The sequence below is a fragment of the Magallana gigas genome, chromosome 1 (assembly GCF_963853765.1).
Source record: "Magallana gigas chromosome 1, xbMagGiga1.1, whole genome shotgun sequence".
Lineage (NCBI taxonomy): Eukaryota > Metazoa > Mollusca > Bivalvia > Ostreida > Ostreidae > Magallana > Magallana gigas.
In genome coordinates this window covers 60,885,352-60,946,959 of record NC_088853.1, presented here as the reverse complement: position 1 = coordinate 60,946,959, position 61,608 = coordinate 60,885,352, and the positions used below count along the sequence as shown (strand labels likewise).

Sequence of the window (61,608 nt, the reverse complement as noted above, 5' to 3'; positions counted from 1 at the left end):
TTCTAAAGGGAAATAAGACAAACGAATACATTTCGTCGAATTTATCGATTATTGATTATTTTAAAGTACTATTTCTTTTTAGCGGTGTTGATTAAGTGATTGGGTCCAAACACTTTTTCACTTTCGGTTTGTCCGCGTGACTGCATAGGAGAGTTGATTAAAAATCAACTCCCAAAAATGTATATGTTTCATTCATTTTTTTTTACTGGACTACATCCAGGAAGTGCTGAAACCCTGGTGACGTTGGAGAGTTGTGCAGCACCTGGGGAAACTGCTGTTACCAAGCCAGCACCAGACTTCAGGAGATGATGTGATCCAGACCATAGTGACCAATGCACATTGTGTAATATTTTCAAGTAATTTATATCTCTTGTTTAATATCATGTTTCATAGTTGAAAACCTAAGCTTTAAAACAGAAGATAATAAAGAAATAATAAAATTAAAAAAGAGTAAACATCACTTTTAATACATGAGAAATGGGAGAGAGAATTCAATAAAAACACAAAAAAGTTAAATAAACAATTGAAAGTTAAGGGTTACTTAAGCATTGAATCCTTATTTTTTGAAAGATATAGTCTCATAACTGCAACGGTGTGTGCATACAAATTGAATAACGCGCGTTAGCGCGTTATGAAAATTTGTTTGCACACACCGTTGCAGTTATGAGACTATATCTTTCAAAAAATAAGGATTTAATGCTTATATTTACATTTTTTTTACCGAATTATACCTCAAAATTACTGTATTATCCTATGGGTAAGGTCAAATTAATGGAAGAGCCACAGTAACAGCCACAAGCGTGATCTTTGATTTTCGCTTGTGACGTTGCATTTAGCAGCGTTAAACGTTTGTGACGTCACAATTAAAACTCGTGATTTAACCTATTAGTACCCTGTCTGTGTTATGGTGCTATATCTGCGGTAGCTTTACATGCAAAATATATGTGAAATGTAAATATATTGGAATAAATTGTTGATCTGTCTGTTTCCCTATAAACTCTTAGACTTCTCGCGGAATAAAGTGAAAATTTGGGTCGTTTTTTTTTTTTTAAATATTTTATAAGTATTTTATACCAACCGAATGTATTTGTTTTGCAAAGTTTAATTCTTTCAGTTGATGAACACCAAAGGCAAGTGTGGTTGAATAAGTTTTTTCCAGTTGTTACGATCGAGGCCAAGCAAGTGTTTAGGAAAAATTGATAAGTAAAATGAGCAGTGGTTTGTGGATTAACCTGTTTTATACTTAAAATTTAGAGGAAATTAGTTACAGCAATACAAAGAAATGATATGTTTTGCAAAATCATACTTAAAAGCTGTTTCAACTTGAAAAACACAAATGATAAAGTGACCTTTTACACTAAAAGCATCTGTCAAAACTCAGGTAAGAAATGTATTCAATGGGTTTTTCCCCATGGTTTTCATGAACTGCAATGGGAGGAGTTATTGGCATTTTTACTAAAATGTGTGATACAGTAATTTTTAAATGTACTAAAAAACAAATAGTATAGTGAAGTTCTACAATATGGATATTATTTTTACATTTCTAGAATTTCTTTTTATTTATGCGACGCAAACCTTCATGATTCAAATATTAGTTCAGTTGCTTTAATTGAGGAAATACACATTTGTTATATTGAAAATTCCCTTGTTGTGGTTTTAGTCCAATTATGACTTTCTAGTTTGAAAATGTGTACTTTACAAATTGTTCTTTTTTTAAACAAAAGTATATTCTTAGATAACTGAGTTTATATCATACAACAAACTGTGCAAATTACACCCTTTTAAATAACTATTGTATAACAACACTGATAAAGAAAGCTAACTTGAAATTCACAGCTAGTTCATGAACTATTACTGAAGCACAAGTTTATTTTAAACAAAACGATGATCACTATAGCACTAAAAAGAACAATTAAGCACTGGTAAAACAAACTTAAATATCCATGTTTAATAAAAGTAGCACTTGCTTCTCTTATTGATTATTCATTGAAAAAAAAGGTTTGGTCAGACGGGCACACTAACCTCTAACGGAATGGACATTGCTAATGTCCGTTACAGATAATTCTTTAAAACTAAATTTAATGCGGCGCACCCCTTTGCCAAAGGGGATGTGTACATAATCCACACCCCAGTCACCCCAATCGTAAAAAAATGCAGTCGCATTCCTTCCCACATGAGCCAAAATCTTCCTTAGGCAAAAAGAAATATGTGTGTCTTCATGAAATTTTAAAATAGGGTAGGTAGGTCGATTGTTTTTTGTTTTTTTTAATTTTTTTTTAAATTCATATATGAATATGGAGAGAGAGAGAGAGAAAAAAAAGAGAGAGAGTATCTGGCTACAAGTTTTTTTTAATAATAGAGTATTCTGACAACAACAGAACTCAACAAATTGAATAAACATGAGTTTAATATTTTAGCAATGATACGGTAATTGTTAAATTTAATAAACAGTTGTTATTTTCATAGAATAGTTGTCCTTATTTAAATGAGAACTTCAATAAAATTCATGAACAATGATTAGTTTTTCTTTCCATAGGGGCGCTGGATAAATGGCACCCTTCCTTTTCCTTCACATGTTTTGCATAGCGGTAATACAATTTTGTACTTTTTAATTCTGCATTTGTATCGGCTTCTGGTTCAGCACAAACAAAGCAGATATCTACGTGGCCTAAGCCGCTTCCATAATAGGCTAATTCAACATGTGAGCCACAGTTAATAATAAGTCTGCACATAACTTTTTTAGACATTGCGTTGGTGGGTGGCAATTAAGGACTTCCACATGTGTATTCATATTCACTGATTGAAATAGTGAAAGACATTATTTGCCTCTCTGTGAGTTTGTGATGACTGTACACTACACGTGGCTTTCTACACTCAACACATTCAACTATAGCTCTTGCATTTTGTGTAATGCAAAGGTGTGCATCCGGAGTTGGTACTTCAAATTCCTCTTCTTCAAAAATATCATTCGCATGATTTGACTGGGTCACATTCACAGTAGCTCTAAGGTTCAGTTTCTTTTCTTTGATCGGTTTTGCTTTTAAAGAAGGTCTGTCTGATTCATTTGTTTCTGTTCCTTTGACTTCATTGTAGGATTTGTAATGATCTTTAGTCTCATTTAGAACAGGATCAGGTAACCACTGCATTTGCTCATCTCTCAAGCGTGGAGGAATATAACAGTTCTCATATCTGCATTTTCTGATTTGAAACGTGTATTGTCTACTTCTACAATGAGTTTCAATCCACTTCTAATAACTCTCAACTTTACTTGTGAGCACTTTTTGTAAGTTTTTGGGAAAAGTTCTCTAAGATGGCGCTTCAAAAATATCAATTTCTTGTTCACTAACTCTAATGGGGGGTTATGAATACATCTTAGTCACAACTGACCACTTTACGAAGTACGCAGTTGCCATACCAACCTGGAACATGACGGCCAAAACAACAGCTCAATCATTTTACAACAATTTGTCATCCCATATGGAATACCTTAAAAGATCCATTCCGACCAGGTTGCAAATTTTAAAAGCAGTTTGATAAAAGAACTCTGTTTACTATTGAATATTCAGAAAACTCGCACAACACCCTATCATCCCATGGGGAATGGAATCTGTGAGCGATTCAACCGAACATTGATTAATATGCTTGGAACTCTTCAGCCAAATCAGAAGCAGGATTGGAAAACATACATTGGTCCCATTGTGCATGCCTACAATAACACTAAACATGATACTACTGGATTTTCCCCATACCAACTTATCTTCGGAAGGGAGCCCAGATTACCCATATATCTAGTGTTTGAAACCAAGCAACCAGTGATGAATAAGTAACCATTACACAAGTAAATTGAAGAATTGAAGCAGAAACTTAAGAATTCTTTTGAACTTGCACAGAAAAATACTGGTAAATCCCAAGATGCTCAGAAGAGGAATTATGATCTTAAAGTTAGGAGCACTTTTATTCAACCAGAGAATAAAGTCTTAGTGAAAATTGTGGCACATGATGGTAGACACAAGGTTGCGGACAAATGGGAGCAAGATGTTTACGATGTGATCTCAAGACCTAATCCAGATATAACTGTGTTTGTAGTTAGAAATGAGGACAATACAGGTCGAACAAGAACTTTACACAGAAATCTACTCATGCCATATAAAACCAGTAACCAAAATGAGTCACCTCTACCACCAAAGCATAAACCAAGGAAACGCATGATTTTCATTGAGGCTGAGGATGAAAGAAGAGTGAAACCAGTTCCTGTACAAAGAAGGACAACTCTTGATGAGAGTTTATCAACGAAGGAGTCTGAAGACCACATCGATGATGTCGTTGAAGATTCAGACGATGAAGTCATTACTTATACAAACGTGAGACCAGCTGGCAGTGTTAGTAGATCAACTCACAATACAGAAGAAGAAAAACGAAATGTACAGGTACAAGATTCCAAAAACTCCAAATGAAAAGGATATCTTGGAACCTGAAAACAGTGATTCGTCGACAGTGAGTGAACCCAACAAATGTGTGATTGACAATTCCACGTCAAATGATACAACGACGGAAAATGAACATCAAAGTGTAGATACAAGTGGTGACAGTAATGACGCACAGGACACACCTCGGCAGCAACCAAGAAGATCAACAAGAGAGAGAAGACAGCCGGAATGGATAAGATCTGGTGACTATGTTTGTAAAACTATGAACGTTGATTGGATGTCACGAGCTGATTACCTGAAGTCATTGATTAACAAAGACAATTTCATGGATGATCCAGCTGTTAAAAAGACATTTCTGGAATTGGTTACATGGAAACCTGATTAAAAAACACTGTATGGACATTGAGTGATATGATATGTATGATATCTACATGATATATGTGATAATTGAACAGTATTGATTTATTTGATATATGTGCTTGGTGAAATCATTTCTTCTTGTGTACATTGATATATATTCTATGAACGAGTGTAATATTTGATGAATGTGTATATATTTTTGCTACGTACTTATTAGAAATTTTTATTATTATGATTTTTTCACCTGAATGTAAAAGAATGTAATAGGGGGCATATTTTCATATATATTTATTTGTCAAATACCTAGAACGTAATTACTTCCATTTCAATTTTTACTGTTTTCCTGAAAGAGTTATCTCTCTTTGATTATTGAGTACCTGTGGATCGAAATTTAAAAATATAAGGAGTTTTCTGATCACGTGATTTAAATAATAGTATTACGTATTTACCCAGAAATTACACCTGGTAAAACCAGTTTATTGTATTTTGCGCCATTTTTGGTATAGTGTTCACCGCAGCGAGTGTCCATTTTGTTGCTTACATGTACATCTTTCAATGAAATTTATTCTGATCACCGGCTGTGGGTTTTCATTTCAGAAATGGGTATTTATGTTTCTAGGATCATTTTTACATTATTTAATTAAGATTAAAGTTTTAAGATATGTAAAATTATAATAAGTGTTATTTAGATTTGTTTGGTTTAAAACTCCAATTCATTTATTACCTAATTATATATGCATATATTGTAAATCGATTATAGAATTAATATACGGATGATTGCCAATTATTTAGTATTGCTTATATTTGTTTTTAGGACCTGTTTTTCTTCTTGAATAAATCAACGAACCCAGCAGTGCACTTCTTTTGTTTATACATGTACAAGTGACCCTGTTTCATTATAACGAGTGAATTGAAGGAATGTGTGCTGTAGCGGACCTGAGGAAATTCTAGTTACAGAGTTCCGAAGACACACATCCCCTGGCTACAATGAATTGTATAAAAACACTGTCCCGTACTATCTAGATTCTAAACTGTCAAAGACTCTCGTTCGCGGTATCATCTGATTTGTGACCTGTTTAAAGCTGAACACCGCTCATAAATAGGCACTGTCCGCCATATTTCTCTTTAATCACTGCTGTCCCTACAACCCTTATATAAGGGACAGACCTCTAAACAGTTCAAAGTACTTCGCTGTAGAGGTCTCACCTGTGTGGACGTACATTTTGCCTCGCCGTGTTACCCGGTCGCGATGAAATTATCAAATTTTACGCACTTTTTCAAGCCAGGAGAATACGAACATCAAATAAATTGGTCAATGCATTATTTACGAACAGAAAAAGAACATAAGATAAGAAAACAAATGCATAAAATCTAAAGACCACGAAAGGAATACTACATGTCGGCCACGAGGTTCAGGTGTGCAATCGGGTGTAACGAAATCGAAGGGTTTATATACCAGGTATCTGTGTGACGGTGCCTATTTACGAGCGGTGTTCAGCTTTAACTGACGTCCACATGTTCTGAACGGACCGACTAATGTATGCACGAGTTAACCAAACTTTTCTTTGTTGCAATGAGCTAGCCACGTAAATGTTTCAACCAACAATTGAATACAACATAGAGACAATGCAGGACAATAAGCAGAAATCAAAGTACTGAAAAGCGCTTACCTTGAGTGTAAAAGAAATTCATGCTAAATGTACACTTGTGATTTGCAATTTTGATGCTGATAGCAATAACATTGAAAAGAAATGGATGGACTCCAACATTTTATTTGTTTATAAAAGGCATCTGCATGTGAAAGTTTGAAGGATTCGAAACCCAGATAGCATGACTGAGTTGGGCCAACTTAAGCCCAACAATGTTGTTTACGTTGGGCCAATGTTGGCAAACTTTGTTGGCCCAATGTTATATTGCTCATCGGCTCTACGTCGGGCCAACGTGTAGGGCTTACGTTGGTCCAACGCATTGATTTAAACTATGGCCCACCATGTTGGTCCAACAATGGCCCAATTGTAATAAGATTGGTCCAACATATGAAACCTCAATGGTCCGCAATAGCAAACAATGTTTGACCTACGTTGGTCTAACACAAAGGTGTGTGTTGGGCCACTGTAATATTTTGATAAACTTAACTGACCCATTATGGTGAGCCTACGTTGATCCTGTGGCCTTATGTGACCTTTTATAACCTGGCCATAAATACGATGCAACTCTGGTTAAAAACAATTCACCATTTAAAATATATTTATCAATGTTATTATAACCATAACAACAATCAAATTAACTTGGTATGAGACACTAAATAATGCATATTTAAAGCTATACACGCTATAATTTGCGTCAATTTGAATAAAGAGGAAAATGTATGTGTTTGATTACTAATAAAAGTTACCTTTATTCTGTTAATTATAATGCTCAATTCGATCACGTAACAAATATATCAAATATTAAACAATAAAAAATATTTATTTTCCTGCCAGGAAAGTAATGCCTCCTCGTGAATATCAATCTATCTCGTGATATCGACAGCTAAATTTAGCCTATCATACCAAAACTGGTGAAGGGTCAACATCTTCATAATTGTTATAGTTTCACAAAGGAAAGGATATTTTCAGTAAAGCATAAATTTGTCCGATATACGAGTACAAACAAAAGAAAAAAATACAAGCCTGTGAGTAGATATGAATACTTCCTTTAAAAAAATGACGTAGTCCTGTGTTTTTCCCATATGTGCTATTTATAGATCCTATAAGTGTTAATGCAGAAGTAAGGGTATCGTGAATGGCAAGCGTATTTTACTCATTAAACATGTATGTATTTCAAATTAACAACTGTTAAGCATATTAAAAATCAAGTTGGATAATTAATTAGGCAAACAATAACGACCACCTAGTTCTCCGCGGACATGCGCAATGAGGTCGGTTTGCTCTTCCTTCATCAATATTCATGAAAAGGTATATTTTCCTGGCAGGAAAATAAACAATTAAAAATCGATATCTTTGTAACGAGATGAAATTCACCCTTGTAATATACAGATTAAGGATAACTTTTATAAATAGACAAACACATGCGTTTTCACTGTCATTCAAAATTGACGCAAATTATAGCGTGTATAGCTTTAAGTGGAAAATTCGATTTTTAATCCATTTTGTTCAATTGTATGATTTTCAAAAACAAAATGTAAACTGAACCCTTATATATCTGACAAAAATTAAACAAATTTCAATTAGACAAATATGATCAAATTATTTACTATTATTGAATTTTTCAAAGTTGCCATGACATTAAAAAGTTCATGTAATGAAGAATTTAATCTTGAGTGGAATCCTCTGGCTCACTCCCCTCCTGTTCCCGATCGGTTTCATTTTATGCTGCTGATAGCCTCTTTTTCTCTGCCCTCCTCTTTTCCCCTCCCTCCCGATCACGGGCAAATCTGAACCAGTTTTTGGCAATAGCATATATTTCTGCATCGGTAGCATTGGGGCATAGACGATTTTTCCTCACTATTTCTAAAAAAAGAGGAATAATAAAAATATATATTTTCTCCAAGCTTTATTTATCAAGTCTATCTCTCTTTTTTCTCCTCTCTCAATTTACATACCTTTCAATACTTCCTGTAATTGCAAAGAAGAGGAAGCAATTTTACCCCTTTTCCAACCCAGCTGATTTTGGTCGCTAGTGGATTTTTTATCATGTGTAAAAAGAGTCTCCTTACTGTTGCCTTTGTAATCACAGGATGAAGCTCTCCCATTCAGTGAACTGAATGGTCTGGAAAGGTGACTGATTGGAATAGCTACAGTGTTTTGACAATTTTAAAAAAAAATAGCGTATGTTTAGAAATGAATACATTAGCCAAATGAGAGAGAGATCTCGTCACCCGAGACGTTAACAAAAATAGCGTGTTTAGAAATAAATATTATGGCTAAACAAGGGTTGAAATATTATAATATATAATTTTATATCCTTTTCAAATTAAAAAAAATGCCGAGTTAAGTTACGCGGACATTTTGATTCAGTAATTAATCTACAGCTAAACTTTAAACCAATTAAAAATGAAAAAAGAAAACATTTCAGATCATGTTTTTAAATATATATGGATGTGCTGTAGTAAATTCATAAATCAAAATATTATGGACTACGATTCATCTCTCTTGACAGAAACACAGGATCCCATGGCCTTAGAAATTGCAGCATTCAGAGACGATTCTCCGCCCATGAGCAAGGAAGACTTCGGGATTATTACTACCACTCAAGAAGGAATCCTGAATACCCTGCAAATCATGAGCAATGAAATTGCTAACCATACAGAAAAAAAGAAAATTAAAGACCTGCAACCTCCGCAAACTGACAAAGATAAAGAGGAATATAAAAAGAAAAAAGAAACTACTGCCAAGGACGAAGAAAAAAAACCAAAATATGTCTGCTATACCTGCAGAGAACCGGGACACTGTTCTCCTAACTGCCCTCAAAAAGCCCCAAAACAGGAAAACAAAAAACCGGCCATCAAAAGTAATGAATGCTTCAATTGCGGGGAAGAAGGACACTGGGCCAATAAGTGTCCCAACAAACTAAAAAGAGGTTATTGCTACACATGTCACGAAGAAGGACATTTTACCAAAGACTGTCCTCATTACGACTCTGGCTCGGAAGAAAAACAAAAAGCCCAAAGAATAAAAAATAGTGCCTGCTACTGAGATACTGGCCATTGGACTAAAGACTGCCCAAAATTGGGAGAACTGATCCAATATTCAGATATAAAAGAGGATGAACCTCCAAAAAAGGTAATGAAAATCACTAAGGAAAGAAAAAGAGGGGCAAGGAAACCGAAAAAAGAAGATTGGGATAAAGAATTAAAAAAACAGCAGAAAATACCGGGCAGAATGAAAAGAATTAATAACGAAAACGTCTTTGTTGAGGAACCTGATCTGGATTAAAAACCCCAGGACTCATTGAAAAAAAAGAAACTATTTTCACTGTAAATACGTTCGGACTTTAACTAGTTTTTCATTCATTAATTTCTTATATTTGTTCGTTGCATTTTTGTTTATTCAATAAAATTGTAAAAAATGTCCTTTGCCGTTTTTTCACTTTTCGTTCATCATGCAGGGCTTGATCCTAATGTCCTCAATATTGACCTCTTATGTCTAGCCGACTATGACGTCATAATGCTTGGCTAGTCTTTTTGACCTCAATATTGACCTCTGACCCCCCTATGTAGCCGCCTGTCAAGTGCACTCAGTTGAGCCCCCTATCTAGGGGCCTCATACTACTGTTACTTTGTTTTCTTCAATGATTAGATCCAATGCAAGCAAGTTACCATCTGTGTCCTTTTTTTCTCTTAGGATTTGAATTCAAAATTGTTGTTAAAAAGTATGCAGACACCTCTTGAATTTGACAAATATGAATTAAAAACGCATTTGTATCCCCACTGGGATTCAATGAATGGTTCGTTTTCATGTATAAAATGAGTGTCCTGAAAACAAATAATAGAGTATTGTTTTTGTTTATAAGAATTTAAAACATCTTGACGTTTATTAAAAGTTGCTAGTCCCTGGCAGTTCACCGTTGCTATTGTAATATTACCCGACTGTGGTATCCTAGGAAAATTGTGAGAAACAGAAATTAAATAAAAATGCAGTATTAAAATTAAGCAAGTAACCACTTACCAGACTATCATTTGACAAATACATAAACACACATTCACACACCATACACACAATCATCGTTTTTTAAGTATGACGATCCCGATCTCGTTAGGCAATACACATTCACAGTTCAGTTCATTTCGATCCCGATCGAATTTCCGCACCCCGCCGCAATTCCAACCTCTAGTGTTTTTAAAGCGCTAAGCATAGCTGCAGCGCTTTTTTGTCGCTAGATTTCTAAACCTACTTCCACTTTCGTTTTCGCGTTTCCTATATACCGCCACCTACTGGCGGATGCTGGAGAAGTTGTATCATGGAGAAGTCGTACTCTGTATAAATCATAACTATGCAGTAAGGGGAACTTTATTATCTTCAAGTTATCCTGCATGCAGATGCATTTGTTCCTACAGTATTAAATTAACAATAAGTTTCATTTAAATGTCATTATTATAATTATATCGGATACGGGTGCTCCACAAGCCATGTCATAATGATTTATTTCGAGAAAAAATGGATGTTATATGCATTAAATTGTGTTTTATGTGTTTAGTATTAATTGGAATAATTGTACAATATCAAGGTTTTGAGTGTTTTTAAATGAAATGTGTTACAGTTATGAACACCATGTTTTATATAAAAATGTAGAATTTATATATATAAAATTTTTCAATTAACATCGGGCCCTTTCCACGATAATTTGTGCTGCTTTTTATAAACATTATTTTAGGCTTTGTTTCCAGTATGCAATATTTCAGAAATATTTTTCTTTCAATTTGCATTGATATGTAATTTTATAATTATCCAAAACCAATGATTTGATTATTATTTATGAAAAAAATAAAACTGTCGAGTTACTTGAAATACTACAGTAAATATATGTAATAATCTTTATAAAATGATACCAGCTTACCTCGTTTAATTTGCAAATATGATTTTATTAATGATTTAATTGATGTGCAGTATGGACAAATTACGCATTAATAAAAACACTTAGTAACAGTAAAAATGTGTAAGATTCAACATTGCTATGAATTAAATATAACTTTTAGATATTTAAATGAATTCGCTTATTATGTGATACCCATTATATTGGTATATATGAAATAAAACTTCTTGCCAATTTAATATTGCTTGATAACGTCGAAAATATACTAAAAGTTTTCTGAGTTCAATTTTTCTAAAAGAACCCGTACCCTATTACATGGCTACGGGTTTTCTTTAATACGACCTCTGTTACGCTGGTGAAAACAGTTCCTCCATCCAATGGCAACTTCTCGGGCCTTTCCGGCAGACCTTGTATGTATTGCAGGTGTCACTACAGTATTAAAGTTTACTATATATCCCTACCATAAATGCGCATCTTTAGATACAAGTTAAAATTTCAACACAAACTTCTGCGAAAATCTTTTTGATATTTTTTAAAACAACACTTCTTCTCCAATTAAGTATAAAAAACACAAGCAAGGCACGAGAGTTTTTTTTACGTCGAAGTTACACATGTGCTTGAAAAGCACACGACCACAAGCCAAGAACTTATCACCCCTGATCCCATAAAAAACAACACACATCACAAAAAATGACCTAGCTCGCATTGTTACAAAACGTGAATAGTCAGACATCTTACACTTTATTTTTTTTCACCAATAAAAAGGTAGCCCCTGTTGCAGGCGGAAACGGCCCAAATTCGAAGGAGAATTCGGGAATGGTTTTGCCTCAGCTAGGTTTAGACGTGAACCTAGTACTGTGAAATACTGTTGTGACATCTGCATAGGCGTCCATGACAACATCCTTTTGATAAAACTTGTTAAAAACACGATACTTTTTACGTCTGATGAGATGTGAGCTAGACTTCATCAAATTCAATGATATACCCTAAAATATACCTCAGAAGAGACCGTCTAGTTGATGCTTAAATGAAAAGAAGCGACTCCATTTTGATATTCTAACATCAGGTAATGTGAATACATTAGGGGTCTTTGCATGGTGTATTGTAAAAAAAAGGCTGGAAATATTGTTCAAATACCAAATCTTATATTTTGAAGAATAAGTAGCATTCCCTGCAAGGCAGATCTGTCTTTATTTTCTTCACAAGAATCTGTCTTTATTTTCTTCACAAGAAGCACGCACTCTGCAGCTCTGCTAAACAGTTGCGAAATTTGTTTAAAACTAACAAGCAATATCATTATAACATTACTACAAATGATATCGACTTCCAGAAATTGCTAAAATTTTAAAATCAAGCATTTTTTCAACATGGCTTAAGGCAGATTGTTATACTGTAAATTGTAAATTTTGACTTTACAGTCAAATGGATAACCATTTATGCTTACATTTATTGCGAAATGCTTTTATTATGATTTTTTAAAAAGTCTGTCATCAGTATTTTGTTTTCATGTAACACGACAACATGCATTAATCATTAAAAAGAATTATGCATTCTATAACTGAGACACATCCAAATTCTACATCATTTCTGAATTCTGAGTAAGTGCATTTTTCTCAATAACGAGCAATATGATTCTTTACATGTATTTTCATATCAATCGATATATTTTTAACACTTTCTTCCCGACTTAGCGCTTTTCAGTACTTTCAGTACTTTGATTTCAGCTTCTTGTCAATCGAATCAAGTATGTCGAATTTATGTCGCACACCTTATTTATCTAACGCGAAGATCTTGCCGTTATAATACCAGGAACTTTGTATCCGTTCGTCCTTGTTCAGTTGTCGAAGGAGTTCTGCGTTCTGATGGGTAATGTGGTCGTACATTTTAAAGCGGCTTTTCACACCATCTTTTGATCTGTGTTTGATTATTTTAATTTTCGAATCACTGTTCCTCAGTTTGGCAATTAAGGGGCGAATCCTTCCCTGTTCCCCTGGGATACGGTGTATTTCAAGGATATCGCTGGGTTCTACGGTTTCGCCTGTCGTTTGTTTCATGATGGCTATCAAGTCGGAGCGCAAGTCTTCCTGCGCCTTTTCCTTCCAATCTAAACTTGATGTTGTTTTTCTGAGAGTACTGCATATTTTGGTTTGCCTGAGTGTATGCTGTCACAGTTAGTGATTTATACTCCTGTAGGTTGGCTTTTAGATATCGTAATTCTGCTAGCTGCTCGTGAAATTTATCCTTCAGGTCATTCATATCCATATTCATCCTGTCGGCTATTTCTTTCGTGCGCGACTCGAATATTTTGGATTTTTCATCTATCTCTTTGATAAACTCGTCCTTCACCTGTGTAGTAACGGTAGTTGAGAGTTCTTTTGTCAGTGTATCCTTCACCTCTGTGATCACCTCTGTTATGATTTCTTTCTTGAGCTCCCCCTTTATTTCCGAGACAATGTCCGTAACAATATTTTTAATGTCGTCTTTTTTCATCATTGTTGCTCGGATTTCCAACAGACTTTCTTGAATAGATTTAAGTTCATCGAAGACATCAGTATTAATGGGTTCAGTATCGGAGCTACTGGTTCTTTGTACTTTGGGCGGCCTTTTGTCCGAAATATGGGCGCTTTTGATAGACGACAGCACCGATTGTAAATTTAATTGCACTAGTCGTTTGTCTGAAGCCTTTTCACTCTTTTTTTCTAACTTTTTTTCTGGTTTATCTGATTTTTCTGACTTGTTCTTTCCTTTTTATATTTACGGACATTTATTGCAAATAAAAAAAAGAATGACTAAGAAAGTTCGATGAGTAGGTACGGTTTTGCGGTTAAGCTTCGTCACAGTCACAAAGAATTTTACAACTCTCCAGTAGGATTCACAGACTGCAAATCACACACCATGTATAAAATACAAATCACTACCTTTTCTACTGTTGTAGAAATATTTAGAAGCTTTAGTAACGTTTTTAAGTGACGAAAAAGGCAATTTTTGCGGAGCGCTAAAAAGACGTTAGGCTATTACCATCACGTGACCGAAATCGCGAACTATTGAACTAAACGAAATAAAAAAAATAAAATATTAGACAATAAAATATACCGCTATAGATTTAGACTAATTAATTAATTATTAAAATTTTTACTGTAATTCACTATTCGATATTTCAATGAATAGCCAAGATATTAAATATCCTTGAAACCCAATACCCTACAGATAACTACTATTTTTTGTTGTTTTTTTTTACCTGAGGGTACATGGTATTTTTTTAATAAAAAAAGTTATATTCATTACCTCTTGTAAATATGAGAGAGAGAGAGACTTTTAATGTAATTCACTATTCGAATGCATTGATCAAAATCTGATATATCCTCAGTGTAATAACCTACAGATAGCTGCTCATTTGTTGGATTTTTTTTTTACCTGAGAGTATGAGAGTACTTAAATTGTTTAACTAAAAAAAGTTCTTTTGTCCATTATCTCTTGTAAATATGAGAGAGAGAGAGAGAGAGAGAGAGAGAGAGAGAGAGAGAGAGAGAGAGAGTTATCCCTCTTGCATTGTAAAGTAAGCGGTTAGCTTGCACACAAAACGTACACACATTAAAAAAAAATAGATCAACATACCTCACATTGTTTTCGTGTACTTTCTCATGGTTTGTCATACCATCGTACGAATCGAATATCAAATGGCAAAATCCACACTGAAACATTCTGTTCAAAGCTTATCAGATGTTGATTTTTAAAAAAATCGTCCCAAAATGCCATGCAGACACGAAGTAAATTAAATTCATACTACAAGGAATGAAAATAAACTTGAACTTATTGCAGAAAATCTAATTCTTTCATTGGTTATTTACCTTTGGCGACTGAAAAACATTTCAAATTGTTCATATTGATTGGATTTTAAATTAAGTGGGCGTATTCAATTATTCATTCCATTCAAAAATATCGATTTTCCCCTTGACTCTGTCATTGTTTTTAAATTTTAAGCTAATTATCAAAAATGTGTCTTTGCAAAATCGTTTATATATTGACCATGCCTTTATATCTTGAGTTTTTTAATATAATGATCTGTTTTCTTTTTAATTCTACTCAATAGACTGTCCTTTACGTCGTTCATTGTTTGACCAACAGGAGATAAATACCGATACTAAATGGTCTTAAATGTTTCCTCTTTGATTACTTGGACCAGTTTCTTTAGACAAACTTGTATACCAATTTTGATTTTTCTCAACCATCGTTTCATTTTTCAGCTGATCAAATTGCCTCAGGCATCTTTTTTGTTTTTGCTTGAAACTGTCATACAGTTTTTGAGACGTTAAGAAATATAAACATTTTTTTTTAAATTTCTAAAATTATAATATAGTTACCCCCCAAAAAAAAGAAAGAATGAAATCAGCAAAAAAAAAAAATGCAGATATTTCTTTCGTCTCATCATATAGGAAAACAGTGGGGAAAAAAACACCAAGCAAGTTTAAAAGTTTTGTTATCGGGTTTAATCAGATGATTAAGATTACAAGGCAATCAGCTCGTCCCTGAGGTAGGGGTCCTTCCTCGGAGAGATCACTGGCATGGACAGAGTCCGGCGACAGGAGCGGGGGATACCGGTTCCTTTTTTATGGCGTGGTGGAGTTCCTGTGCCGCGGCCAGGGTGCAACGGCAGGAATGGGGAGTCACCGGCTCCTTCTTAATGGCGGTCAGTGTGGCCGCTTCCACTTCCTGCGTAGCGGCCAGGGTCCGGCGGTATGAATGGTCTAGATCTGCCTTTGCAACTTCACGTGGCGCAGCCGTAATGGTGTCCCGCCTCCCCCTCCGCAAAATGTAGTTGCGGTATCTCCTGAGGAGATACCGCAGCAAAATGCCCAGGCCGATCAAGCTGGCCATGATTATGGCCGTAATGGCAATACTAAAGGCTTCGTTCACTAAAAAATTGTAAAAAATACATTACTTCACGCTGATAAGAATGTAAATCATTTTAAGTCATATCAATGACCACCATTAAAAATTACATTAAAAAATATTAGTTCATTTCGATGAAAATGTATAATTATTCATGTCTTATTTTTAAATTTTCATCAAACGTCATACTTCATAAAATAAAAATGATTTTAACTTGTAAAAGGTTTTTAGCAATAAAATTACTTACTTGTCTAATTTCCATGCACAGCTCATGCAAAAAAAAAAAAAAACCAACAACAACAACAAACAAACAAACACACAAAAAACAACTACAACATGCATGCAGTCATATTTTTTAAAATAATTTTTTATATGCGTGTCATTTCAAACATCATTACTTCATCGGTATCATCATTTTTACAATCACTGACGTGCTGAGTTACATGTATGTGTTTTCGCCTACGATTAAAATTTATTTTAATGATATATATAATAAAATATGCCAATATTAAAAGAGGTACACAAAATAAAATGTAAAGCAGTTGGTCGTGATTCGTACCGAGGGACTCAGTGTTTTTCGTTCCGATGGTGATGATGCGAGTTTGTATGTCAGCAGTCGTCAAGTCCGTCAAATTGTAATTTGAGCAATATGTTTTCATGCACAATAATCTCTCTTACCATAAAGTGTTGTATGTAAAATTTTCACTTCCAGCTTTTGCACGGATGTGTTAATTTGGATTTTTTTTTAGATTGTATTGAATAGGGTTTTGTCATGTCTTTTCTACTTTTAAAAACTTGTGAGAAATCAAGTGATATTTTATATACACTATCAATATGACTGAAAAGCTAATACCGGTAATAATCGATTTCTTTATGTAAAGCTCATTTCCATTTGTTAACTCTTAGACGTAATATAAGTTTTTAACATTGAATAATTGTAGAACTAATGTATTTGTAGCAGATGCTATGTTTTTTTCTTTTTAAGCAAGTTGATACATGCATATGCTGTTTCTTTTTAGACTAAGTGAAAAAAAATCTTTATTTGATTTTAAGACTCTGATAAGAAACCCAAGTTTTTTTTATTTTTAAAAACAATAAATACCCCTGCAACGTAAGCTAGTCAAGAAAGAATTTCTCATGAAATGTAGTCATAACCATGTATTTTTTTTGTTTACATTTAGTTGTTGTTTTGAGTATTGTAGCAGATTTCATTATTGCAATGTTCTGATTGAGATAGGGAATATAGTAGAAATGGACTGTCTCTTATAGCACCATTGATTATTGACTTAGCATGCATAACTTCCTACTGTGTCCATTCGCCACTGATTGGATTATTACACAATATGCATGCTGTTTATAAGTCAATTTTTATTAATGGCTTATATGAAAATGATAAAATATTTCATAACTTACAGTTTATACTGTATTTCTTGCATTTTATGAATAAAACAATGTTCATATCTCTGCTTGATTTCCACTAATTTAACTGAATATGGTTGACAAAGTGGCAGTTGAAATTAATGCCAAATTGAATATCCTATATGTAATATCTTTTTATAGGATGAAATGATATTAAAGCTGAACATCACTCGTAATGGGGATTGTCCCCCAAGTATATATCTTTCTTTTCTGATATCTATACAACATGTTACATTTTAAAATAGTTCGATGTTTCACCCGTGTGGACGTGTACATCCTGCTGCATCGCTATGTTAGTATCAAATTTTACATATTTTTCAAAGCTAGAAGAATGCTTACCTCAAATGACCAGGTGAATGCATTATTTACAAACTTAATATACACATAAAACAACAAATAATTGCCCAAAACCTATTACCAAGAAAGGAATACAACACTTTGGGCACAACTTTTAGGTGATACAAAATTGAAGGCTTTGTATACATGTGTGATAGTGTCCATTTACGTGCAGTGTCGAGATTTTGGTGCTAAAACTATTTTTTTTCATATTCAAACGTTCATGCATCATATCTGCAATGCCCTTAAACTAAAGAAGGCAATATTCTTTATCTTTGTACTTCGCCCATTCCATTGTTGACAATCAAATGCGAGTCGACTCTCAGGCCCTTCAGGCCTTTGATTTTTCTTTATTGTGTACATATTCTCAAGTTTCCAATATCCTTGCGGCAAACAAAGAGTTCAAGTATATCGATTCCAAACTAACACCATCGCGTGAACATGGTGCTATTATTAGATCTTGGAAAATGGCGAAGATGTCGAAAAAAGCCCATATTAAAACAAGAAGTAATCAGGCCTCTATTTATTCATTAATCACCAATTAACTCAGTTTGAAAATGTCTAAAGAATGAGCTAAGTCCTTTAATCGATAACCATGTGTGCCCCTTTGCTGAGATCGATATCAAAGTTAACTGTGCTCACTGCGGGTGCAAGTGGTTTTCTGAAGTTTGAGCGGATAAACGACATTTTATATCTACTAAATACAGTAAAGATGTTTAATAATTGGAAAAAGAATTTTGCTTTGAAATAAACATGCATAGCGGGAAGCATGGTGGCACTTTGTGATGCATGGTGGGGGGATTTTCAATGCATGGCGGTACCGTCATGCAAAAATGGCCTGGGGAAAACACAGGTGAAAGGGACTTGTATGTATTGCAACTATTAGAATCAACGTTATTTCTTATTCCCTAACGATACAATGGGTAATCTGAGGTTATTCACACATGTGTTTTCAGCTGTACTGTCTCTTTAAATATAGCATAGGAAGGACAGTTAAAACTTTCTAAATACTCTAATTTTTCGCAGTTGATTTAAATTAACCCTCCTATGCAATTACTCTGGCAAACCGGAAGTAAAACAGTGTTTGGACCTAAGCACAAATCTTCACCGCTGACAGGACTTGGTTCTCGAAAATAAACGATAAATTATATGTAATGTATTCTGAAGCATTGTTCTTTAAGAAAACCTATTTATAGATACCTTGAAAATAGTAAGATTTTAAATGATATAAACAACTTAAAGTTTTTTTGGAGTCATATATATTACTATGCCAGACATTTACCAGATGCTTGTCTGTCTTTTAAAATCCCCAACAAGCAGAGAGTCTCTCTATTGCTTGTCGTAGATTAACGGAGACAGCCGAGCCTCTGGTTAAACGAGACAAGGGTTCAATTTTACTTGGATCAATACTATTTGTCAGAAATTTTTCGATTACTGATACGTAGTTTGATGGAAAAAATGTTATCTTTAAATATTGCACAACATGATTTATATGGGGTTTTCTCAATTTTCTTGTCGGAAAAGTCCAAGAATTTATGTTATAAAAATGTGTAATTCAAATACTTATAAAAACTGTGTCATGCAAAATAACGTCGTTGATTTTAATGATTCCATAGTATACATCTACATGTTTAAACAATTTATAAAATGCCAGTTTATTTAGGGAAGTATTTACTTCGTTTTAATTTCAATAACACAAATGAACACTTAAAACCAATTGTGGGTTGCTATCTGGAGTTGTATGAAAAGTCCTAAGGTGTAAAATTAGGGTTATTCAGGTTACTGGAAACACGCATTTTGTTTTGAGCGAATAAGGTATTTTATCGTTTATTGTATTTTTTTGACAAACTGATTAAGGAACTTCATGTCAATAATTTACCTCCTTAAATGTCCCTCTGACAGTAACTCTCGACCCTTCTTGCAATTCCAGAGCATCTCCAACAGAAATAGCTTCAGGAGAAAGGAACAGTCTGATCTCGTCCTCCCATTTCTTTATGAGGACATCTTTGTCAGTGTTTGGGAGCTGTTTGAGCTGTGAGAAAAAGAAGTATTTAAATTTATGGTAAAATCTGTGACTAGCATTTTTTTTAAAGGAATTGCACCAAAGTTACAAACCACTTAGTTCACTATACAACATCTCTTTTTTATAAAATTCAAATGATTTTGCTGTTTTATAATTACAAAAAAGTCATAGTTCATTATTTCAATCTTTCAATCAATCAAAATTACAGAATTACATTTTGTGAACATATGCATATTTTGTATGGGGGTTAGGCCAGCCTTAAAAAGTGCCTGTTTGGAATTGCGACCTTGGGGTATCTAGACCCAGAAAGGAGGAAGATAAATATTTTTTTATTTTTCAAATCTGAGGTATATTATAAAGTAATTATAAATTGATGGAAAAATAAAAATCTCTATAATTTTTTTTATACTTTCTTTCTAATAAAATTTTATCAGTGGGAGGTATCTCAATGAAGCGACAGGCAATTCAAAACAAACAAGAATTCTATTTTGGCCTTATCTATGGTAAAATGTTAAATACGAAAATTACTATGACAATCCTCTGTCCGTGCAAAATTCGTGTCTGGTCTACATCTTTCTTATGGAGAAACATTGGAAGCTCTTGCCTTGCATATAGATTGCTTACAACCTAAGAATGTGGCATCACCTTGACCTAAAGTCATTCGGGCAAGGTCAAGGTCACTGGCAGAAAAAGTGGACAATTTGTATTTGGTCCATATCTTACTTATAGAGAAACATTGGAAATTCTTGCTTCACACAAAGATTGCTTATGACCTGAGGATGTTGCCCATGGGCCTTTTGTTCAAGCCCTGATATGCTTTGTACAAATCTTTTTGATTTAATTGTAAATATGATTGTTTATAATTGTTAAAAGTTACTACTTAATTTGTAGTTGATGGTACTTTCAATGGTTCCTCTTCTCATTGTGAAGTTGAACTGTGTTGCATAGAACGAGTCTGCAGCAGTCTTAAGCACTTCACCCGGAAGCTTAGAGAACTTGTTCTCAGTGGATATTATCATCTTACTACCGTTTTTGAGGTTGAGGAGCGTTGTTAGAAAACGGGAGAATCCCTGTCCAGTCCTGAACAGGAACTCTTCTCCTTCCCTTCCTCCAGCACGACAAAAAAGACGTAGGCGGATTTCTGAAATTAGAGAATTGAAAACGTTTTTGGTAAATTGGACATGTTAGGGTAAAAAATGTAAATTTTCAAACAAATTTTTCAGCAACTATTTATTGCAGATTCTTGAAAATTTCACATACTATTTGTTTAGGCATGACATATTACAGGATATATTTTTGTACCAATTAGATTCCAACCTCTTGTTAAATGTTGACTAATTATAACCCCGCAAACGAAGTTTATAGGGGTATATTGGTTTCACCCTGTCCGTCTGTCTTTAGATGGAACTTTGTCAAATGTCATATGCAAAATAATCTTTAAATAGGCAGTGGTTTTGGGGCTATTTTAAAACTTTTTCATGTAAAACAAAAGTTTTTATCACCATAAGGAAATAAATAATATCATTTAAAGTGCATAATTTCGTATCTGGTCCATATCTTACTTAAAGAGAAACATTGGAAATTCTTACTTCACAAATAATTGCTTATGACCTGAGGATGTTGCCCATGGGCCTTTTCTTTAAGCTCTTGATTTGTACAAATCTTTTTGATTTAATTGTAAATGTGATTGTTAAACGTTACCACTAAATTTGTTATTAATGGTACTTACAATGGTTCCTTTTCTCATCGTGAAGTTAAACTTTGTCGCAAAAAAGAGTCCGCAGCAGTGTTAAAGACTTCGTCTGGAACCTTACTGAACTTGTTCTCGGTAGATTTGACCATCTTTTTCCCATATTTAGGTATTGGAGCGTAGGTAGGAACCGTGAGAATACCTGTCCAGTCCTAGAAAGGAAGTTCTTCTCCTCCCCTTCCTCCAGCACGACAAAAAAGTCGTAAGTAGATTTGGTAAGATAGACATGATAGGGTAAAACATGTTAATTTTCAAACAAATTGTTTAGCAACTATTTATTGCAGATGTATGAAATTTTAACATACTATTTCTTTAGGCATGACATATCGTATGATATATTTTTGTACCAACTGGATTCCAACTTCTTGTTATATGTTGACTTATTATACCCCCGCAAACGAAGTTTAGGGGGTATATTGGTTTCACCCTGTCCGTATGTCTGTCTTTACGTGTTACTTTGTCCCCCCTAAAAAAAGTTTTACTTCTGCATGGAACAGTCTGAAAATTTGTACATATGATAATCTCCTTCTTCCGAGTGATAAAAAGAATAGTTGATGGGGTTTTTTTTTCAGTACACTTTTCTTGAACCAAGCAAAACCCAATACATAATCATATTCATTTTGGTAGATGTTTGCTAATTACCGAAATACCGTATCTCGTAAAATCCCATTAATAAGACGCGGGGCTTATGCACATTTGTCTAAATCACACGTGGAAAAAAGAATAACAAAATGCGTTTTGAGAATAAAATGAAAACTGATCTTTTGTGTACATGAATTATATCTTCTAAGGTAAAGGGTCTTTTCAACTACACTACCTGATTCATGCTTGTAAGTTCCGTAACTTGCAACTTTAGGTTCTAGAAAATGAAATACAATTTACAATAATAATTTGATACACTTTATTAATTTTGTTAAAAAGAAACAAAACCTGACGTTCCTCGATCATTCACTCCAACGTAGTCAGTTGGTAATACTGGTCAGAGTGTGATAGGAGTTGAGGGGCACAGTCATTCACATCCGAGGTGGTCAAACACATCTGTCACTGCTTTTACGGTTCTCCGTGAAAAAAGTAGATATTTCGAATATATTTGTTTAATAATTATGTTTGCGAACTATTAAACATAAGTATTTAAAACAAAATGTACCTAGATATTCTATTAGGATCTGCAAAATCAAAAACTGAGTTCCATGAAAAAAAGGGCAGGACTGTTGTCTTTAACGCCGTTCTTGAAATGGCAAGTGCAAATTCGGTCAAATGCGGCATTTACATGCCTGTCTTTTAGCCTAGAATGCATGTATGATCGATAAAAAAGTATAGAAAACAAGTAATCATGTACATGTGTACAAATATCATGGGCATACATTTACCCCAAACCCCGTCGTATATTCCCCTTGGAATGCAAGTAAATGGATTTTACCTACAGAGTTTTTCTAATCTTCTCGCCAACGTAGGATCTGCTGAAAACCTGGACATTTTTTTTACGTTTGCTTTAACCCTTGGTGGTTACAATTAAACACGAAACATATAGTCGCGTGTCATAACAGATATTCAGAAAGCTCAAAGGAAAGAGTTGTATACAAACGATGTTTCTCAAAAAAAATTTGATCACTAGACTCGACATTGTTTACACTTTTCATTTTTCCTGAAGTTACAAAGTGCAGCAAGTTTTTATCTCATCCCTTAGTCTTTGAAGTATCTTGTACTTGCTTCCTTTGATTTTCTGGAAATAGTTTCTCTCCTTCTTTGTTGGTGTCCTTTTTCTTGTTTATCTTCCTTCAGTATCTGGTAAGACCACATCCCTTTTCTCTGGAACTAAAAGACATCTTGACAAAGTCCAGTATCTGTAGGGATAATTCTTTTACTGTACTGCCACTAATATTGTTTATCGGTAGGATGCCAAATAAGATGACAGTTAACCAATTTAATCTAATTGGTAAAAGACTGCAATACAAAATGAAAAAAAAAATCAAAAGTAAACCAAATGCTCCTTAATATAGCAAGAGTGTTTTGGTATGTGCACAGATAGTTACACTGTTATTTCCCCAGGTAACAACCGAAAACAACATACACAGGAAAAACCGGGACCTTTTGGTTGAAACTGAAAGTTATCTTTCAATTACTTATAAGAAACTTATAAGACATTAAGTCATATTATATGTCTTACTTATTAAGACCCTATCCTTCTTTGTTTGCATCAGTTAATTCAAACAAATCGTAAAAAATGTTTTGAAGTCTTGCATTAAAAAAGTACCATTTTTTTTTTCAGGAGCATCAACACATATCAGATATCTCTAAGGGACCAGGCCAGAAAGAAAGAAAGTGGAAAAGATAAAGATCACGCGAAGAGGATTTAATTAATTGCAACCTACGTGATAAATATAACACATTAATATTTTAAAGCTAACATTGTTGATCTGTATGCCATATAAGGGATAATCTACTTAGTATACTATCTAGAATAGCAGAAAAGCAAATTATAGCTTCCCTAAAATTACATATTTAGATTTGAAATCACTGAAAAACCCCATCACTGACAAGTTCATCCTCATTTTAGAAACAAGTTACATGTAGTACCATATGAACATAATTTTTAACTTGTAATAGTTGGTACATTTATATAATATTTTATGTAGCTCATATTACTGTAAGCATATTATATGGCGTTTATTATATTTGGCAGAAATTAGTTTTTAAACAAGTTGGTGTATATTTCAATTACCGTATTACGGAATGTGATTATTTTTATACATTCATGCATGGCATTTAACGATGTATTTGATTTAGTGGAAGCCAAAAGCACTAAATACAATACACAGCTAAATGAAGTACATTTATATTATTACAGAATATTATTGAATGCGCCTCTTTACTCGATGTTTTAATTTTTTTTGACAGAGAGCTGCAAGACTTCAGCAGATTTTGAGATCCATGAAAGAAGAAGCACCAGAAGGTGTAACTAAGGAAAAGCTTGTCAAAGTGATGGCACCCGAGTATTTGTCGTCCGAGGAGTCAGACTTTGATGATAATGGGGACTTTCGACATTTTATTGTCCGGCGCCTGGCGTGGCAGAAAGAAACTTTCAAGACTCTCAAAGACAAACTTGAGACAAAACACAAGTAAAACCTGAGCCCTCAGCACAGGAGGCAGTTGAGGAGTCATAATGTCCTGGACATTCTATCAAAACGGACAGCACCAGATGACTGCCCAAAGTTCATTCGTAGGGAGGAAGAAGATAGTGAATAGAAAGTGAAAAGATGTAGAAAAGTGTAAGTTATAAATGTTTTCATGAGTGTTAATTTTTATTTGTAAAGCCATTTTTTATAAGTTGTTTTTAAAGACGGACTGATCTTAATTTTAAAAATTTTAAAGTAAAAAATTGTTTAAAGTAGGTATATTCTTATAATATCTTTTCAGTATTTTGTTAAGGAATTTGTGCAAAATGAGTTTTAAATGTTCATAGTCTTTAAACACAACTTAGAAAGATGGCCCTCGTTCTAGATGATCTATATTTATTATCACTCACTGCTTACTGCTTTTGTTTTTATATTTCCTTTTAAGGTTTAATAGTAGCTATGAATGCATAGACTTGATAAACCTGTTTATAATTCATAAGATACCTTACCCTCTCTCAGTCCATTTTGTTCATTTAATAAATTTATGAAAAGTACTTTACTTAAATATAATTTTTTAAGCCTATTAACTTTTACCTTGAACAGTGACTTTTTGAAATAAAATCTGATTTGATTGTAAAGAGGAAATATTTTACACAACTTCAACTAGTTTAAAGGTTTATTTATGTAATATCATTGGATAGTTCATGTTCTAAAATAGAGAATATGCATTTGATATACATTTTGCCATAACATATATTGAATGTGTATGTTGTGTAAAAAGTTTTGTGAATAAGATTTAAGGGCACACCAATATAATTTCTTCTTTGTCAGACCTGCACGCTCAGTATACAAATAATATTAATATCAATTTACTGCATCCAGGAAATCCTGCACTGTTTTCTGTTCTATTTCCGCTATATTTTTCGCATTTGAACTTATTTTATTTGATTGATTAGAATTAAAATAGAAGAAATATAAGCTTCCGCTCTAACGTATGTATGTTCTAGCTAAAAAGTTTGTCTACCAAATATTTTAATTTTATTATTGTAATAGGGTGCATTTTATAATAATTACATTCATTTTACACACAGGAGAATAATACCATCAAATTAATCGGTCAATTTATTGTTTACAAATAGAATATGCACATTAATAAGAAATAAATGCATTAAATCCAAAGACCACGAAAAGAATACCACTCGTCGGCCACGAGTTTCAGGTGTGCAACCGGGTGTTCCGAAATCGAAGGGTTTATATACAAGGTACTTGACATTGTGTGCCGGTGCCTATTTATGAGCGGCATTCAGTTTTAAAGTAAATCTGTGTGAAAAAATGTCACACTGACTTTGCAATATATTTTCTTTTTGACTTTGCAAATATCCATACTAGATAGAACTATCGGACGATATCATAGCATCATACTCTATCATTTCATTGGAAACATTAATCCATTATTCTTTGAAGAATTAGGAATGTATTAATTTACTTAATTCCCGTATAAAATCGTAATTACGTTGATTTAATTCTCACGTATGCCGTTAAAATCCCCTTTACTTATTATATTTCATTCACTTTTGAACATGATAATTCAACATTTATGAAGAATAAATCAGCAAAAAAAAACCAGCCTAAAAAAATGACGCAAATAAAAAGTACACATTTCACCCATGTTCGCATATATTGTTACACGCGAAAATAACTAAATATTGGATATGTGTGAATATCAGACTGTTTAAGAGTCTTAAACCCAACTCAATTACAAAATCAAATATATTTAAAACAATGTTGCATCAAATGATTTCAGTTGGTTATATTAAGAATTTTGTAAAATAACAAAGGTTAAGGCTGTTCTATTGTTATTTTAAAATCTGAGTTCAAACCTAGGAAAATAGTCAGTGTGCATTAAAACTTAAGAATAACAAGCTGGTACATATCATTACATGATTTAAAGTTATAAGGTCTGTTTCAAAGACACTTTCTTAAAAGGTGTCATAACCGCAAGTGGTATCTCCTTCATATATATAGTCGGGCTGATTGGTGCAAAATTGCTCACTAAATGAAGAAAGCACCAACTTTTGCATAGTTGTATATTTCAGTGTACTAAGCATAATAAACAATGGACCAACTCTCAAAAATCAATGTGGCCGCCATTTTCAGGATGGCCGCCATATAGTTTATCGTTTTATAACTTTATTCAAAAGAATAACTTTTTTTATCCTATGAGTTCAAATTTTACACAATTGATAGGTTGTGGATGCTTTAATAGACGTTCTAACATTCAAAATAAAAAGAATATTTATATGGCCGCCATATTTAAAATGACTGCCAAGTAGATTATCTGTTACATTTCCGGGTTTTATTAATTTTGATTAAATTAGGACCCTTAATTAATAGTTAAATTTGATCTTTCAATATGATTATCAGGTTTTGAAGGCAGTTTTACCAACCAATCAGGAAAACGCACGTGTGCCACTAGTTAATATCAAAGTGGATTAGATGAGCAAATATTTATGCACAGAACGGGTCACCGAAGCATAAGTTGAGTCCGTAAATACAGAGAGAGTCCAAAGAGCAACTGAAGGATGTAAGCAACATTTTATATCCTCCATCGAAAAAAAAAATGAAAACTGAAACCGATAACAATTTATTTAACCTTGCAACAGTTACTCCTTCATGCGTCAGTGTGCCCATTCCTTCTCTCAGCAAAGAAAATGTTTCTGTTCCTTCATCAAGTTCATGCAACACATCTTACTCAAATTGCAACTTTACTGTTAATTTTACCTTGTAGAGCCCTCAACTCTTGCATCCCTGATGGCAAATGAGTTCATTAACTCCAAAAGATGTGTTATTTGTTTTTGTATGTGTTCTAGTTGTACATGAATCTTCTTTCAAAACAAAATAAAGGTTTGTTCTTTTTCTGTGTGTTTTTATTTTCATGATATGCAGTAATCCCATATAGGATAACTGCAATGTGTAAAGGTTTTACTGATTTATTAACAAGTGCCTTTAACATAGGGGCAATGGAAGCATCATAGTTCAATATGTTTACCGTAAATGTGGAAATTTTTACGTCGATTAATGTTTGCGAATCTGAGTCAAAAAGCTATAGATTAAATTTTACGTTTTAAATTTTTGCGAATTTTCATCGGCGCTAAAAATAAAAAGCACTCAAATATTAATTTTCACACATATTTACATGCACACTATTAACTAACCTTCGGATATCGTATATTTCTGCCGCCTCTATAAATACTACAATTATAAAATCAATTTGATCTCTAGGCATGATTGATGGTCGGTTTTTTTATTTTAACCAACAAGCACGGTCCTAACGAATGTGGCGATAATACTTTTGTGAATATATTGACGTCCATTTTGAAATGGTAGCAATTTCTGAAACCAAGTCCTGAACTTTATTGTCTAGGCTTTCTCCTAACATTAGCGGCCGACCCCGTTTTTTCCTCGGGAGCTCTTCGATCTCCAGATTTAACTTTCTTTTACGAGCAGAAACGTGTGTTTTTCTTAGATAGATTCTTTTAAGTTAAATTCTCCAAAATGCTTAAGGTTTTCAGAGTGCCGTTTTCGTTTGCACATTCCGCCACTTTCGCTCGCATTTCTTCTCTAAGGACGGTGTAATTTCCTCGTTTTTTCTTGGGGGTTTCACTGTTTTTGTACACATCGTTAACGAGTTTCCGAGCAGTGGAGTTGCCATTCTCTATGGTTAAAAGTACTGGTCTGTCTTTTAAAAAAAAAATTTAAGACAGACATGCTGCCAGTTAATCGAAGATACTAATGGTGAGTGAAGCCCTTCTCCACACGCGGGTTGTAGGGTGTAATAACCGGGTTATGTAAACAGGCGTTTTTTAAATGACTACTACTTACGGACATCTGTTCATATAGTAAGGAGTAGAGACCAGCCTTCGGCAAAATTTTTACTTATATTTTTTTTTTATTGTTGATTATTGTTTCGGAAAAAAAAAATTGCGAATGCAGTGCACGCGCAAATTTGGTAAAATTTTATCTACGGTAAAAATTTCCAGATTTATGGTATAAACAAAATTTTTCACTTAAAAGTTATATATATATATATGATGGAAAGTTAACTGAAAAACATTTAATTATTGCACATTTAATTTATCCTGGAATCAAGCCCATTAGTGTCCCATGTAAGGTCTACCAGGGGGGTTAGGTTACATGTATAAATCCCTCACTAGAGATAAAACACATTCTGGCATTATTTCTCTGTGTCCATACAGAGCTTTCTACTTCATCACGATTATAATGTTCAGCTTTTTTCGCTTGATATCTGGGATAGTTCCAAGCATATCTACGAGACATCACAGTCCAAAACTATTTGTACTTTGTTTTCCTAATAGCAGAATTCCTTGTATGTGGTAGTCACCATTACCGAGCCACTTCACGCATGGATAGCAGAATGACTATCTACATTCCTTGTCATTGATCTCTGGCATTGCATCATCGCCTCCATGTCAAGGATCACCACCTGCTGCTTGCTGCTCGATGATGTCAAGATTGTGGAAGCACTTACTTTCTGACTAACTCTTATCTCTAAATCTGTATTGTCTTCTACCCAGTTGTTAAAAACAACACGCAAGTCAAAATCCCATTAACTGTGTGAAAATAGAGCTCGGATGGAATAAGGTTCGACTTCTGTAATGTTTAAACAAACTTGCCTTCTAGGTTGTGACATTGACATGGTAAAGCAAAGAAAAAAGAAGAGTGTTCCATTCACTGATGATTTCATGTAGAATGGCAAGACTGATTCCAAGACAGACTGGGTCTGGACGAATTACAGACGTTTAGACCCAAGCTAATTAGATGTTTAGGCCTCAAGATGTACAAAATATAAAACATGTATAAATACACGGTGCTTTAAATTAGGTTCTATTTAAAATATGTTCAGAATCAGAAAATAATTTGACAAAAGAATAATTAACATATTATTATAGACATTTCAATAATTTGCAGATTGTATTTATTCATAATAGAAAACAAATAATTGAGGAAAAGTGTATGTTAGTCAAACATCTTAAATGGGTGCTTTAACATCTTTGGGTCTAAAAATCCTATCAATTAAAGGCCTAAACATCTTGGTGCTTAATCCTCCTGCTACCGTCTGGACACCCACTTCCCATTGAACAGGAATTGCCCAAATATCTCAAAAACGGTTGAGATCCCCACCCCTAAACCAAATATATTCGTTCCTTGTGTCAAGGAGCATCAAATAGTATATAGGTCATGGGCCCCAAGGGTGGTCATGACACCCCCCTCCCCTCCCCCCTTTGGACAGGAAGTGCCCAAATATCTTGAAAACAGTTGAGATCCCCGCCCATAAATCATATACTTGTTCCTTGGGTCATGCCGGTTCACCTGATGTACAGTATCAAATCAAATCATATCAATCAATCAAAATTAAAAACAAAAATGAGTCTCCTTGCAGCATTGAAAAGTAAGAGTTTTTGGGCTTACATAAACAGAAATATTATATTAATATTCAATAGAATTGGTAATTTTTTGTATTTATTTTCTAAGAATTTGTTAAATCTTATTGTTATAGGCTCTATTAAGTCATTTCAAGAAGAATATGTTATTGATGGTACATATAATTTAGCACGTGTAATTCATTTGATGGATATAATGACATTATCTAATAAATTTTTACATTGGATGTTTGAATATTGCTTTTACTAGACTATATGATCAGACAATTGAATCACAAGTGTTTAGTTAACCCCAACATACAACCATAAAGATGATATATTTAGAGGACTTTTTATCCTCTGGGATAGAATATCCTAACATGGTCATTCATAGGAGTTTAAATCCTATAAAAGCCTTTTATAGGATTAATTATCCTATCAACACCGATGATGGGAGAAAAAAATCCAACGGGAGTTTATATCCCACAAAGATTTTGTTCTCACATGGGATTTTTGTGGGGTTTGAGATGGGATGAAAAATCCCACCAAAATCCCATGGGAATTTGATATTTGAGAGACAATTATAAGAAAACTAGAGCAATGTGTACATTTATGCTGACATGATGGGATCAAAGTAAAATGTCCCACCAAGATATATAAACAAAAGTAGGCTATGTCCAACGGAAAGGGTAGCTAAAAGCCCGGACTTTGTCATGTCCGGACTTAAATGTCGCTCTGTTAATAGTGAGCACTGTTATGTACATTCTTTAAAGGGGAGGGGGGGGGGGGGGGGGTGACAGGAAAAAAATTTTACATAGGGTTATATAGAGAAACATCTTTTAAAATGAAACCATTTACCTACAGAAAAAAAATGTAATTTTAGTGAAAGGAACATATGATAATGTAGATTTAAATTCGTCCAAATAAAATTGTTGAGGACTAAGGTGTGGCCACATTGGGAATTCAGCTCAAGATTGTCACAAACGCTGAAAAAAGGGTGTGACCACATTTTGGAGCCAATTGTACAATGGAAAACATTTTTATTATTCACAAAAACAAATATTAAATTCATTGTTTTATTTATATGCAAACTTTTTGGCATACTGCTTTTTCTTAAGAATCATTTGGACTTTGGCCTTTGGACTATTCTTATGTTTCACAAGTGGTTCAGAGTTTGATGTAGGTTTACATCCCATATATAAACATTTGTTTAGGATCTTTTTGAGAATTGCCAGCAATACGCAACGTGTGATATGACTATAAAATCATCCTGTTAGAAAAGGGACCTGATTATAGACATAAATATATCAAAGGGGGAAAGTGGATTCCTGTTTATACAGGATGGATCTACATGTATTATACTAATTTTTCCAGATAGTTTGTATAATGACTCGATTCAGCTGATTTTTTTCATACATATTGTTCCTCAGGTAAGCAATTAGGCCCCTAGGCCTCCAGTTACACTTTTTTCACGCGAAATTCTCTTATCTTGCAATAACACACTGACTACCCAAATTACTTTGAAATCGACAGCGCATGCCGGACAATGCAGGATTAATCAAGCTTCACAGCACGTGGCCTGGGTACTATACCTATGCACTTAATGTGTTGGGGTTTTTCTTTGCGTTTAAGGGTGTAGTCTGGATGTTTTATTTATTTGTGTTACTATCCTTATGGTAGGTTTAGTATGCATGCTATGTAAAATGTGCCATGCTACAATCACGGTTGTCTGTACTTAATGGAATACTCAAGTTCACGTTCAACTTGTTGAATAATCATTTTATTGAATCGATGCCGGGGGAGGGAGTGTAGCTATACATAGAAAGATATATCTCCGCAGGAGATTAATTGATGCTTTTTTCATGTATCTTGTGGGGTGTATAGATTGTTCAGTTTTCGAATAGACTGTTATCTATGATACAATGAAATATTTACCGTCCACAATTTGGGTTGCATATATATAAATATACAAATAATATGTTTTTAAACGTAAAATCGGTTGTTTGAATGATTTAGTTTTAAGTTGTACTTGATATGTAATATTCAGAAGTACGTGTTTATATGTACATGTATGCCATTGAACATTCTGAAATGTTTGGAGATACATTATGATGTTTGATATATGGATTCTAATTATATCCCGTTCCAACCATCCATCGTACCATCGCCTTCTTCACAATGTTCGTAATGCTTGTTACCTTCACCCCTTTTAAAGCTGACATGAATTCATAAAAGCATTTGCTCGCCATATTAGTTTCGATAGCTCCTCTACTGTCACTGGGGTATATAAACCGGTTGGGAAAGTTACGGTCGGTTGCTTTCTGATCGAGGCATTCAGGTTGTACGGACTTCTAAATGCATGATTTACACAATGTGCCTGTAGTAAAATGTAATAAATAATAAAAGAAACAACAGTCAATAAAATACAAAATATATTTATTCTTTGACAGAATTTTCAAGGTATCCGTAATATTTTGCACAGATAGTGCTGCCTTACTTCGCATGCACATCGAACACGTGTGTCGTTCATACAGAATGCATAACGTCTGCATCATTTTTAAAACCCCGGCGGCAGTACATCCAACACAGTAGCTAATTGATAGTCAATCCAAGAACGTAACAACGTTACATCGTTTCCATCCGTTCCTACAAAAACGCTCAGTTTCTTAAATCCATGCGATCATTGACATTGCTCGATCTGCCACAGTGTGCAGTTTGCGCATGTGCGATGTTATAATATACACAGGAAAACGGTCTACATTTATCGAGGATTTTTTAAGTACCTGTGGCTGGATTTCAGTCTGCCTTGTTTCGTCATTCATTGGATATGCCTTGCCAGTGAAGTGGTTGTCATATTATGTTTGTTCCCAAAGTGTTTCTACACGTCTTTTCGTCCAAGGTAACTGGTTCGGGTGAATGAAATACCTGAATGAAGTGAAGCATGAATAGTGCTCTCGGCCTTATATAGGGCGTGTGTGGCGATGAGCAGAACAATAGAAATCGACAACTAATATGGCGGTAGTCGGAGAAAAAAGTGAAATGACGCGTATATAAGAATTCATTTCAGCTTTAATTTTATGCTTATGGTTATATTCATTTCAAAACAGTTTTATTATTTTTCGCACACTTAATTAGGTGACGCGAGAGCCTTTCTTTCCGAATAACATGAGTTTTATGGTATGGACAAATTACTATATCAAAATTTGATGTCTAATAAATACAAACAGCGGTGATTTTATCCTAGACTTCTAATTACGACTCTGATGCTTATTGGAAGAATTTTTGGAAAAGTTTACTACTACTTCTACTAATTACTTATATATTTTTACCAATAAAAATATAGTTAATGAAAACTTTCTTATTCATTCACATCAACTTTAAGTCAATGACCATGTAAGGACAGAATACCATGTCGAGAACCTTAAGCTCATAAACCTCTATACATCAAATACCCTAATTAGCCCTTTTTTATCAGATAGTCAATGCCCGGTCAGATGTTCTCAATCGCAGTGCAGATAAGGCTACACATATGCACATCGCTCTGATATGCTAATGAAGGGATAATGAGATATGACGTCATAATAGATGCCCCGAATCTGTATTTCCATGTATGGAAAATACACCGAAAACAGTAGTGTTGGCAAAATATACGGTTGATTTAATAATTCATGGCAAAAGCTATAACAACGAATTACACATATGTGTATATATAAGTTTACAACAACGAGAATATACGAAGAATTTCTATATTACATCTGTCGCATGGGTGTGAATCTGCGTCCCAAAAGCGCTCGTTAGACGATGTAAACACGTGTAGCTGGTGTTCCCGATGGTAACGATCTTTTGATGATTTATCAGGTATGAAGAATAGATATACAGTGTACTTGTAATAGACCAGATAACTAAGTAACTGTTTTTCTGTGTTTTTATACAGTGGATGAATTTCTGATCAACTTATTATGTTGTTTCGTTCAAAACATGAGAAGAGACTGCATTGCATGCATTGTTTACATTTATACTGTACAATGTACATGTAGAAGTTTATTGTCGGTCTGTTAAATTGTTACTCATTTTCTTCAGAAAGTTCAGTCGACACGATCGAATCAGTTCATAGCATTTGTACAGACAATACTATAGCTTTACACTACACTCAGTCTGACTATACATGTAGTTGTTTGTATGTAAACAAAGTGCATGAGACTGTGAAAACAGCTGATCTGGTTTCCTGAAAATCAGTACAGTACAGGCTAAAGGATTATATACAGCTGATTTGATTTTCTGAAAATTAGTTGACCCGTTCATAAACAGCTGATCAATAACATGTTTCTTCTGTGTTGAAAATTCTTCTATGACAGTTTATTTAATTTTTTTTACACATTACCTGGTATATTCATCCAACTGATATAAAATGTTCAAGCACATTACTAGCTTTTTATATCACTCAGAACATAACACTGTCTGAATTCTTATAATATACAAATATAATTGAATTGCATGTGACATCACTTCATCAGATTTCTCTAAATGAGGAATCTATATATCGACATGGTATGTTTGTTTAGAATGTGCATGTGAAACTTTTAAATAATAGTTAAAGTGTTTGTCATTTTACCCATTCATGCAAATTAGACCTTTAACAGAATGCTCAAATTGCTGTTGACATGTAGTCCTATGTACCGGTATGTGTGTATATATGTGTTTTATTTTAAAATGAATAAATATAAAACTTATGTTATTTTTAATACTTCATCATTAAAAATTGCTCATCAACATTGAACATATCAACATTACATGGTATGATTTCACTGTAACTGCACTAGCTTGATAGAAATCTTGTATACCTAAAGAGAGAGAGAGAGAGAAGTGCACTGTCAAGGTTTTGTCGAGTAAAATAAAGGGGCCACAGTAATTTTACACATAACAGGGGTGAAGGTGTCGATCATCAAAAAACTGTTTTAAAGCTGTGTTTGAACATGTGCAAAACCTGAATGCAAATCTTAACAGAATGAAATGTTTATCAAGATAAATAAATTCCAATGTTTGTCAAATTGTAGAAAATAATTCTTCCATTTTAATCTCTCAGTCATTTTGATTACATATGTTAAACTCACTGAAAAACCATTTTCATTTCAGCTGGTACCTGCTATGTTTTGGGATTTGCATAAATGCTGTTCTTATTGGTGACAAGTTACACACACTCTTATCCTGGGAATATAAAATATGAAAATGATGTGAAAACCTGGACTTAAAGAACAGAAAGACTGTGCTTTTGGAGAAAGAAGAGGATTCAAACTAAGAAGTCATACAATATAAACACATTGACATCATATCATACATCAAAGAAATTGAAATTGTTGAGTGTGCATGCATATATGGGTATATCAATTTTAAAATAATGTTGTCACTGAACATATTATCATTATTTTTCTTTCAGAAAGTAATTTATCTTCTTAGCATGTCTGAATAAAACAAATAAGCCAAGTATAATTGTTTTTATATTCATAATTTTTTAAGAAATGGGGGAGAGGAGACATTTACCTAAGTCAGCTATATTAAATTGCTATAATTATGCTGTTTGCATGCATTAAAGATGCAAAGGGGTGGGGGAGAGAGTCTTCATCCCCTCGCATAAGATTAAGTTCAGAATTTTTTGTCCCCCGCCGCAACGCGGAGCGGGGACATAGAAATGCCGGGCATCCGTCCGTCCGTGGGTCCGTGCGTCCGTCCGTCACACTTTTTTGTAAGCGCTCTCATGCCTACAAATTTTCGGATTTTCATTAAATTTATACCAAATGTTTATACCACTATTACCTTGGTCAAGTTCGAAAATCAGAATTGGTCGATACTTTTTGTTGGAGTTATGGGGCTTTGAGTGCAATAATGACTCCATTTTATCCAAAAATTGACCTTGTAAGCGCTCTCATGCCTACACATTTTGACAGATTTTCATTAAATTTATACCAAATGTTTATACCACTATTACCTTGGTCAAGTTTGAAAATCAGCATTGGTCGATACTTTTTGTTGGCGTTATGGGACTTTGACCACAATCATGACTCCATTTTACCCAAAAATTGACCTTGTGAGCGCTCTCATGCCTACAAATTTTGACGGATTTTCATCAAATTTATACCAAATGTTTATACCACTATTACCTTAGTCAATTTTAAAAATCAGCGTTAGTCGATACTTTTTGTTGGCGTTATGGGACTTTGACCACAATAATGACTCCGTTTTATCCAAAAATTGACCTTGGAAGCTCTCATGCCTACAAATTTTGACAGATTTTCATTAAATTTATACCAAATGTTTATATTACTAATACTTTGGTCAAGTTCGAAAATCAGCATTGGTCGATACTTTTTGTTGGAGTTATGGGACTTTGACCACAATCATGACTCCGTTTTTTTCCAAAAATTGACCTTGTAAGCGCGCTCATGCCTACAAATTTTGACGGATTTTCATTAAATTTATACCAAATGTTTATACCACTAATACCTTGGTCAAATTCCTAAATCAGCCTTGGTCGATAGACTAGATACTAGTGGACCCTGGAATTTTATTCTTGTTGAATTTTATATATTCATGTGAACCAAAAATGGCTTTTGATTGCCTACTTGCAGGATTTACACTCTCTTTTGTTCTCGGTAATGAAAGATATATGCAACTGGAATGGAATAAATTTTGTGACTGAATAAATAAATATGCACCTCCCCCCCCCCCCCCAAAAAAAAAAAGAAAAAAGAAAATGAGTATAAGCTTAAAATCATTCTTCATGTGTATATAGCCCCTCTACCCTCGATAACTCTAATTTAATTCACACTTCACATGGTAATATGGCTTGGTCTCAAATAAATTCCTTGAACCACCCCTCTCCCTGGAAAATGTTTCAAGACAACAGTGTTGTATATAAACATTGAATCATAAGGCACAGGCATGCACATGACATGAAATATTCTTATAATCAAAACATACCCCTGACCATATTGTACAGTGAGCATGGTGAGGTTGGGGTTATTTTTTATATTATGAGATAAATCATGTTATATGTCTGTCTTATTATAGAGGGGCTTCTCCCAACCCAGCCTACCCCTCGGATAATTTTGCACAATTAGGTCTCATATATTTTTCTTCCTTCCCTCAAAAATCAAGAAACTACTAACTCTGCGCATGCATTAACCTAAAATATGATGCACAACTGTTTTTGTTTACGTCTATAATTACAACAGAGGAAATGCGGGTGATTCATAGTAACCATACTGTCCCTTTTTTTAAAGATAAAACAGAAAAACTATGTTTAAATAATCATTTGCATAATGTACTGATGAAATCTATCTCAAAATAAATTCGGATTAAACGATACAATGACACCGCGCCTATTTCAGAAGAGTTAACGCTTTTAGAGTTATCTCCCCTTTTGGGATCATTTGTGCGTTTGAAATGTGTATTGATTTGAGAGACCTGACTGACTGTCAAATTAAATGCAAAAAGACAAGGGCAAGGCGGCTATAGATATTATTGAACTTGGTATGATTTTCTTCCTTTTTTCATGTACTTAATGAAAACTGATGCTCATTTGTTGAGAAATATACTTTTAATTTGTAATTTTAATCGAAATGTACAAGAACGCGCTATTTTTGCAACAAGTAGCCAGTTTTCCTAGGAATTTGCATATTAAACGAATTTTACAACTGAATGAGCATTGATTTCTATGATGTATATATAATTTTAAATACGTAGGCGTAATATGTTTTACGGTGTAACCGTTTGGAGGGCGAAGCCAATATCAATGGGGCTAGATCAGTAGATCGTCTCTGGCATGTCATTTCATAAATTGTTATGTTTGAACTCTAATCTTATTGTTTGTAAAATTTGTTCAAGCCCGGCCCTGATATGCTATAGAGTATAGTCTGCCCCAGGTTACTGTTTCCATCACATTTTGACAATGTTATAGAAACGTACACAGCTAAAAGAAATCATTTGCAATACAAATCTCCATAGATTTGTATTTAACAGCCGCTTTTTCAGCCAAACAAGTCAGAGAGAGAGAGAGAGAGAGAGAGAGAGAGAGGGGGGGGGGATTCAAATACAAAAACCTGTAAACAAATTTTCATTCTGGTATGAAAATAAATATTGTTTGAACCCTGAAATATTTCATCTTCATAAGCCAAGGGTTTTTGATCTGCGCCGCATCTGGAGATCACAAACCCTTGGCTAGCAAAGGTAGGGATATTTATGAATAACTAATCATGAAGCAAAAATCTTGGGACAGTTAAAAAATATTTTGATTCCATCAATATACATGTGTATTATTTTGATGTCTTATTGTCTAGTCTGAAGTAATTTATATATATATTGGATAATACCTGGCTGCAGCTACATGTAGTATCTACATCGCAGATCTCTGGATAATATTTCTCAGCATGAAGTTTTTTAACTTTTTACTCCCTTATTTTAAATGTATACACATGTACATGTATAAAACATGAATTAAAGAGCAATGACGTATATTTTTTTAAAATAAGAAAATCGTATTGCTACAAATAATCTTCCTATTTGCTTTTATTTTTATGGCAGATTGGGGGTAATTTGAACATTTATTGTATTTTTTAATCGTATACGAATTGGTTTACACATTTTATTTTATTTTTTTTTTGGGGGGGGGTGGTGAATTAGATTGGGGAAATATTTTACAATGTGTCTGTCAAAGATTAGGATGTCTATAAAATTAAGTTTGGATTATGTTTTATTTATATTGAATTAGTTATTGGTCGTTACTTAATTTTTTTTGGATATTGATAATTAATTTGAATTCTGGGTACTAAATGACCTGGGTATGAGTATGTTAGGCTACGATTTGAGATGAAACCTAAAAAACGAAATTTCAAATTGAAAGTTGGAGAAAAATCGTCTTTGGTGTCTTCAAAAAGTAATCAGAGAGCAAATTTAATTCAAATACATGATGTTATTTTAATAACAATGAAATTAAAACTGCTTCACTGTTGAAACACGTTTTTTGTCCAATCAGATGTCCTGAAATTCATTTGATCGGATCTAATGCAACTGTTGAAAGTTGTAGGAAACGAAAATCTGTTTTCTTAACAAGAACACACTAGGTAAGTTTGAATGTATTTATCACTCATTAAACGAAGCTGATAAATTTTCACCAAACGTGAAGTTAGTACGAGATTCAAATTCAACATGGATGCCGGTGATGTCACGGCGCGTGAAGTTATTCTTTTTCCCTCCATCTTGGAAAAGTTTATCAACTTCATAGGTATAGAGTGTAATTTCTATTTTTAGACATATATACACGTGTTGTCTATAGGGAGAACTTCGCTCTCACGGGCCCTTCGGGCCCTTGAGAGGGCTTCGCCCTCTATTATTTACTCCAAACTTTGTTTGTCTTGCCCTTGTCTTTTTTGTCTCAAATTAGCATTGACGTTTCTTGTCCAAAAGATGCCCACGTGACACTGAAAAGTCACGTGACAGTCAAATTAAGACATGGTCAAGTTAAAGTGACCCATATCTTTGCAAAATCAGTCAAAAAATAGTTTTAAAAAATATATCATGCAGAAAAAATAAAACTTAAACAAACGACATCCTTTTCCTGCTGTTTGAAAGCAAATTGTTGCCTTAACTGTCCTGCGATTGTCTCACCCCTCACACTCTGGGAAGAATCTCCATAACAACTCTATGGGAGGGAGGACACTAATCTAGATCCCTCAGTTTTTTTTTCATGTCAAGAACTTAGTTGGGTTGTACATCTTCACACATCAATACTCTCATTTGACCTTTCTTATCAGATTAACAATTCTCAGTCATGTCTTTTTATTTTATAATAAATTGATTAATGTTTTTTCGTTAAATATTTAACTAACTTAGTCAATCCTAGCAACTTAGGAAAGCATGACTGAATCAACATATGCTACTTCATCGTTAATGTAGAAACTTAGAATATCGAAACTTTAATCCCTTTGTCGCTGCTTTTTCGCTGTGTGATGATGATATAACAAGAATATGATCATGCCAAATATTAAACTTTTAATTAAAATTAACAAAATTGTAAAATTCAATAATAGACATGTAAGGTAATGAAAAGATGCATTCCACTGGCACACTATCACATACTTATGTCACCTCTGACAAGAATCCCTAATTGTTTGTTCCATAAAAAGATGTTTGTTTTCTGACTCTTTGTGGATATCTTCTTTTTTCAGTGAACTTTTTTGTTTTAACATTATTTTAAGTCATCTGATTTTGACTTATATACATAATGAACTTTTTTGATAAAACCATAATTGTTGTTACAAAAATTCTAATGTATTTGTACATTTGAAACAAAAGGTTGTGTATTGCAGCAAGCATTTTTCTAATCAGTTCTAGCTGATTTTCAATGTATGTGTAAATACCAAGAATGCCTACAAAGAAAAATCAAAACGGTATAAAACTGACATCAATCAGAGTTACAAATTTTTAGCAGATGCTTCATCATTTAAAATCGATTCCTCGTCCAGTGCGTGTACTGATGAATTATTTAATCGCAGAAGTCTTGCTCTATTTAATCTCTTTCTTATAATGCAAGCTATTGAAGCACGAAAGCATCCAAGGGATATTGTTGACAAGCAAGTAGATATAACTGAAAGCAAGAGAAAATATACTAGGTATCTACTGCAGTTAACTCAAATTGTTCATAATATTATGGAAAAGGTACATTGAACTGTCTCCTTTTTTATAGCAAAATAAATATAATATTACTAATGCAAGAATAAAAGTGGAAATTTAAAGCAGAATGATATTGCGGACAAGCATAGATAAATCACTGAAAGTAAATTTATAATGCATTGTAGTATATCATCATAGAAAAGAAATGTCTCAAAATTAAAATAAGAAACTTCTTTGTTACCAAATATTGTTAAATTCATTTTTTTACACAGTGCAGTGATAAATAGTTGTGGATGTGCTTAGAATAAATTATAACTGATAATCTCTTTTTTCTAATTGGTATTGATTATGATCTTTTGGATACAACAGATTATGATGTCTTTTTTTTTTTTAACCAAGAAATATTTATCATAATTAATACAAATAAAAAAGTAGTCGTGAAAACTGCACAGACAGCTGAAAAAAAATTAAAGAACATCCTTATATACGGTTATTCATCAGTGTGTGGTCTTAAATAACCTTCCGAATCAAAAGAATCAAGCGAGAGACAAGTAGTTGATCCAGTATATATTGGACTTCTTAAAGACTGGCTTTGTTTTATTTTTATATGAAATAATCTTAAAATAGTTATTGTTGTTATTGTAATAAGTGACAAACAGAAAGATGAAACAAATAAATATTTACTTATTGAAATGGTGATAGTTGTGTCCATAGTCTTTAGTGTGTCCGCAGTCGTTGGTGGCTGAACAAATTTGAAAAATCAATTAAAAATCCTTATAATTAAAGATTATAATCAACGCACTTTTTAAACATATTTGGTAGTCATAGGTGGTTGATTATTGCTCTAAAAAAGAAGAATTATAATTAAAGATTATAATCAACGCACTTTTTAAACATATTTGGTAGTCATAGGTGGTTGATTATTGCTCTAAAAAAGAATATAAGAACTCGTACTGCATGCAATAACATAAATATAAAGATTACAGTTGTGTCCATAGTCCTAGGTTTGTCCGCAGTCCTAGGTGTGCCCGCAGTCCTAGGTGTACCCGCAGTCCTACGTGTGCCCGCAGTCCTAGGTGTACCCACAGTTCTAGGTGTGCCCGCAGTCTCAGGTATACCCACAGTCCTGAGTGTACCCGCAGTCTTAAGTGTGCGCGCAGTCCTAGGTGTACCCGCAATCCTAGGTGTGCCCGCAGTCCTATGTGTGCCCGCAGTGTCAGGTGTACCCACAGTCCTAGGTGTACCCGCAGTCCTAGGTGTACCCGCAGTGTCAGGTGTACCCACAGTCCTAAGTGTGCCCGCAGTCCTAGATCTACCCGCAGTCCTAGGTGTGTCCGCAGTCCTAGGTGTTCTCGCAGTGTCAGGTGTACCCGCAGTCCTAGGTGTGCCCGCAGTCCTAGGTGTACCCGCAGTGTCAGGTGTACCCACAGTCTTAGGTGTGTCCGCAGTCCTAGGTGTACCCGCAGTCCTAGGTGTGTCCGCAGTCCTAGGTGTACCCGCAGTCCTAGGTGTGCCCGCAGTCCTAGGTGTTCCCGCAGTGTCAGGTGTACCCACAGTCTTAGGTGTGTCCGCAGTCCTAGGTGTGCCCGCAGTCCTAGGTGTACCCGCAGTGTCAGGTGTACCCACAATCTTATGTGTGTCCGCAGTCCTAGGTGTGTCCGCAGTCCTAGGTGTACCCGCAGTTTCAGGTGTACCCGCAGTGTCAGGTATACCCACAGTTTTAGGTGTGCCCGCAGTCTTTAGTGTGCCTGCAGTCCTAGGTGTACCCGCAGTCCTAGGTGTACCCGCAGTCCTAGGTGTGCCCACAGTCCTATGTGTACCCGCAATGTCAGGTGTACCCACAGTCCTAGGTGTGCCCGCAGTCCTAGGTGTACCCGCAGTCCTACGTGTGCCCGCAGTCCTAGGTGTACCCACAGTTCTAGGTGTGCCCGCAGTCTCAGGTATACCCACAGTCCTGAGTGTACCCGCAGTCTTAAGTGTGCGCGCAGTCCTAGGTGTACCCGCAATCCTAGGTGTGCCCGCAGTCCTAGGTGTGCCCGCAGTGTCAGGTGTACCCACAGTCCTAGGTGTACCCGCAGTCCTAGGTGTACCCGCAGTGTCAGGTGTACCCACAGTCCTAAGTGTGCCCGCAGTCCTAGATCTACCCGCAGTCCTAGGTGTGTCCGCTGTCCTAGGTGTTCCCGCAGTGTCAGGTGTACCCGCAGTCCTAGGTGTGCCCGCAGTCCTAGGTGTACCCGCAGTGTCAGGTGTACCCACAGTCTTAGGTGTGTCCGCAGTCCTAGGTGTACCCGCAGTCCTAGGTGTGTCCGCAGTCCTAGGTGTACCCACAATCTTATGTGTGTCCGCAGTCCTAGGTGTGTCCGCAGTCCTAGGTGTACCCACAGTCTTAGGTGTGTCCGCAGTCCTAGGTGTGCCCGCAGTCCTAGGTGTACCCGCAGTGTCAGGTGTACCCACAATCTTATGTGTGTCCGCAGTCCTAGGTGTGTCCGCAGTCCTAGGTGTACCCGCAGTGTCAGGTGTACCCGCAGTGTCAGGTATACCCACAGTTTTAGGTGTGCCCGCAGTCTTTAGTGTGCCTGCAGTCCTAGGTGTACCCGCAGTCCTAGGTGTACCCGCAGTCCTAGGTGTGCCCACAGTCCTATGTGTACCCGCAGTGTCAGGTATACCCACAGTTTTAGGTGTGCCCGCAGTCTTTAGTGTGCCTGCAGTCCTAGGTGTACCCGCAGTCCTAGGTGTACCCACAGTCCAAGGTGTACCCACAGTCCTAGTTGTACCTGCAGTTGTAGGTGTGTCCGGAGTCTGCAATGAAATATTACAATGAGCTTCCATGCATGTAAATTAGTTATATTTAAGGTAAGGTTTGCGGCTTGCATTTTTTAGAGGTTGTACCAAAGTTACATACGATTTTGTTCACTATACTAAAGTCTTTTTCTCATGAAATTCAAATGAATTTTGCCCGTCCTTTTTTATAACTACAAAAGGTCAAAGTTCATGATTTCCAATTTTCATTTCGATAAAATGTAAACAATTTCGTGAAAATATGTACATTTTATATGTGACTATTATGGGGGTTATTTATGCTTAAAATGTTCGAAAATAATATCACTATTAATATCATGATTCACTTTTATTAATTTCTGATGAACTATCTAAAAATAGAATAAAATGCAACAAAAGTCTTAATTTTGGACTACTATTATGTAAACGAAAACATCTTTTTTGAAACCTTTCCAGGTCCACCGATTTCAGGAAAAACGTATCTTAGAATAGGTGTAATCTGATGTTTCTATGACACTATTCAAAACTATATAATGCGGATTTCGTTTTCGTGGAAATTGATGAAATGATTGTGTCCTCTTATTTTTTCATTGAAACTAAAAAAAACCTCGAAATAAAAAAAAACCTGAAATTAATTATGACGTCATAAATTTTGACGTCATAACTGAATTAAAGGGTAGTTGGTGTTACGTCACAATGAAAATGTGTGAGTTATCTCCCTGTAACCGCAAACCTTACCTAATGTTCAGCTTTGCTTTATTAAGGCATATACTTTTTGGTTGTAGGAAACTTTTAAAGCAATAATTTGCATAATGAAAAAGAAAGGATGAAAATATAGACATACAAAACACATCTTCACAAAATAATTACACAATGTGACTTCCACAATGAAGGTGTGGTGACAAGCTTTGTCGAAATATGGGAAGATCTTTGATAATGGGGAGAAATGAAATAATGTATAGTACTACAATATGTCATATGATGAACAATATAAACCAAAAAAATACCTACACATTTCACACCTCCACAGTACATTTCCACAGTTATTACATTCCATAATGGTAATTCTGTTGATAGATGCACTGCAACCTAAACAGATCGTTGAACTTTTGTCAAAGTATTGAAATTCGATTGTAGTGACATCCGTGGCGACACAACCTCTGTACACTGTATCAGAACTCCAATCGCAGACCAAACAGTAGCCATTGTCTGAACATTCATAGAAATAAATACTGACAACTGAATGGAATCCAATAACTATAGTAATAAGGACAAAAATGTTCATTCTATCCATTGCGAACCTCATGCAAGCGCGCGGAAATCAGCAAATTAAATAATCAGATATCGAACCCGATGTATATTATACTATGAGATATTTATTGTTAAGCTGTTCTTAATATTTTCTGATGTTTTTAAAATATCGATCTATTATTATAGACAAAACTAGTCTCGCTCTCGAGACTTGCCTCGTGCGAGAGTCTGGTCCGATTCCTATTCTAATTTTGTGATTTGAAACCGAAGCTTACCGAAAACTCGTTATCGTTATTTTCATTGGATGATAGAAACTGTTCTGTCAACATGGCTGAATTTAAGTTCGACGAAGCGGTGAATGTTTGTTTACAAACTTGACAGCTGGATTTTAAATTGAAAGACCTTCAATTAAGTGTTCATTAAGATGTCATTGTTCACAACAAAGACGTTTTAGCAGTGTTACCTATGGGTTATGGAAAGACAATCATTTACTTTTTTATTCCAACGATTGTTGACAACTACAGAGATGTTTCTAACACCATAGTTATCGTTATTTCGCCACTGTGTATACGCTAGCAAAACACAAAGTCAAGGTTGGTGTGCAATATAAACTTTGTGATTTCTTATGCAGGTCCAGAACAATCTGTTGATTTATACAGTATGTAGCTGTAAGATTGTACGTACTGGACTTGTATTATAAGCAAGTTTGTCAGCTAGACTACCAGTGAGTTGAAAACAAAACATTGTTGTAGCCTTTATCATGTTTGTCGATGAATGCATTTATTTAAATATCTCATAGATCTACACAAGCTTGTGTTGGACTTGTTATATATAAGCAAGATTGTCAGCTAGGCTACCAGTAAGTTGAAAAAACCCACATTGTTATAGCCTATACAATATTTGTTGAATGATGTATTAAATTATCTCATATATTTACAGAACACAGTTCAATTGAAACAACAAAATAAGATTTTAACAATTGATATTAGACTATTTTTACCTAAATATATCTTCATCGAGATCTCATAAATCTTTTACAAATGTTATGGTAAAGATGTCAAAAACTAAGTCTGAATTGTTCAATGTTTAATTCAGAAACTCGGAGAGAGCAGGAAAGTGGATCTGTTCCTGTCATCTTGATGAGCCCCGAGTCCCTTTTTCACCGAGAATCTGAATGGAGGCAACTATTTTCAACGGAAATATACCTGTCACGAGTGGCAGCCATAGCTGTGGATGAGGCACATTGTGTAGAGCAATGGTAATTCAGAATTGATAATAGCAGTAATATTTGAAACTAATTATTTTGCTCTGCCTACGATGAGTTTTTTTCCCTGTATAACATTCTAATAAATACAGGTTTATTTTCAGTATTTACATTTGCAAACATGCTTCCTCATTTAAACCTATAAACTAGCAAAAACTTTCATTTCTGTGACATCATGATTACCACATTTGCTTATCGCTTTACTGTTATATTATTGTTAACATTAAGAACATACCGTTAGTTGTTTTTTAATAGTTCCATAGATTTTGCCTTTTATCAAACGTATATATAATCATATAAATAATAAACAGCAATCTTTAAAAGTTAATTGGGATGAACTTGGTTGGTATGTGAACTTAACAGAATTTGATTGCGTGACAAACCAAGTTCATGTCCCAGTGAACTTTTTAAATTGCGGTTTGTTTCTTAAAAAACACGAGAGAGTTAGATCAAAAGGAAAAGTCTACAGCTTCAAATGGAAATGGAGATTGTAAACAAAATTTATATATTGGTCATAAATCATAAGTCAATGGAGGTTGTAAACAAAATTTATATATTGGTCATAAATTATAAGTAATGAATCTAAATTAACAGAGAAAAATACATTAACAATAAACATACATCAATCTGAGCAAATTCTGTTATGGGTGGGTGGGAAAGTGGAGTAGTAGTAATTATTATGCACTAAAGTTTCAGCACAGTCAAACTCATAATTAAAACAAGATTGTCTTGTTTATTTGTTAAAATTTTAAGTAGTGTTTTCTTAATTTTATCCGTAGCATGAAAAATGTTTGAAATATATTTTTTTAAAACTGTTTTTCATAATTACAGGGGAGATGCATTTCGGACAGATTATAGAAGATTAGCAGAGCTTAGAGGAGGAGCAGGCTACAAAAAAGTAAGAGTTGTTGTTAATACGTGCTGGTATCTTTTTTCTATATAACTATTTAGTTAATTTATAAACGGGTCAGTGTGCAAACAAATGCGTTATATATATATAAGTTTGTATTTTTAATTCATTTAGTATTGACGCTTGTCTCTATCAGTCTGGTATATGTTTGATCAGTATTTCACAACTTTGTGTTTTTCTCGTATAATTGTTGTGTTGTCTTTTGGTGACTTATTTGCCTGAGAAGGCATAATTTACATCCAAACTGTATCAATAAATGGATATTTTTTTTTCTATTTATTCATAGCATTTATTTTATGAATTTCAGAATCTCCGAGTCTATGTTCTTCATGAACATACCATAAGGACAATCAAAATCCGGTATGAAGAGTCAGGAAGGAGTCTCAAATATTACGGTCCGGCTATTGTCCAGGTGGAGACAACAACAAAAAACATTTCCACGTTCAAGAAAACGCTGATCGAGTCCCTGAAGCCGGGGAGGCATTATAGACTTGTAAATGCCACGTGCCACCCTACCTTCGGCATCGAACTTAAGGCTGACTCAATCGTAGGTTGCTTTTTTTTGGTTTTGTTTTTAATTTACGTCCTTGTAGTTTAAATTAAAAACATATCAAAAGAAACACAAATACACACTCCCACTATGTATATCTATATGAATAATAGGAATATTGTGTAGTTTTTTTGAATATTTTTTGTAGATCATGGACACCCTGTTTGACTTGACAGAAGATGAGAAGAAAATGAGGACAAATTTCTTTTCTCCTCCTACATTCACTATGGCGGATGCATCCTCGTTGGCTAACTGCACGAGACTCTGCCTTAGCCCGGTCCAAGTAGAAAGTGTAAGTGTATAAATAATGTACGTCGATGTCTTTTTGAATGTACAAACGTACATAATATATTCATATTTGATTTCAAATTCAGATTGATGAGACCGGTGTAGTTTCTACCGGGTCAAGGCGGAGAGAGGTGCAGTTGGCAATGGAGGGCAGATCTGCTCTCCTTACCCTCTGGGGTAAGTAGACAAATCTTGAAGTCGTTACTGGGGAGCTGTACATCGTACAGAATATAGTCCCCAGTAACGACTTTAACAAACAGCGTTGTTATTCTTCTACACCCCTAACAAAGTTTGAGGTAAAATGGATATACACTATCTCATTGCAATATCTTATCAATTTTTTTTCGTAAAATCAATGCATTTAGACAAACATTACTTGAAAATCAAATAAATTCTATATTACTAAAAGCATGAAATTGAAATATTGTAAAAAAAAAATATCTTCATAAGACAAATGTTATTTTGATATTTTGAGCACACTGTTATATCTATTGATATTGGTCTATAATTTCAGACTTACGAAAGCGCGGAGTTGATGGAACATTTTGAAGGGGTGGTGCAATCGGTATCGTTTATTACTTAAGGTTTTTTCTTTCGTTTAATTTTTTTTAAATTGCATTTCCCGTTCTTATAGACTATAAGAATATTGCTGGTGTTTAGTGCATTAATTAGTTTTATTCTTTTGCTTATATTATAACTATTATCATCATTATTATCATTTTTATTGTTGTCTGATTTTTAAGGTTACATATATTGACGTAATTTTTTATAGTTTAAACATTTACTGACAACATTGACGTTTAAAATTACCAATTTATTGTAGCAATCTCATCGAAATCCAGGATCATATGTTTACAATATCCAAGACCAACCTGGCGAAGATTTTCCCTGGAGGAAAATTCAAGTTCGTAGAGGTGGTGGGGATGAAACACAACAGCGAAATTTGTGATATGCAAGTTCAAGTGAATTTTATTTATCAGTTTATCAAGCTGTGTGACATATCTTTTTTCCTATCAATTTGCAAATTGATTTTAAATGCTTTTTTTTTCTTTTCAGAGATGGGAAGAAGTAAAAGAGAATCTAAGAACAAAAGTATTAAGTACCTTGATTTGTTTTACTTTTTAAAAATTATTTCGAGCAGTATTTTTCTGAAGATAAATTGCAATTTTTTTTATAAGGCAAAAACACAGGCAGTGAAAATTAAAGTCGGCCTCATTAAAAGCTGAACATGAGAAAATATATTAAAGACAGGAAATTAATGCATTTATTTTCTTATTTAGATGCTGGAGGTTACAGACAAAGGGCATTTTTGGCAGGAAGTCAGGGCCTATGTCAAGGATGTGTTGCTGCCCTACCATGAAAAAAACCCAACTTTAAACCATCAACCATCCCAAGCAGCAAATCGCATGTTGAAAGACCTTGGAGAGTTGTGCCAACATGTGAATTCATGTCTTTAAATATTAAGAGGTCATATAACTAGAAATAGGAAATACACTTTAAAAGTAATGATTATATCTGCCATATTAATCCAAACATATCCACCTTCTCTTACATTACATTTCAATTTTCTAGGAGAAAAAAAGACATCCTCAGATGTTTGGAGGACTATGTCCTGCTGGACAAGGCCAGAGCAGCCACAGCATTGAACCTTGCAGTTCCTGATGCGATTGCAATCCTATAAAACAAACCTGGGCAGAGATTAACAAATCGGGGAGGATTATGGGGAAAGTGAGGAAGGTAGCGAAAATCCCCATAGGTGTTCTATCTAAAGACACCATTCTATGCCTTACCTCAGGTAATTCCTAACAGAGATTGTTTTGCCTCGGACTAGAATGTCGCGACGTCATTGGACGAAACGCGTCACGTGGCTACCTTACAAATTTCTTTAAAAGGCAAGCGTCAAAATTTATAGCGCAACATGGCGGACGTAACGTTATTTGAACTGATTTTCTACACAAACGTTTGTTTACATATCAAACTTTAGGTCCCCGACAAAACAAAACACTTATTAGGTTTGTTACTGACTGTTTAAAGAAATTTGTGGGGTCGGTAAAGTCCATAGAAGGCTCGGCTCCGCCTCGCCTTCTATGGACTTTACCGACCCCACAAATTTCTTTAAACAGTCAGTAACAAACCTAATAAGTAATATTCATTGTTTGCTTTATAGTGCGATATATTACATCATGGTCAGCTTGTAATTTAAAAGAGATACACAAACCATATTATAGAGCAGTCTCAATTTTCCTTACGATGATCTTATAAGAAGTAGTGTACATTGACTTTGTTATGCATTTGTTCTTATGATGAGGTCTTTCAGAGGAATTCTATTTTATTGAAAATAATATAATTTTGAGATTTTTCATACAACTCCTCGATATTGCACATTTTTTTACTAAAAGCAAAGCGTGTACAAATCATTGATATCCATTTTATTGTTTTTGTAGAATCAGATGATGAAGTTGAAGAAACTAGAGTGAAGGAAACAACCTTCCCAGAGATTAGGGCAATGGTAACATGATTTGAAATTATATTCACTCAATCAAATTTTTTTGCAATTGATTCATGACTTAAAAAAGAAACCCAATTGTTCAGTTATCTAGTGTGGTACTCTGTTCAGAATAGACCCCAGTTTTTTCCTCTTAGTTCAGAGGGCTGGATAGTAGTGTCCGTTTTTAGATTATATTTACCTTCTCGCAGTATGATATATAGCATAATGCTCAAATTTGAAGGCATAAATATTTAACTTTTTTACTTTTCTCAATATTAGTTTATGGTCCTATTTTCAGATGTAAAAGTTTAAGGTAGATCTGATGGTTAATTTGTTGACCATCTAGACTCCTTAATGTGCTGCTCTTTTTTTAACTAAAATCAAAGTGTGTACAATTCATTGATACCCATTATTTTTATATGTGCTGCTTTTTTTTTTAACTATAATCAAAGCGTGCACAATTCATTGATATCCATTTTTTTGTAGAATCTGATGATGAAGTCGAAGAAACTGGAGTAAAGGAAACATGATTTGAAATTATAATTATATACAGTTTGGCTCAAAATTCAATCATCAAGACAATTCTTTTAAATGGAATGATAACAATGCAAATTGATTAGAGACACCAAATTTAGGAGTGACACTTTAATATTGAAGTAAAATGAGCTATTGATCTTCATTATAGTTAAACTCTGAAGAAAATTTAACGAATATAATAATTCTCTGTAGTAGATACCCCGGTGACGGAACAGGATTCTTTCGACTTGGGTGACCTCCCTCCACCACCACCACCTCTACCATCACTAAATGAATCCATCTCCAATGATTTCCCAACACCACCATTTATTGAAATGATGGAGAATATGACAGTGGACATGGGTACCCCATTAGAAGGACCTCAGGCAGATGAGCCCCTCCCCTCCCCACCCCACCCAGACTGCCTCTGGAATCTGTTCAGAGGGTACCGATGAGTGTAAGGATTCTAATGTTTGCACTAACATAATGAATGTTTAGATCAATTTAATGTGAGAGATCTCTATTGAATGTAAACACATTCTAAAAGCCTATTTATACAATATTTCATTTTCAACTGTCTTTGTCAGTGATAACATTACAAATCAATTTTGAACCCTATAGCCTAATAATTTCATAAAAGATGAGCAACATGGGCATGTCCTATAGTATAAGCGAGAAATGGTATTGGCTGCGCCGCATAGTAATACATTGCATGTATACATACACATGTGCTACATAAAATCATAGAGCTTTTCAAATGTTGTTTTTAAGCGTAGAAATTGGAAATATAACCAAGTAATAAAGTGTCATTATTATGAGGTGATAATTTTGGTTAAAGCATGGTCGAATCTAGCATAAAGCCATTCAGGCTTTATTAGATTTTACCACACCTCGGACTGAATACATGACTTAAAAGAATGATATCTTATTCCATACATAAGTATATAATAAAGCAGAGTTTAATTGGCCTAACCGGAAAATGTTGTTATTGATTTTATTCATTTTAGTCGTGTACTCAGTATAGTTATAAAATATAGGAATGTGTGTATATGACGAACTATGTAGAAATTCTATTATAAATGAAACCTTATGTCATCATAAATAATTTATTCCGAGCGTATCAATCTTAATTTTTATCTTTAGTGCCTTTACTTGGAGGTACTCATGTAATTGAACAGATTAAATAATTAAAATAGTGAAAAACATAGGATTTGATTTAAATGCTGATTTAGATGAGAGTGTGCCAAATTAGTAAAATATGGTTTCTTTTTTAAGGACCTTTGTGCCACTTGTGGGAAGAAAGGGAGAAGAGGCCTCCTTTGGCTTTCCTGCGATGCATGCCAGCAATGGTATCATCGAAGTTGTGCAGGGATTTCCATACAGGCATACAAGACCATCGGAGGAAATCCCTGGAAATGCAGACATTGCAACTGAGTGTTGCTGGGAACCAATTTGATATTTTGAAAGGGATTATCTCTCTTTTATGGCATTATACTGGTGTTGAACAATTTCAATTTTCTGCATTAATTATTTAATTTGATGGAATTAATTTGCAAATCATTTTCAAACATGTTTGAACATTGGCTTTTGTACATAGCAATATCAAAATTGTATCAATATATTGCTGAAATTAGCACCCCAAAGTTTGAAGTTTTTATTCTAAATTTGAACAAAAAATGATGGCACAAAAAGAATTTCAAATTGGTATTTTTTCTATTAAATTCATACACCAACATTAGCATGTGCTTTATAACTTAAGGAAGTATATGACTCACGATTTAGAAATTACCGCGGAACTCCTAATGACATAAACCAATTCGCAGTCGTTAAATCTGTTGGTTCAATTCTAAGGTATTTAGCAATAAAATGTATTGTGGAAAGGATTTCATAGTTTCTTTTTAAAATAAAACGTGAACATAAATGATAATAAAAGTTAATTTAACCCAACACTCTTATTTTATGACATAAATGTCGGTTCGGTTTTCGGCAATGCGGAGGAAACGTGGATTTAATTTTGAACGCTGAAAAGACATAAAAGTTGCTAGAGCTCAGATAAAGGATAGTCGAGTCACATAATGCGAACGTTGACGCTCTCTTGGGCAGACCAATCACATCTTTTGATATTACAGCTGAATAATTCTCATCATAGATGGAGGAAGATGACTCGACGCCAGCAAAAGTGATCTGTCCAGGTTTGACCCACATGTACATTCATTGAAAGAGTAAAAGTATTTGGTAATCTCAGCGAGGTTAAGTTCGTCGAGACTGAAATGTTTTGACACACGTTTTTCCGTTTTGGCGAATCTTGCTGAGATTAGAGTAAAAGTAAAATTGGTATGGACATCATCGGAATTTTCTTATGCCGATGTAATGCACTGGTGCTTGCATGCATTGGCCTCTGCTCATAAATGTGTAAGATACCTATACCTATATAAGTAGGCATCTTACATATTCGTGAGAAAAGGACTAAGCATGGTGTCCAGGATCGCCGCCCCTGTCACTTTTATCCAATGAATAAGCACAATTATTTGCCGATCGCATCACATTTTGTCATTCGCAATGGCTTGCAGATTTGTCAACGAACGGCCTGTGTGCCCTGGTAATAATCTTTAATTATTTTTTTAACTCAAAATAAAGGAAGCGGAAAATACACATATCTTTAAAGTAATTAGCTATTGTTATAATTAATAATGGGGTTTTTTTTCTCCCGATAGACGCACAACCACCGCGACGATGCCGGCAATGTGTAAGTATGTGCATGATTGAAGTTATTGATCTTGTTTTATTTTTTATTTGTTGAATATTTTCTCGGGTGCAGATACACCTAGAAATTGATTTTTGTTTTTTGATATTCAATTTCTAGCAGTTACGTCCTCTATTCAACCCTCCTTAAGTCAACATGTCTCAGACCAGTCGACCGTACAACACACCATTTCAACACGTACATACCCTCAAACTGTCACAGCGACCCCATTTACCAACGTTGATTCCACACTTACAATCCATATCAGTACCCGCATACTTTGACATCAGACATCACTACATCACATCACACGGGCACCGCAGACAGCAGTACACTGTCTACTCGACCCACCATTATCCGGCCACACAGTGCACATTACACGCAGACTAACATTTTTAATATATCACATTCCGTCAACAGCAATACTGATAGTCACGTAGAACATACTCCGTCGACAGAGAACGTAACGGATACCACCCAGCCAGGTACAACGACCCATCGAAAAAGAGACAGCGACACATACCGTAAAAAAAGTACACAATTTGACAAAGTTTACTTCTTGTGGTTGTTGACATTATTTCCTTTTGTATCAGCATGCGTGTGGTTTTATAAAATCAAGCGAAATCAAAAGAAAGCTAGAGAAAACTTAATGCATATGTCGGATGACGTCAGCTTGGAGGCTTATTCGGCGACTAATTTTCATACAGAAATTTATCTCTGACGAATTTGTTTTTCTGTATTAATACCATGAAATAAATTGGTTTCAAAATTTTCGCAACGATTTCTTAGATTACACTTTTTACAACAAGGAAACGTTATATTGTTTGATTGCATTTTTTCTTTTCGTACAGTGCATGATTTATAAACTGTTTTTTTTTTTGTTTTTTTTTATCATTACTACATTTGCATTGCATGAGGTGAAGTTGCATGATCCGGTAGTTCATATCCATGTATGTAAATGTGTGAGGTATTCTTGTAAAAACAAAAAGGGGGGGGGGGGGTGATTATTCAGAGAAATGGCAATATTAGAAAATACAGAATATATAGCGATTTATTTTTAAAGAAATAGTCATGTCAAACAATAATAGCATTTAAATAATAAATTAACTCTTAAATTAAAAAATAAAAAGAAGGCATTTACAATATCATTTTATTAAATCACAACAAAAAAAACCCCAACATTTTCCCCTCTCTAAACATTGTTTTATTTTGATATTATTTTAGTAACTGAAGCTTATAACATGGGTGTGGCGGCGCTCACCTTTGTAGCGGTAATAATTTTGGGGTGCTCACTGCGCGCACTCCTCAGGCACTACAATGTTCAGTGCCGGGCGCCAGTGCGGAGGCGTCCGCGCTCCAAGGAAGAGTGTCGACTGGAGGAGGGGTCCCGGTCCCGGATCTCTTCACAACCCGCCCTCAGCGGAGGTGGCCTGAAGGTGAATGATATTTTAATTAAAATTCATTAGATAGTTATATATCTTACTTGATCATACATTATGTAAATATCAGTAGAAATGGTACACGTAATATTTATGGTTATAAAACACAGAATATATGATAGAATATTGTTTTAGATCGAAGAGGTGGAAATGACCACTAAAGGAAGAAGTGGGCAACCAAGCGACGTGGAGGAAACGGACAACTCCCCTTCTAGCGCAAACACGCGCTCCAGGTCCGCATAAAATAAGTACTCTAAACCATTATTATTACAACTTATAATTAAGTGTCTAAGTTAGTTATGTTGGGTTATTTTTTTCAATTTTTTTTGGGGGGGGGCATATAGGACCTTCGCTTAAAATAATTATTCTGATTGTATTTCATTTGATGCTTTCACTATACTATTATTCTGATTAAATTTTTCAATTTTCTTTTTCAGATGACCAGGTATATGTGTTGTGTTTATTACATTTGAAATAGATCACAGCATTTTGAAAAAAAAACTTTCTTGTTTTGTTTTTATTAAGGAATATTTAAAGAAAACCTTTAAGTGTAAAAAAAGGTCATATGTTTTAATGATAAAGCTTACTGGTGTGTAAACAGGTTTTAACATGTGTCAATGACACCACCTCTTCATACGTTAGATCAGATGGATTCGTCAATGAATACCAGGGTGGTATACAAATACGGATATGACAGATTAATGGGGATCACTGCTTCGTATAGTTTGTTTTTAAAACCAAACAGAGAAATGTGCTATTAATACAGATAGATATACAGACCCTGACCACATGTACATGGAACAGACCAGACTCCTCTCCGAAGTCTTAGTTTGACCTGTGTATTCTAAGGTGTGTGTATACTTGCATATACATGCCAATAAATATTGACAGTATTCACTCGTCTCACGACATTATGCCATGCTAAGAGGATGACAACGTTTTAGGGAAAATTTTGAAATTAAAGGAGCCGAAAAACCACAAAACCCCGACATCACTGCTGAAAGCCCAGAATTCAAGTTTTGGATTGCAAGATGGGAGATTCTGGAAATTAAAAATGGTTTCCTTTGCATTTTATGGGAAGACAATACATGCAGATGGAGAATATGTGCCCCTAAATCAGTTGTAAAAACCACAATGTGGCACCTGCATATCTCAAAAATATCTGTTCATCTCGGTATTAAAAAAATATCGAAAATCACAATTATGTCCATTCTTCTGGTGGGGAAAGATACATGATGCCAAAGAATATGTACAAAAATGCGAAATATGTGAGGAGCGCAAAAACCCCTCCTACAGAAAGCGCCATTTATTGAAGAAATGCAATGTGGGGGCCCGTTTGAAAGAATCGCAACAGATATTGCTGGACCCTTTCCCACGACAGACAGGAAGCATCGGTACATTTTAGTAATCGGCGATTACTTCACGAAGCTTACAGAAGCTTACCCGATGGAAACATGCTTGCGGAGACCGTAGCTGATATATTATTTAGAGCTTGGGTTTAACGCTATTGTTGACCGAGTGTGATACATTCCGATCAAGGACGACAATATGAAAGCGAGCTTTTCACAGAAGTATGCAAACTTTACAGATAAACAAAACTAGGACAACACCGTTCCACCCACAATCTGATGGCATGGTTGAACGAATGAATAAAACAATTTTAGACATGCTGTCTAAATGCATAAAAACAAATCAGCAAGACTGGTACCTTCATTTAGACTATATCACCATGCATGCAACGCGACACCCCATTAAGTACTTGAGTGACACCGCACTAAATGGTGTTTAACATAGAAATGACGTTACCCTTAGATATTTTGTCTGAAAACATTACAGAAAAGTTCGAGCTTAGAACAGATTATGCTAAAAATTTGAAAAACAGGCTAATTGACACACATGATTTTGTAAATGCCTACACAAATCTTCTGAAAGACAAAACCAACAGTATGATCTAAATGTCAAAGAGAAAAATTATCAAGTGGGAGACATGGTATGGAGAAACCAGAAAATAAATGCTTTATGAAGAAAACAGAAAAAAGTAGAAATTGGAATGGTCCGTGGATTATTACTAAAAGAATTAAGCAGTATACTTTATGAAATCCAGCACAAGAAAAGTTTGACATCTATTGTCGTACATGCAGATAATCTACATGTAAAACCATATAGAGGGGAAAATAAGGTAAATTGGTTTTATCCAGAAAACGAAAGTGAAGAGCAGGTAGAATTGACTCATTTAAATGATTTCCAAAACAAAGATTCAGAAGTAGCACCAAAAACAAATTTTGAAAATAGAAATAGCAAACAGTGAAAAACAGCAGAATAATAAATTAGAGCAGAACAACCTAAACCGGCCACCGACACTGAATTAGGATCCGGCGCAGGCGCCAAATTAGAGTCGGTCACAAACGCTGAATTTCAATCGGGCAAGGACGCAAAAATAAGATCGGGCTCAACAAGCAAAAAGTATCAGATTACGAGGACGGGAAGATCAGTAAACAAACCAAGAAGTTAAGAAGATTACTACATTGATAACGTTATGAAAAAGGGATAGTACGTTGTACCGAGTGTCCAGTGACTTTCGCTAACTTAAGGAATCTGAAAAGACACAAGAACCAGAAACACAAAGATGACGTGAGTATGAGCAAATGTCCTATCGGAGGCTGCGAGGTATTTTCGTTCAGAATGGAGTATCTTGCTTCACATTTGCACATATCGCATGCAAAAACTCTAGAGGAAGCAAAAATAACAGCCAGAAAAACTCCTCTAGAGGTGAGGAAACGCTTAGAAATTAACAGCAGGAAGAATGAACAGAAACAAAAGAACATGTAATGTGTAAATGAGTCCAGTCGCTTCTTTGCTTGTCAATGCAAAATTAAAAGGCAAACAATTTTTCTCAATCAGTAATTAGATTTATATTTAATATCATATGTCCCTACTTTGGGTAAATCAAGAATGAATCAAGATTAACAAATGATTGGCAATGAAGGAGGAAAACATAACTTCTGCTAATATTATAGATGTACAAGTTTCAAGGACAGTTCGGCTCTATTCGGGCCCCTAACCCTGACACTTGCTATCTTCCCTGACAAACTGTCAGTAATGTGTTTTACAAAGAACTTAGCTATAATTCAATCTTTAACATGCATATATGAGCATATCAAAGATATACGATCAGAGCATCGAGATATATTTTTCTTTTATCTCTACTTTAACATGTTTAACAGTACTAATTTTCTAAAATACAGAAACTTTTTTGTCGGGTGACACAAAAAACCCAATGTTGATGCATCATGATGAAGAAAAATCGCACATATTTGCAATGCGCTATATTACACAAACTTCAGATGAAAAAAAAAAATGGGTTAATTTCAAATATGTTAAACAAGTTTTTGAAAGCTAACAAGCAGTTTAAGTGAATGCTAATTGTAATACATTAACAATCATAACCACCTCTACATTGGGTTCCAATTTTTATAAGGGGTGACATTATACACAAAACCCTTTTATAAACATAGTTGATCACTGATTACAAATACAAAGCTCACTGAGACAAATCATCATCTTTATGAGACCACCTTTATTATATCATATGTTCATACTTAAGAAACATCATTTGTGCCCTATATATCTCAACAAAAAACTGACTTATTACAATGGTGCATCATTGTCACGCAAAACCCTTTTTCTGTATAGCTCGTTTGCACGTGTGGGCTTCCGCATTGACTGCATGATTAAATTGGGAATCTTTCATTCCCCATTTATTTAAGACCAGGCAACTCAGGTGGATCACTAACAGAGGGGGGTCACTAGCGGGTAGTTCCGCTTTCACCGGCACACGGTGACCCTCCTCTTCTGGCTTCTGAATTTCCTCTTTCGACACAGAGATATCTGATCTAGAGCGACAAAAATAGGTATCCCATCTCCCCTTCTTAACAGCAATGTCAATCCCCATTACCATCAATCTTGGATGGACTAGAAGAGCCACATGGCCGATTCTGCCTTGGCTTATCCCGACAATCAGTCCACTACTTGGGCTGTCAAGCCCCAAAAAGTGTGAAACCCTGTTCACCACCTCCTGCAACTGCGCTTTCATAGCCTATTGTTCTCTCCTGTCCATCTTGAATCTGACTTAACTCTCCGCCAACAGCAAAATCTGAGGCGTCTGTGTCAAGAATAAAATGTCCTGCGCTTGTTGGTATTGCTAACACTGGTGGCTTGAGCAGTAAACTAATCAGCTTATCAAATGCTTCTTGTTGTTCCGCTTCCCACTGGAACCCCTTCTTTCCAGTCAAATCATAAAATGGTGCTGGAATTTTAGAGAAATGAGGAATGTAGCTCCTGTGATAGTTTGCAAAACCGACAAATCTTTCTACTGCTTTGACATCCTTTGGCATGGGCCATACCCGTACTGCCTCTAAATACTGAACTCCCATCTCAACACCATATTTGCTTACTGTGCGCCCTAAAAACTCTACTATAGGGCGGAATAGCTCACATTTGCGAGGTTTGAACTTTAACCCAAAATTGCGGAAACGCTCAAAAACTTGGCGCAAAATGTCTAAATGCTCTTGTTCAGTTTTGCCTAACACTAGCACATCATCTAAGAATGCAAGAGCAATTTCCAGTTAATGCGGTGCAACACTAAATTGATAGCTCTGGCAAATGTTACAGGGGCGTTACATAAACCAAACCCTATCCGCGTAAATTCAAGAAGTCCATACTTCGTGATGAAGTCAGTTTTCTTCATATCATCTGGATGTATTTTAATTTGCCAGTAAGCTGCATTAGCGTCAAGCTTCGAAAACCATTTGTTTCCTGATAGAGTATCCATACATTCCTCTATTAGTGGCAAAGGAAAACTGTCTTTGATTGTGACCTTGTTCAGTGCACGATAGTCAACGCACCATCTCACGCTTCCATCATTCTTACACACAATCGAATGATTTCGCATCAGTTTATTCTATGAGTGTTTTACGAAGTTCTTCTCGTAAAGGGGAACTCGCTGTTGTAATTAGCCTTACGCCCGGACGTAAATGGTAAGAAACCTTATTAACCTGAATAAAGACAAGGTCGAGGATACAATGTACATATGATGTTTATTCCTCTGTGTCCCAAGCGTAAGTGACGAGAGGGAGACGGGGGAATAAACTTAATCCTCGACCTGTCCTCAGTGAGGTCACTCAAAGGGGGTAATTACAGTGTAATTAACAAATTATTATAATGACTTTATTGAATTTCCTTTGGGGAGCCTCGCGAGGTTAGCGTCCCCTTTTACCTTAATTTTTATTCAATTAGCGGAAGAGTTTCTCACTATCCCTGGCATCTATTGTTATGCGTTAATCCTAAAGTGATAGTAAAATTAACTCAAATACCTACGTACTGACAGTTGAATAGATAGACCGACTTTTGTTTGCATTACTTCTTAACTTGAACATTTGATAATTGCCGAAATGTGAGAATGATTTATTCCTAAATAAATTGTTACTAACTTTCTAGATCCGAACAAAAAGGAAACGTGTAAACGTTAATCCGAACCCATGTACATTATTTATCTAGCACGACGCTTTCTTCTTAATATTTCTTTAGCCCATAAATTCTTAACTTTCACGTACCTTAAATCTTAAATTGTAAAATATAAAATAATTAAAACATATACGAAATATTATAGACTATAAGTAATTATTACGTAAAATATATAAAAATCAAAATGTGCACCGTCACACTACCCCCTTCTTCGCCTAACTTCAGTCCTCTGAAGTTGAGAGAAAAAGAAAAAAAAAATATATCAAAAACTAAAATAGAAAAATACACAAAAATAATAAGAAAAAATTCTAAACCAACACCAAAATCAAAAAAAACAATTCTAAATGCTATGTAAGCATAAAAAAATACACACAGAAAAAAAAAACATTTAAATACAGAAATACAGGGGGGAAAAAAATAATTAAACGAAATAGGAGAACCTGCAGCAAGACAAGCAACACATGCAAATGAAAACATAATACAAGACAACATAATAAACATGCAATACACATTGAATTCACACAATATACGACACCTTTTATCAAAACATAACACTGTCACAACACCACACAGTCACATGTGTAATCCAATTAGTTATGTAAACAGTCCGGCACGACTCAGGTGTGCAGGTGGCGAAATCAATCGAATACACAGTTCAGTTCACTCACAGTTCATCGGGAATAGAAATTCGAACAGTTCAGCGGTAAGTTCACACGCAAAAAGTTTGTTTGGTTGCCATCTGGCATATGGAGTCCATTGGAAAAGTCCTTATTGACTCAAAGGAACGAACAATTGCGTGCGCGGATTGTCGCCGGTTAGGTCTGTGTGGTATACTTGAATAGGTGTCTTCTGTGTGTTGCTGTCTGCCGTTACAACCAGGTCTCCAACATCAGTCCT

General features: G+C 34.8%; 1 protein-coding gene, 1 long non-coding RNA gene and 2 other non-coding genes across 4 annotated transcripts; all 4 read left to right on the top strand.

Annotated features, from left to right (window-relative positions):
* The first annotated feature begins 33,944 nt into the window (after positions 1 to 33,944).
* On the top strand, positions 33,945 to 35,528 carry LOC117687573 (uncharacterized). The gene is made up of 2 exons (XR_010712293.1): positions 33,945 to 34,154; positions 35,430 to 35,528. It is a non-coding gene; the product is annotated as an uncharacterized lncRNA (long non-coding RNA).
* A 1,767-nt stretch (positions 35,529 to 37,295) lies between these two features.
* Positions 37,296 to 43,532, top strand: LOC136276113 (neurofilament heavy polypeptide-like). Its single transcript, XM_066087115.1, has 3 exons — positions 37,296 to 37,303; positions 41,960 to 42,667; positions 42,794 to 43,532. Exons 1-3 carry the CDS (start codon positions 37,296 to 37,298, stop codon positions 43,530 to 43,532), a joined length of 1,455 nt encoding a protein of 484 aa, XP_065943187.1.
* Positions 43,533 to 45,548: 2,016 nt separating this feature from the next.
* LOC117688096 (uncharacterized) lies at positions 45,549 to 47,152 on the top strand. The gene is made up of 3 exons (XR_010712292.1): positions 45,549 to 45,583; positions 46,086 to 46,248; positions 47,086 to 47,152. It is a non-coding gene; the product is annotated as an uncharacterized protein (transcript).
* A 1,906-nt stretch (positions 47,153 to 49,058) lies between these two features.
* On the top strand, positions 49,059 to 51,456 carry LOC109617898 (uncharacterized). Its single transcript, XR_010712291.1, has 4 exons — positions 49,059 to 49,094; positions 49,283 to 49,469; positions 49,575 to 49,797; positions 50,447 to 51,456. It is a non-coding gene; the product is annotated as an uncharacterized protein (transcript).
* The last annotated feature ends 10,152 nt before the right edge of the window (positions 51,457 to 61,608 follow it).

Excerpts from the sequence above, each read along its gene's own strand:
- LOC136276113 (XM_066087115.1), top strand. Across the intron at positions 42,668-42,793 it reads AGGTGTACCCGCAGTGTCAG|GTGTACCCACAGTCCTAGGT; the intron begins GTATACCCACAG and ends CCGCAATGTCAG.